General features: G+C 42.7%; 2 long non-coding RNA genes across 2 annotated transcripts; one reads left to right on the top strand and one right to left on the bottom strand.

Annotated features, from left to right (window-relative positions):
- Positions 1–42239: 42239 nt before the first annotated feature.
- On the bottom strand, positions 42240–43202 carry LOC310744763. Its single transcript, XR_014539730.1, has 2 exons — positions 43127–43202; positions 42240–42479 (listed from the first exon to the last, which is right to left on the bottom strand). It is a non-coding gene; the product is annotated as an uncharacterized lncRNA (long non-coding RNA).
- Positions 43203–45706: 2504 nt separating this feature from the next.
- On the top strand, positions 45707–54475 carry LOC310745200. The gene is made up of 4 exons (XR_014540017.1): positions 45707–45860; positions 47357–47400; positions 49299–49390; positions 54023–54475. It is a non-coding gene; the product is annotated as an uncharacterized lncRNA (long non-coding RNA).
- Positions 54476–66711: the final 12236 nt, after the last annotated feature.

Consider the following 66711-nt stretch of genomic DNA (forward strand, 5'->3'; position numbering starts at 1 on the left):
GTTGGTACCATCTGCCCTCTTGAAGAAGATGAATCATGCAAAAACACAATCTGTGTCGAGTTTGTGTTGTGTTAGTCCTAAGGTGTTGTGTGCATGGCCAAGTGGGAAGTCCAACAAGCCCAAGAGATATACTGTACTGAAAAGGCACCGCTCCATTTCACCACGACATTTTGCAAAGATTTTGCTGATTTTTCAGGAGGGCAGGCAAAACTTGCCCCAAAGGTAGGGGCTCTTGTCTGTTGTGTTTTGGTAGCAGAAGAAGGTGTATGTTCCACTCCCAGGTTTGAAGGGACCCTGGACGAGATGCCATCTGGGCAGAGCTTGTTTACCAACTTGGCCAACTAAATGGCTTCCTATGGTGGCAAACTTTTGGGCTGGCAAAATTAGAGGAGCAGTAAAATTCAAAGGTGCCCCTAAATATTTTTCCCCTCAGAATAAAAAATTCTGTAAATTTTTACTTTTTTCTTTTGTAAAACTTTAATAAAAATTTATTTTTTAAAAAAAAAAAAATTTTCCCCTCATGGGCATTTCTCCACTGAGGTGTGACCTACTCCTGAAGATGATGCCCAATTGGCTGTGTTCAACAAACCCAAATCGTTACCCTTCCTGCCTCTCTCCACCCCTCATCAAAGACTGGAGTATTTTGGGGAAAGTTTTGTTGGGAGTTCTTGCTGCTATTGATATTAATTTTTTGTATCTTTATTTTTATGTGGAAATTGTTCAGTTTGGTTATGTGTTTTATTTATCCCATGGACTGCAAGAAGATCAAACCTCTCCATTCTTAAGGAAATCAGCCCTGAGTGCTCACTGGAAGGACAGATCCTGAAGCTGAGGCTCCAATACTTTGGCCACCTCATGAGAAGAGAAGACTCCCTGGAAAAGACCCTGATGTTGGGAAAGATGGAGGGCACAAGGAGAAGGGGACGACAGAGGACAAGATGGTTGGATAGTGTTCTCGAAGCTACCAGCATGACTTTGACCGAACTGCGGGAGGCAGTGGAAGACAGGAGTGCCTGGCATGCTCTGGTCCATGGGGTCATGAAGAGTCGGGCACGACTAAACGACTAAACAACAACAACATTTAACTTTATGACTACTTTGCTATGTTTGTAACTATGTAAATCTTTTCATATTGTAAGCCACCCTGAGCATTGTTTTAACTGTGGAAAGGCGGCATACAAATAAACTGATGGTGATGATGATGATGCTCACTTCCACTCTTCCCCCTGGGGTCAGAAATGATTTAAATTAAAACAGGCAGCTGGAACCCTGGTTTATTGTGCCATATGCTGCTATTTGATGCTGTGACCCCACTTTGCTGTCTTTGGGGTTGTTTGGGACCCCCTGGATTACATAGCTTTCCAACACTGCACCTCATAGTCTTCTTGCCGCCCTGTCCTGGCACCTGCCATGTACCCAATGGAACTCATTTCATTCATTCTGATTTGTTTGCACTACATTTGTGGGGATGTTTGGACGTCAGCTATTTACTGAGCATCCATTCTGGTTTATTTGCAGAGAGGTTATATGTGCAAAGCAATAATTCTCCCACATTTTCTGGTGCATTTCCCATTCACTTTCTGTATTATTGCAGGAAGTCTGAGGAGGAGGGCCGTTTTCTTGCACAAGACCTGAATTTGCTAGTAAAAGATTGAATCCCACCCCAAAATAGCAACACTCTGGAAGCACCCATGGGATACCTCCGAGAAGGGCTTCTGCAGGGGAAATTTTTGACCTGCCCAGGTGACAAAACAAAATATAAAGAAAAGATAAAGGACCACCACAATGATACAATAGATGAAATCCCCCAACTTTGGGGGGCAATTGGCTCCCCGCCAAAAAAAGAATTGCCCCAAGTTTGTCCCTCTTTCTACAGCACCTGATTAAATTTTAACCTAAGCTCAGAGAACTTATGCCTGAGTATTCAGTGCTCTAGTTATCCATTGGATTGTTCCCCACCCACCTTTCCTTTCTTTAGTTCTTAAATCTCAGTTGGGAAGTTAAGATAGTGCAACTTAGTCTCCCCCCCACCCCCAATGTAAAGTCAGTGCAAATTCACCAGGGATAATTTTGCCCACAGTCTGGAAAAAAAAGTGTGTTATTCGCAGAGCTAGATACCAAGGCGTGTCGGGTGGAAAGGCATCAGGTTGAGAAGTAATCAATATGTGTGGGAGGCTGGAAGGGCGAAGCAACACCAATGTCATCAGAAAGTCATGAAAGAGGAGGTGGGAAAAGAGTCCCCACTGCAAACTTTCTGCTTCCTCCCAATTAGAGTGTTTGACCTCTTTTGTTAACTGGTTCTTTTGTTTTGTTTTTCATTCTGTGGTTGAATCCCAAACTTATGGGCATGGTACTCGTTCCTACTTATACTTCTTTGTGCAAGGTCTTGTGTGGGAAGGAGGAAGAAAACACTTTGAATGAAAAGGAAAAACTCCATTGGCATTTGTCTCCATTTAACACTAACTATGATCTCACAGGTGTTATAAAAATAGCTCCACAGCCAGTCGCCCACCGAGCAAGGTCTGACTAATGTATTATCAAGACTACAGAATGCTTGGGAGATACATGGGCCAGCCTATAGCACCCAAATTGTTACAGGCTGTTGAGAAAGGGCCGTAGCTCAGTGATAGAGCATCTTTCTTGTATGAAGTGGATCTCAGATTTAATCCCCAACATCTCCAGGTAGAGAGATGAACCAAAGAGAGCTACTGTCAGTCTATGTTGGCAATACTGAATGAGATGTATGAATGGTCTGAATTGGAATAAGGTAGTCTGGGGATATGGTAGGCTGTCCTTGCATACTATTATCATGAGACAATGGGAAACAGCTCATCCAACAGTACTTTTTTCACCCAAGGCACCATGTCTCAAGGGCAATCCTCTTCAACCTGGTGTCCTCAAGATATTTTAGACTGCAATTCCCATCAGCCCTGGACAGCATAGCCAGTGATCAGGGATGATGGTGGTTGTTAAAATAAAATAAATGTGCCTTGATTCTGTTTATTCCACCCTAATCATTGCCACCAGTCAACATAAGGGAAGGAAGAAAGCTACAGTGGTACCTCAGGTTACATACGCTTCAGGTTACATACGCTTCAGGTTACAGACTCTGCTAACCCAGAAATAGTGCTTCAGGTTAAGAACTTTGCTTCAGGATGAGAACAGAAATTGTGCTCTGGCGGCATGGCGGCAGCAGGAGGCCCCATTAGCTAAAGTGGTGCTTCAGGTTAAGAACAGTTTCAGGTTAAGTACGGACTTCCGGAATGAATTAAGTACTTAACCTGAGGTACCACTGTATTTCATTTTCCCCGCCCTTCAGAGGATGAAACTAAGAAGTCCCTTACTTTGTTTTTGGTACTTCTTAGTGGCACTATTGCAGAGGAAATAATTGGTCTTACATTAGAATTTGTACCTCTACAATCCAAAAAGGAAAACAAAGAAGCAAATTCTAAATATCTGCTTGTTGGGAGAGCAGACCTTCATGGTGAGTTCTGGCACCTCGTTTTCTATAAAATAAGCACTGATTGTATTGACAAGCTGCAATGTGTGCATAGGATGGTGACCAAGATGATCAAGGGTCTGGAAACCAAGCCTTATGAGGGAGTTGGGTATGTTTAGCCTGGGTAAGAGACGACTGTGAGGAGTTATGATAGCCATCTTCAAATATCTCAAGCGCTGTCACATGGAAGATGAAGCAAGTTTGTTTTCTCCAGCTCCAATGGCTTCAAGTTGCAAGAAAGGAGATTCCAACTAAACATCAGGAAGAACGTTCTGACAGTAAGAGCTGTTCAAAAGTGGAACGGACTCCCTTGGGAGGTTATGGACTCTCCTTCACTGGAGGTTTTAAAGCAGAGGTTGGATGGCCATCTGTCATGGATGCTTTAGTTGAGGTTCATGCATTGCAGAGGGTTGGACTAGACGACCCTCAGGCTCCTTTCCAACTGCCTGGACACTGAGGTCCAGCGCCGAGGGCCTTCTGGCACTTCCCTCGCTGCGAGAAGCCAGGTTACAGGGAACCAGGCAGAGGGCCTTCTTGGTAGTGGCGACCGCTCTGTGGAACGCCCTCCCACCAGATGTCAAAGAGAAAAATAACTACCAAACTTTTAGAAAACATCTGAAGGCAGCCCTGTTTAGGGAAGCTTTTAATGTTTAATAGGTTCTTGTATTTTAGTGTTTTGTTGGGAAACCCAGCCAGATGGGCAGGGTATAAATAATAAATTATTATTATTATTTTTATTATTATTATCATCATCATCATCATCATCATCTACAGTTCTATGAAATGTTCCCCATCCTGTGCTCTCATAATTTAATCCCATACTCAAATGTACCCCACTATCGATTTACCTCCCTGAACTTGCACCAGTCTTGTACACATTTTTGGTTGCATACATCCACTTCAGCCTCAAACTGGCGCATAACAAGCCCATAAAAATTAAACCCGCAATGACCTCGTCCCAAAGCTACACGCAAGCGCCAGCCTCTCCTAGGACTTGATTCTTCTCACTTGCGCTCGCCACTGTGAGCTCTCTTTTTCTCTGGTGTCAGCTGCTGCCATCTATCAAAACAACACCTTTAAGAAGAACAACTGAGTGCCAGCACAGGGCTGCCAACCCTGAGAAAAATCAATCATAATATTGAATGTCCTGAGCTGTCTTTGCTTTGCTTTATGGTTGGAAAAGGAGAGGGGGGGAAACTATGACAGAGGGCATGCTGACATTTCTTGAGCCGTTCTTTTTCTTTTAGTTGTGGGCAGGTTTAAGAGGTGGATATTGAAGTCTACTCTGGACGCAGCATGATAGGGCTGATAAAGAGCAGAAGCCATGCCCATTTGGGATGTGACCTTTTTCTGACTTTATCTATTCCTGACGCAAGGCGGGTGGAATGCACCCTTCTTTTATGGACTAGAAATGTTGCTGTCTCGTGGAATAACCAGAGTCTGTTAATTAGACTTCAGTCATACTGGAGATCATTAACGGGAAAAGGTCAGCCTTTGGCAAAGGACGAAGGCAGCTCTATCTGAAATGTGCCATCTCCCTCTCCTAAGCCAGCAACGGGCAATTATCGATCTCCTCTGGGCTGCTTTCTGTGTCACAGCTTGCAGTTTCTAGTCTGTAGAAAGATGCAGCCATAATGCAAGCCTGCAAACTCACTCACAGGGACCTCTTTACTCTTTCTTAAGAAGTGGGTAAATTATTCTGATCGTCAGTCATTCTCTAAGCAGCCAACCCACATAGGACTAAAAGAGCATCTATGGTTGAGAAATCAATTTTTGATTAACTGTATTAGGGAGTGAGCAAACTATCAACTGGTGGGCCAGATCCCAGGATCCCCAGATCCTCCACCCCTGGCAAGTTTCTTTGACAGGGGGATAGGGACAACTATCTGTCACTCACCTGGTGTCCATAGTCCCATTTTCCCTTTGTAGTGTGGCAGAGTTCCCAGCAGAAGATGGCTGAGCTACAGAATTCCCCGTCAGAATTCCCAGCAGGTTTAAAGTCAGTGCCTATCAGCTGATAGGGGACTAACACAAGCCATAGTTACATGCAGTTAAAGCTTACAGTACACAGAATAAGTGGATGTGAAGCTTAGCACTTAGAGAAGGACTGACCAAGAATTTCCTCCCAAAGAATTCTGGGAGCAGTAGTTTGTTAAGAGTGCTGAGATTGCAAAGAGGCCACTCAGAGAGCTACAATTCCCAGAATTCCCTTTGAAGAGAGATTGTTAAACCACCCTGGGAATTGTATCTATTTGGGAGGAATAGGGGTCTCCTAGCAACTCTCCCAAAATCCTTTGTGGGAAGCCATGACTGTTTAAAGTGGTGTCTTAGTGCTTTAAGTGTATTGTGTGAATGTGACCATGGTGCGTTAGAAGATCAAATTTGCTTCTCCTGTCTGGAACAGCAAGGACAAGGAACTGGGGAAATAGTGTCATCAAGGGAAAAACATAAATCTAGGAAGCTAGGGACACCCAAGATGAATGGAGATAGCAAAAAGAGATAAAAAGCTGTCATCTGCAGGCATAGGGAGGAAAGGGGAACTAAGGCTACATTCAGATGTGGTGCTTATTGTGTTAGTTTTACTGTTTAAAATGCTAACACTTCTATCCCAATTTCTAACATTCCTTTAAAACTGCAGAACCTGTTGCATTATTAAACTGTGGCTTTTTGATTTATATGTTGTCATTTCACTCTAAATTTTAAATGGTGGGAAAGAACTGTATATGAGGATATTGCCTCAAATGTTCTCACATGAAATTATCATGCAAAACTCCCAAGGTTTTTTTGAGTTAACAGGGCAACAACAACAAAAAATTCTATAAACAATTAACAAGGAAATGAACACTAAACCTCCACTAGATTTCCAGCAGTGGCTTTTACATCATGTGAATAATCACATAAATATGGAAATTATCAGGAAACAATCCAATTTGAAAAAGAAACAGTAGCTAATGTGGCAACAGAACTAGCCCTCTGGTGATAACTTTACATCGTCTTAATCACCTAGGTGTAGTTTTGGTAGGTTTTGGATTCTTGGGGACCAGCACCAGAAATGTACCTTTACGAAACCATCTGTTCCTTATCTGTTTATCTGCAGGCCACCCTGTAGCAAAGATCTCAAGGAAATGGGCAATGGGATGGACAAGTGTGAAAAAGCAAAAACTGAAAGCTGTCAAACCATCCAGGAGTAAAAAGAGAATCCACAGGAGTAAAAACAAAAAGAATGCAGACCTTACCACCTAGGGGGAAAAGGGATAGAATTATGCAATGCCAGCTGCATGAGAGGTAACCAACCAAACTTTGCTGCTACATGGTCCAGAGAATATTTAATGTCTAAATGGAACTTTTAACATTTAAAAAGCCCCAACAGGAAAACCTTTGCATTCAGAAGGACATTTAGCTATAACTATGCACTTTGAAGAGGCGGTAATAGCAAGCTGGAAGTTCCTTATAATACCCCTTAAGAAGTTCTGCTGGATAAATTATGTGCAGTTTTTTAAAGGATTTATTCAGGTATGTCCTTTAAAAAAAAACATACAGAACAAGGATGGAAGAGATTGCTCCAGTGAGCAAGTAATGGCAGTCAGAATATTGTTTCAAAGACCTCTGGGAAGCACTTAAGCAGGGCAGGAAGGAAATAGGTGTCTTCCACAATTGCTCCCCAGAAGCTGGTCTTCAGCTAGATCCTCTGAATCTTAAAGTTCAATATAGCTATCAGGACCCGTAACATTTGATAACCACATCTTTCTAAGATGGAGGGGTCGCTACTAGCTTCTGTTGAGAAAAAACTCATGGGGAGTATCTAATCACCTTTCAGACCAGTTAAGCTAGTAGTCATCTCCACACCTTCTGGCCCCAAATTTAATAAATTGATTCTGCATCGTGCAAGTAAGAGCTTTCCCATTTTTTGGTTCATAATTGCAACACAAGCAGAGAAGCTCTGCTGGAAGCTGCTGGGGTGGAGAGGAGACAACAGGATAATTGTCCAGGTGCATATAAATGCATATGCATGAAGCACACAAAGACAGGGCACAGTCAGCCATTTTGCAAACTGAAGCTGCTGAAGTATACTCTGAAGCAGACAATGATGCATCCCTCCACCCCAGAACACCCTTAGCCAAAAGAACAAGCAACCTCTTGGTTTTTAAACCCTTTTTCAGAGTACAATAATATGGTGAAGAACAGGTGGAGCAGAGACTTTGGTAGAGTTTGGCATCAGCACCTGGCATTCTAGGGCAGCAGTCAGCCCTGATATTTGCTCCAGGCCCATCTCATCAAGTAGCTGTGTCTACAAACCTCCATTGTCATTTCCCACAATGCCCTGGAGTGGCACTACAGCAGGCATACCCAAGCACTGTGGAAAATTAAAATGGCACCTCCCAACCATCCATGCTGTGCTACCACCAACACTCTAAGTAAGCCTGAGAGAGTCCATGAGCCTAAGTAATATTAACCCCCTCAAACATGAAGCCACCTCTGACTTCAAATATGATTGGAGGCTGGAGTTGGGGAATAGGCCTTGGTATTCCATATTGGCATCTCGGGGTCGATAGGCCAGCTGGCTTGGCCCAGCTGGAACGTCTCCCTCTCAGCCTTGCCGCTGCGAAGGTTTCCTCGACCTCTGCTCCAACATACATCAGTGACTCAAGCTTGCAGACTTGAGCACACTTTACTTAGCAGTGTACAGTGGTACCTCAGGCTACATATGCTTCAGGTTACATACACTTCAGGTTACAGACTCCGCTAACCCAGAAATAGTGCTTCAGGTTAAGAACTTTGCTTCAGGATGAGAACAGAAATTGTGCTCCCTTGGCGCGGCGGCAGCAGGAGGCCCCATTAGCTAAAGTGGTGCATTAGGTTAAGAACAGTTTCAGGTTAAGAACGGACCTCTGGAACGAATTAAGTACTTAACCTGAGGTACCACTGTATACTGTGCAACAGTAGAGGCTTGAGGCTGTAGATACATACTAAGCTACGCATTTATTAAACATAAATCAGGACAAAGAAACATGTCGTCTCTCCTTGCCATCTTCTCGGGGAGAGAGCTAAAAACAACAGCTATACAGAGCGGAAGGTCCGCTTACGCCAGCAATCTGTGCTGGAATGTAAACAGAAATGTGACATGCAACAATCCCATGTCTGCAGCAGAAAGTGGAATGGAATCCCAACAATGTAGTATATGTAAAGAGCATGTCCCCATTTTTATCTGCAAAATGTTGGGGATCCTGCTTTCCGAACAGGAAGACGTGACCCAAGGATCAGCAGACTTTTTCAGCAGGGGGCCAGTCCACTGTCCCTCAGACCTTGCGGGGGGCCAGACTATTTTTTTTGGGGGGGGGTAATGAACAAATTCCTATGCCCCACAAATAACCCAGAGATGCACTTTAAATAAAAGGACACATTCTACTCATGCAAAAACACCAGGCAGGCCCCACAAATAACGCAGAGATGCGTTTTAAATAAAAGGACATATTCTACTTGTAAAAACACGCTGATTCCCGGACTGTCCGGATTTAGAAGGCGTTTGGGCCAGATCCAGCCCCCAGGCCTTAGTTTGCCTACCCATGACAATTTGTGACCTAATGGGACTAGCTTTCTTTTCTGTCAGTTTTTGCTATTATACTTTCACTATGCCTAAAATTCTTTTATCTTTTTTTTAACCAAAATGTTGAATAAGGGGGGAAAGGCTGCACAGATGCTGAGTCTGCTTAAAACAGAATTTTTTAAAAGAGGAGGAGGAGGAAGAAGAAGAGCAAAGCCTAGCTTCTTTAATCTGATGTCTAGGCTGCATTTAAAAAATTGGATTGAAAAGAATTAGATTAGATTAGACCTTCTGGATTTAAAAATGTTAAAGCTCCATTTAGACCTTAACACAATCTCCTTCCATTCTCTGGAGCCATCAAGCTGAGCAGCCCCTCTCACAACTTGCCCCCTCCCCCAGTGTTATTAAATTTGCTGCTGCTGCTTCTTTTTTTCATTTTTAAATATCCTGGTTTCATATTGGTAATAGCAAGAAATCCTCTGAGACAGATCTAAAAGTTCCTTTTTGACCTGAGTGGAAGAGCTAGCATTTAAGCTCTGGATTTTACACGTATTGTACGCCACTGCAAATATATAAATATTAATAGCTAGGTGGTGTGGTGCTTTTTTTTTTCTCCTCTCCTCCCCAGAAGCAGAATATGTGAGAGTGCTTTTAAGTGCTTGGGGTTTTTCAAAGAGCAACGATGTTTTACAGGACGGCTTATTTATAGTGCATTATTATGAAGAAATGTACCATTAAAAAGCAGCCGTACACTTTATACCATTTCTGAAGTACCTCTCTCCTGCAGTACCTATAAACAAAAATTACCCAGTTATATATGCAAGCTACTCCATAGCACTCCAAACATGCAGATGGAGCTACACTTATATCGTAAAAAAAAAGATATCAGATTGCATTTCGGATTAACACTCACCCTGATCCAATGGAAGTTGGATTGACTCTTGGCACAGGAGTGCAACAGACAGGGGGGGGAATAACATTGCACCACTGTGTGGGGTTTCTGAATGAGGCTCCTGTTTGCGGAGGTGATCAAATGTTAGGCAGTGCCTAACATGGTCCGTATAGTAAAAGCTATGGTTTTCCCAGTAGTGATGTATGGAAGTGAGAGCTGGACCATAAAGAAGGCTGATTGCCGAAGAATTGATGCTTTTGAATTATGGTGCTGGAGGAGACTCTTGAGAGTCCCATGGACTGCAAAAAGATCAAACCTATCCATTCTTAAGGAAATCAGCCCTGAGTGCTCATTGGAAGGACAGATCCTGAAGCTGAGGCTCCAATACTTTGGCCACCTCATGAGAAGAGAATATTCCCTGGAAAAGACCCTGATGTTGGGAAAGATGGAGGGCACAAGGAGAAGAGGATGACAGAGGACAAGATGGTTGGACAGTGTTCTCGAAGCTACCAGCATGAGTCTGACCAGACTGTGGGAGGCAGTGGAAGACAGGAGTGCCTGGCGTGCTCTGGTCTATGGGGTCACGAAGAGTCGGACACAACTAAATGACTAAACAACAACAACATGGTGGAGGTTGTCTGTTTAGGTCAGGGCTGGTGGTCCTTCCTCCTTCATTTTCCATGCCCAAGATATAATCAGTGGCATCTGAGAGCCATCTAAGGCAGAGCTGTGGTATCTTTTTCAGGCTGAGGGCCACATTCCCTTCTGGGGGGCCACATGCCAGGGATGAGCAGGGCAAAATGCAATAGCGAGTAGAATAATGAATAGGGATTTTGCCTTAATTTCCACTCACCCACCCAACTCTGTTCCTCCATCCAGGCCAGCGAAAAGCACAATCAGAGTTCAACGAGAGGTTCCAGCCAGGCAAAAGCCATTCAAGGAAGGTGCAGTTCAGGGCTGGTGAGAGATTTGACTCGGAAGGAAAAGCCTACATGCTTTTCATATGAGGGTGTAGTTTGGTCCTTCTAGATCAATGGGCAAAGACAGGCTCTGGGGTCAGAGGCCTCCCTGTATAGCCTTCTGTCGGTTTCACTTTCTCATTTTTCCAATCCTAAATTCACTTCTCCATAATCCCACATCAGTTTGTTGATTTATTTTATTCTTTTAAAAAAAAAGTCCTTGTGAAAATTCATAAGCATTTTAGCACAAATTTCTCCTAAGTACACATTTTTAGTATATATATTTTTTCCTAACATACACATTTCATGCAAGGCAATTTCCCCCTAATATAATGCATTTGGGTATGCTATTTTCACAAATACATGCATTTTTATGCACCATCTTCCCTAGTATATGCATATTACTTGGCCGGAGAACTGTACTGAAGAATTTGTAGAGCTGCAGATTTCCAAAGGAAATTCTGGTTTGCAGATTGTTTTGCGAAGTGCACACTGAATTGAATTGAATTGAATAACTCATCTCTACTGCCCACCCCTATATGGGACCTGGAAGACCACCTGAATTTCACCTTCATCTGGGGAAATTTTATTCGTAGCTTGTGACCTTCAAATGGACATTTCTGCCATTGCCCATATACTCTGGAATGTCTTTCCCTCTACCATACCTGAAGGATCATGTGTCATTTCCTTCATTCACATTGCCCTCACCTATCTTTCTGCCCAGGCTTTTCCATGACCCACAAGGCTAAGCCCTGTTATTACTGAATGTCTGTTTTTATCTGTTTTATAATAACTTTATTGGTTTTATGTTTGTATCTTTGTTTTTATGATACCGCTTTACTGTTTTTATGTTGCACTTTTTATGAAGCATAAGAGATCTTTAAACACTTAGCAGTTTAGAAATGCTTCTGAATTAATTTGTTAATAAAATGACGTTTACAAATATACAATGTGGGAGCCAGTGTGGTGTAGTGGTTAAGAGCGATAGACTCGTAATCTGGGGAACCGGGTTCGCGTCTCCGCTCCTCCACATGCAGCTACTGGGCGACCTTGGGCCAGTCACACTTGGGCCAGTCTCTCAGCCCCACTCACCTCACAGAGTGTTTGTTGTGGGGGAGGAACGGAAAGGAGAATGCTTTGAGACTCCTTCGGGTAGTGATAAAGCGGGATATCAAATCCAAACTCTTCTACAGACTGAACTGGCGTGGCAGGATGGCAGGAGTGCTGCCAGTCCGTGTAGACAATACAGAGCTGGCTGGGACGGTGGCCTGACTCAATATAAGGCAGCTTCCTATGTTCCTGGAATTTGCCACTGAAGTATTGACCAGAAGTTTCCTGCAGTAATTTCCCTCCATTTTAATGGGACCAGCGATGTATCAACCATACATTTCTCTTTGAATAACCTGTTCACTTCCCCAGCAGTGCATGTGTAATATACAATTCAGCAATTGCCCCTAAGAACAAAGCAGTGCAAAATGGACACAGAAGGCTTGTTCACACATTACACTGGACACGGGTGCAAGCTGCCTCGACAAGTGTAAAAGTGTTCATGCGAAAGATGGTGGATTTGCACATCTCAGCTATTCCGCACACACTGTACACTCATTGAATGTTACGTGTGAATAGCAGTGGTAGTAGTAATAATTTATTATTCATACCCCACCCATCTGGCTGGGTTTCTCCAGCCACTCTGGGCGGCTTCCAACAGATTATTAAAAACACTATAAAACATCAAATTTTAAAAACTTCCCTAAACAGGGCTGCCTTCAGATGTCTTCTAAAAGTCAGATACAGCGGTACCTCAGGTTAAGAACTTAATTCGTTCCGGAGGTCTGTTCTTAACCTGAAACTGTTCTTAACCTGAGGTACCACTTTAGCTAATGAGGCCTCCTGCTGCCGCTCATGCGATTTCTGTTCTCATCCTGAAGCAAAGTTCTTAACCCGAGGTACTATTTCTGGGTTAGCGGAGTCTGTAACCTGAAGCGTCTGTAACCTGAAGCATCTGTAACCTGAGGTACCACTGTAGTTGTTTATTTCCTTGACATCTGATGGGAGGGCGTTCCACAGGGCAGGCACCACCACCGAGAAGGCCCTCTGCCTGGTTCCCTGTAACCTCATTTATTGCAGTGAGGGAACTGCCAGAAGACCCTCAGCCCTGGACCTCAGTGTCTGGGCTGAATGATGGGGGTGGAGACGCTCCTTCAGGTACACTAGGCCGAGGCAGTTTAGGGCTTTAAAGGTCAGCACCAGTACAAGGGCACAGCTCAGCTATCTCTGTACAACAGACTGTAGACTTGTTGAATATAACATCTGAACACCCCAATAAGTGTGTGCTGGCATTGGCTTTTATTTTGACCAATTTCTTCCTTGAAATGATTTTCACCTACGCCCAAGGCCTTTGCACAAAGTGCTATTGTGCTTTAGTTGGAATCTTTGGATACCAGACTTTAATTTGATTTAAGCAGCACATTGGATGCACTTAGCCTTATGTACTGACACACATTTCGCTGTGCATGTTGACAAGTCCTCGAAGCGCTGCCTCCCCCAGCAATCGCTGTTCCTTCTAGTGCTGGTAGCTCTTCTTGACCTCCCTATAAGTATTTTCCCTCTTTGTTCTGCTTTAATAAAAAAAATAAAAATCAAGATCACACTGTGAGGTGCCTTGACTGACACTCAACTGCCATTCAGAATATATAGAAAGAAAGCTGTTTCCTTGGCAACAGAGGCTTATGTGTTGTTGCACGTCATCCCAATCTTCAAGTGGTGTGAGATTCCAGAGGTCCCAAAGGACCCTTGGGAATGAGGCACCGTGGAGAATGTGGTGTCCTTATGATATATGGTTTATTTGCACATATATACAACCTGAGCCTACAATGGAAGGGGATAACAGCATTAATATCCCAAAAGGGTCTAACAACAACAACAGCAACAACAACAACAACAATAATTAGTCTAACTACCAGACTTTTAGAAGACATCTGAAGGCAGCCCTGTTTAGGGAAGCTTTTAATGTTTGATGTATCACAATATTTTAATATTTTTTTGGAAGCCGCCCAGAGTGGCTGGGGAAGCCCAACCAGATGGGTGGGGTATAAATAAATTATTATTATTATTATTATTATTATTATTATTATTATTATTAATTTGTTTCCCCAGCCACTCTGGGGGATATTAAAATACAATAGTCTATTAAACATTAAAAGCTTCCCTAAACAGGGCTGCCTTCATATGTCTTCTAAAAGTCTGGTAGTTGTTTTTCTCTTTGACATCTGGTGGGAGGGCGTTCCACAGGGCGGGTGCCACTACTGAGAAGGCCCTCTGCCTGGTTCCCTGTAACTTGGCTTCTCGCAGTGAGGGAACTGCCAGAGGGAACTGGACCTCAGTGTACGGGCAGAACGATGGGGGTGGAGACGCTCCTTCAGGTATACTGGGCCGAGGCCATTTAGAGCTTTAAAGGTCAGCACCAACACTTTGAATTGTGCTCGAAACGTACTGGGAGGCAGTGTAGGTCTTTCAAGACCGGTGTTATGTGGTCTCGGCGGCATAGCCACAGCCTTGGATTTAAATCAAACATTGCTCTGACACTAACTAACTGCAAACTGGGGGCCTCACCCATTTGCCATCTCACACAGAGCTTCTTTCCTTTGTTTCCCTTAATGGCCCATCACCCAGGCTATCTCCTCAACACAGGAAGCTGGCCTGGCTTATATATCTTTATACTTGCTAGATCCAGGGGTTAGAAGGATCTCGCATATAGGTGGAAAGAGGAAGCAGTCCCAACCAAAGAAGATTGGCAAACCAAGTTAATGGACTATGCTGAAATGGCGAAACTAACTGGAAAGCTCAGAAATCAAGATGACAAATTTAAAAAAAGAATGGGATATGTTTATTATGTATTTGCAAAAGTATGGTAAACAGGTTAATACATTGGCAGGATTTTAAGAACACTTGTAATTTTAGAGATAGTACAGGAAATTTGATATTTTGGAGTGGAAATAATATGCAGTTGAAAAGAAAATTTAAGAAACCAGGGGTGGGGGAAAGAAATTTATGAAACCAGGGGAGGGAAGTCACAGGATTCGGAGAATCCAATTTTATGGATTTGATATTGTTTTTGTGTATATTTTTCTATGTTTGTTGTTGTATTTGTTATTGTTTATTGTTTATTATTGTTATTTTTGTTGAAAATTTTAGAAAGAAAGAAAGAAAGAAAGAAAGAAAGAAAGAAAGAAAGAAAGAAAGAAAGAAAGAATCTCACATACAACCCACTTCCTCCCCGGGAAACTCATAACTGTGTATACACTACTTTGCCTTTACATTTTACTCTGTGCATTTCAGATTTTCTCCCGTGTGTAGATACGTGCATACAGACTTGTGAAGATGAAGAAAGAAGCCACAAAATGAATGGTGGTCAATGCAGAGGGACAAATATAAACGAAAGTAACCGCTACTGGGAATTTCTTCCAGGAATGCAGCAGCAGACAACCCTGGCATGCCTTTAAAAATATTACACAAACCTTCTCATATGAGTGAGTTTGGAGTGACTCATAGAATATGTCTTCTTCTGTTGTGTGAACTAGAAAATATCAATGTCAGATTTGCCAGTGAAATAGAGAGAGCAGCTGTGATCTTACTATGCTGTGGCACCCTTTGTGTGAAAAGTCTTTTGTGTAAGTTTTTATTTTCCTTGTAAAAGCAAGCCATATTGTTGGAGCTGATCCAGGAATCGCACTGATATTGTTTGAAATTCTCCTCACCTCCACTTTACCAAGAAGCGCTATAGGCAGTGCTGGCTCTACCATTAAGCAAAGTGAGGCAATTGCCTCAGGCAGCAGATGCTGGAGGGGCAGAGGCAGAAACCCTCTTCCTAGCCATTCCCTAACATACACCCCTAAACTAGATTTCTGACCAAAGAGAGGTGGGATTCCTACTAAGTTCCTGTCAGTTTCACATGGAAATGGAAATGCAATGAAGTCCTTTAGAGCAAGTGCCTGAAAAAGCAGGTCTTCTATCTTGACCATGAAATGGAGAGAAGAGTTGTGAATGGTGTTCTTTAAGGAGGGGGAGATTACCCATTACTCATAAGGCCACATCAGTGTTGTAGCCAAAGGACAGCAAAATTCATTCCTGTGTTAACCTAGAACTCAGCTCAAGTTTTCATGATTTTTCAATTATTTTAGTATGAGCAGTTTTATACAGTGGTACCTCAATTTTCGAATGTAATCCGTTCTGGAAGACCATTCAAGTTTCAAAACGTTCAAAAACCAAAAACTCAATACGGAAGCCTCAATACAGAAAACTCAATATGGAAGTCGCGCGGCATGTTCAACTTCCGAGGCGCGTTCAAAAACTGAAGCATTTACTTCTGGGTTTATGGCGTTCGAAAACCGAAATGTTCGTCAACAGAGTTGTTCAAAAACCAAGGTACCACTGTATATGTAAAAATGAGTACCTGCTAAAAGCATCTAATCTACATCCACCTTCACCAGTCTAGAGTTCTACAGATGTTTTGGATGAGGGCCCAGGTTGGGGAAGCGTGTTCTTTGCAGACGAACTAAGTTATAAGGAAAGAAAGGGTTTAGTTCAGTATTTGCGTAAATCAGACTTTGATCCATGTTTTCCTCTCCGACCTTTCATTTGTGAGCATACATTTTTTTATCAGAGAAGGAGTTCTGTGAAGTAAGCCCTTGCAAGCAATTTCTCTTGAACTCTGGGCTTAGCCTTATGAGTTCCTTTATCCACCATTTCATTGTTGCTTTTTAAAAAAACAACATATATATGCTTATTTCTCATTATAAGAGATCTTCATTTTCTCTGAAGGGTATCCATATTCTTTCTTCTCTTTCATGGTCCAGATGGGAGGGGGTGGTGGAAACAAAAAGAAGAACGCTTTAAAAAGAAAAGAAAAAGATGAAAGGATGAAAGAAGATCAATGTTCCAATTAAGGGGAATATAAAATTCTACATCCAAACTATACTTCACTGAGTGTGCTTTTGTGTGCGCACCGTGCTTTCTGAAAGAAATGTATGCATACTAATAAAAAGATAAGGGTGGATCAGAAGCCAAACACATAGGCTGGTCAATATATTACTGGAAATAATAGAAAGGAGTATTGAAAGAAAGAAAGAAAGCTGTTTTTGAAATTGGCTTGCCTGTATGAGCATGAAGCAAGTAGCTTGTTTATTTGATATATGAAAACCTAGTAAACATAATATACAGTGGAACCTTGAATTACATACTGTCCTCCTTACAAACACTTCGGGTAATGAGCTCCGCTAACTCGGAAGTAGGTGCTTCTGGTAGCGAACTTTGCCCCAGGATAGGAGCAGAAGTTGCGCAGCAGTGGAGCAGCGGCAGTGCGAGGCCCCATTAGCGAAAACGCGCCTCAGGTTAAGAATGGTTTCGGCTTAAGAATGGACCTCCGGAACGAATTAAGTTCATAACCGGAGGTACCACTGTAGTTATGTCAGGAAGGAGAAACCTGTAGCCCTCCAAATATTATTCAATATACAAGGACTTCCTCTAGCTTTTCCCCTCCCTGCCCCAACCCAATATGGCAGGATGGCAGGACCCCCAAGCACAGCACGTGGGAAGAGCATAGGGGAGACTGTTTAGTCAGGCAAGCAGCAATGCTTGTGCCAATGGGGCAATCTCCTTAGCAGCATATTGAATTCCTTCCTATCTCCACCACAAACACACTGCAAGTGGAAGGTGAAATCTTGCCTGGCTCTAAGGAGCAGCCTGCAGGATTGTATCCTCTGGTGAGTGGAGAATTCAGTTCTCCTGGGATCTGCTTCCCCAGTTCATTCCTTGCAGGGGAATATATTGTGGCTGCCTGCCTCTCCTTTTGCCTGCTCCCTGACTGCCCTGGATTGCTCTGGGGACCAAAACATGGCGATCCAGGGTTGTCTCCGTCCAACTCGGGCAAAAACCAGATTCCATCCCCCCTCCCCCCCAAAAAACACCTGAGCAGCGACTAAATTATTACATGAGCACTGTTCCACAGCATTTGATATTTTCATTTACATACATTCATTCGAAACAAGATGGGTTTATGAAGCAATTCTATATCCTCCCACCACGCTGACGAAGAATTCTACAAAACAGTAGTCAATATGTGGATCCACTGTTCAGTATTGGACATCATATTTGCTGAATGCAAAATGCTTCACAGCTTGCCTTTCATCGTACAAAGTTTGGTACCTCGCTTCGTTTAAAGATTTTCAGAGACATTGAGACTAAAGATTTCATTTTGTACTTGTTATGGTTTGAAGGAATTCTCTAAAGATTGTCTATTACATATGTATATGGTCATCGTGTTGCCTAGACATTGCTGACGTACTAAATAAACTGGCATGAATTACTCAAATTCTCAGTCAGAATCAGCCTTTTTTTTCAATAAAACCACCCTGATTTTATATTATTTATTACATTTATATCCCACCTTTTCTTCAATGAGCTCAAAGCAGTTTACAAAGCTTTACCCTCTCCATTCTTACAACAACCCTGTTAAGTAGGTAGGACTGAGAGACAGTGACTTGCGCAAAGTCAGCCTGTGTACTGAGACTTTAGCATAGGTCTTCCCCAGTCCTTTTAGATTTTTAGCTGGCATTGCCAAATTGTGGAGTAAAGCAAGTGCATTTAGAAGCAGCTGTGCTGAAGGATATCTCCTTACAACACCAGGACGGGTCACCAAATACAGTTGCAACAAAGGGCTGCGACTTGGATTGGCCGCCATTGGCAGACAAAGGTGGAAAGGGCCACGACATCGCTGCAAATTGGGAGCAGAAACAATTCCCACAGTGCTGCACTTACCAATATTAGTTCATAAAAGTAAAAGGAATTTGTTTTAGTCTCGGATAATCCTCGTACTTCTTCAGTAATAGAAATACAGAGATGGAGCTGCAGCCGTTTAATACCTCGGGTGGGATGCACGCAGGCCACTTTCCTGCGGAATGGTGAAAACTGTTCTAATTCCATCTGACAGAAGAGGAGATCTCTGAATTTAAAGAAGTGTAACTGCAATCACATTTGGCCCATAGCGTTTGGCCAGCTGGGGATTCCTGAGGATTTTGGCAGAGGGAGGGAATTCTATTATCTCTTTCCCTGTAGGCATCTCTTAACAGCAAATCAATGAAACTTAAAAGAAAACCCACAAATGTCTATTCCAAAATTAGAAATACCATTAAGGGGACAGAGACAGGCTAGAGGCCATCTTTAATATATATGAAAAGCTTTCTGTGAAATTTGAAATGTTTCTAGGTGATAGCCAAGGAGCAAGTTCATGGATTTCATGACCACTGAGCCTCTTGGGCTTGCCAATCAGAAGGTCGGTGGTTCGAATCCCTGTGTGCTGGTCCCAGGGGTTAACCAAGAGGCAAGGTCCAAGTCCAGTCTGTGGTTGATGATGCAATAAGGAGGCAGTCCGTAAAAGTTGACACTGGGTGCAGGGCAGGGTACAGGCAGGAACTGACAACTAGAAACGTTGCTCCCGCAACTTGGGATTGGAGCTGGCTGGCTTTTATCTGCCCTGAGGCATAGGGTGGCCCCAATCCTCAGGTGACTTGCCTCTCCTGGCCTGGAGGCGAGCACTCCTCCTGCGGGAACTTAGTTCCCTCCGCCCTCTGCCCTGAGCCGCTGCAACAGACGAGAGGCTGGAGTGTTACCGGACCCAGAGGCAACCTCAGCTTCCTCTGACGGGGCTGAGAGTGGAGCACCTGCAGGCAATGGGTCCTCCATCACCTCAGGAGCCAGAGCAGACTCAGCTGGTGCCTGCACCTGAGGATCAAGCACAGGTGAGGACCCTTCAAGCTCATGCCCCAACCCCGGCTCAACTGGTTCTGGAGGCGGGGAATCCTGTGCAGGCTAGGATTCCTCAGGTTCAGCATCTGAATCCGAATCCCAGGCCAACACACCCTGCAACAAAGTGAGCTCCCGTTGCTCTGCCCCAGCTCCTGCCAACCTAGCACTTCGAAAGCACGCCAGTGCAAGTAGATAAATAGGTACTGCTGTGGCGGGAAGGTAAACGGTGTTTCCATGCGCTCTGCTTTCTGTCACGGTGTTCCATTGCATCAGAAGTAGTTTAGTCATGCTGGCCTCATGACCCAGAAAGCTGACTGTGGACAAACACCGGCTCCCTTGGCCTGAAAGCGAGATGAGCGCCGCAATCCCAAAGTTGCCTTTGACTGGACTTAACCATCCAGGGGTCCTTTACCTTTTACCTTTTACCTTATGATTTGGTTGGGTGTCGTCCCCCCACCCCAAATATTTGCCCCCTTCTCATTTCACTTTGCATATTTCCTCCCCCCAAAAGGCAAAAAGAACATTGCACAGTTCCATCTAGATAAGTATTCTCCAAACTTGACAAGCAGCAGCTGTCCAGGGTTTCAGAGAACAACCCAATTTGGGACCGCAGGAAATTGAACATGGGGCATTGTGTGTGCACAGCACGCAATCTGCCAACGGAGCTCTGGTCCTTTCTTTAAATACAGAGCTGCTCCTATTTTAAAGTGCTAGTGTAACCTGCTCCAATATTACTTTCAGCAGAGAATAAACATTTTAAGTAAATGAAATACTTGTACATAAGTAGAGGGCCTAATATAGGACTCTCAGGTTGTGGACGGAGAGATTTCAGAACTTGTGCAGATTTGAGCCTGCATTCTCAGGTTAAACATTTTCTCATTCTCAGGCTAAACATTTTCACATTTCACATGAGGAATCCATTGTTACCCTGCTACCCAGTGGTGGTGCCCAGTGCCCATTGATAAAGCAGAAGGAAGGGGGACCAACATTAGATGGAGCCAGAGCCCCCACTGGCTGGTTGTAGGTAAGAAGGCAGGCTGGTGGTGGCCAGAGAAGCAGTGCCTCATTTACCCTCATGCACCAGCCTCTATTTCTTCTCCCCTAAATATAAAATAAGTGCTACCTGACGTTTTACCACTCTCTTGATTTTTCCTATTGTCGAAAATTTGTTTCCTCCTAAAACATTCATTTCCCTGCTTCCCATAGTTCAGGATACATTGTGCCCATTGGTGCTGCAGTTCTGCCTGCATTTATCTGACCTTCTGAGAATCTCTCTGCCTTGTCCCAAGAGTGGCTTTGTGAAGGCTCTATAAATGTGCGAAGAGGTCCTACGTTTGTTGGTGTGGGTGCTATCTTAGCTCTAGAGAATCAAGCCCTGCTATAGAAGGGACTAATAGGTACTTAATTTTATGTAAGTAAGATATATTGTGAGGGACGTGGGTGGCGCTGTGGGTTAAACCACTGAGCCTAGGGCTTGCCAATCAGAAGGTTGGCGGTTTGAATCCCCACGACGGGGTCAGCTCCCATTGCTCGGTCCCTGCTCCTGCCAACCCAGCAGTTCAAAAGCACGCAGTGCAAGTAGATAAATAGGTACCGCTCTAGCGGGAAGGTAAACAGTGTTTCCGTGCGCTGCTCTGGTTTGCCAGAAGTGGCTTAGTCATGCTGGCCACATGACCCAGAAGCTGTATGTTGGCTCCCTCTGCCAATAAAGCGAGATGAGCGCCGCAACCCCAGAATGATCCGCGACTAGACCTAATGGTCAGGGGTCCCCTTACCTTTACCTTTAAGATATATTGCAGGCCTCATCACAATGCAGATTGGAATATGGCAATCAGTGCTATTTTCCTAGGAAAAAGGGTGCCGGAGCTCACCACGAACTTCTCCCTTGTTCTCTTAGAATGGCACTGGTGCCCACCTAACAGGTGCCGGAACTGAGCTCTGGTGAGCTCCAGCTAAAGAAATGCCCTGATGGCATTTAGTGCCATGTAAGAGGTTGTCCATGCTGTGCAACATGCAATGTTAGGCATACCATTAAAAGATACAACTGGATATGACAAAAATCAAAAGTCAAGACCCTCCAAGTCTCCCTATTTTCCAGGGACAGTCCCAGATTTACAGAAGCCGTCCCAGTTTCTGTTTTGATCCCAGAATGTCCCACTTTTCCTTAGGATGTCCCTATTTTCATCAGAGAAATCCTGAAGGGAATGGAGCTATGCTACCCCCGAGCCAATGAGACAAGTAACTACACAACCTTTAGAAAGTATCTGAAGGCAGCCCTGTAATTTTTAAAATGGCAATTTTTAAAATGTTTAAATGGCAATTTTTAAAATGGCAATTTTTAAAATGTTTAAGGTTTTATTATGTTTTTATTTGTGTTGGAAGCCACCCAGAGTGGTTGGGGCAACCCAGTCAGATGGGTAAGGTAATAATAATGATGATGATGATGAATAGGAGTCCCTATTTTCATCAGAGAACTGTTGGAGGGTATGAAAGTTACAGATGTCATAGAAATGTTAAAATGGACATGTGCAGGACATTTGGCAAGAGACAACTCAGGTTGATGGAATAAAGCGGTGTTAGGATAGAGACACAATAATTTCAAAAACCAAGGGGACAACTACCTATGTGACAGATGGTTGACATATATTCAAATATGGTTGTGAGATGTTGCAGGAAAAGAGGTGGTCCACTAGGGGGCAGCATTCCAATAAACGACCTTTGCACGCAGTGGTATCTTAAGACTATATAAAAATGTAAATTTGGGAAGTCTACTTCTAAGAGGAGGCACACATTAAGCAAAATGCTGCAAGCAGGTGAAATCTCCACAATACGTATATGAAGTGTGAACTTTCTACCCCCTTGTAGTAATGTAGGATGTGGATGTCTGGATGAGCTATTCCACTTTTATGAGTACCGTAAAATATTTACCAGGCCTACATCTTTGTGGATTTTTCTCTATGAATTCTGCATGCAAATAGTATTGTCATGGTCAGTTTATTCCTATGCTGCATTCTGTACTCAAAACAGTTCACAAAAAGTTCAAAGTCTAAATACAACAAAACATAATAAGGCATGTAATATCATGGCAGCAGATCACTAAAAATTATTAATCAACAATTAACAGTTCATTTAACATATATAAACATTTAAGTAAGCATACAGCTTACTAAGAGGTCAAGTCAAAGTACAGTCATACCTCAGGTTACAGACACTTCAGGTTGCATTTTTTCAGGTTGCGAACCGCCAAAACCCAGAAGTACCAGAACAGGTTACTTCCCGGTTTCAGCGGTCACACATGCGCAGAAGCGCTAAATCGCACTTTGCACATGCACAGACACGCCGGATCATAACCCGTGCATGCACAGATGCGCAGACGCGGGTTGCAAACACTGTGGGTTGCGAACGTGCATCCCGCACTGATCACATTCGCAACCCGAGCGTCCACTGTATCCATTAAGCAGCTCCCTCTCTCCCGAGCAGTTTGGAAGGGAGAAAGGTAGGTTTGCCATATTTCAAAAAGTAAAATTCTTGAGCTTTTAGGAAACCACTGCCAAAATTGTTGAGCTTTTTTGGGGGGAACCTAACCCCAAAATTGTGATTTTTAAGCTTTTTGAGCTGTTTCCACTGGTTTTTCCATTGCGTTGCCATACATCTGGGTTTTCCCTGACATTTTGCCAAATTGAAAAGTGTGGAATGAAGTTATCTGACCCCTCCCTCCACAAGCCGTCTGAAGGCAATCCTGTATAATGATCAGAGTGCTGGGACAACCCCATACAATGTGTGGGGCATAAATAGTAAAATTATCTTTATGGAATGGGACCTCCCTATTTTCATCAGAGAAATGTTGGAGGGCATGCGGGTGCTCTGCTGCTAAAATGTGTGGCCCTGCCCCTTGTGCAAGTCAGAAAGGATGACCGTTTACTAAATAAGTCCTGCAACTTCTGGAGGGCCACTTCCTTATGCATCAGCTTTTCTGCATGGAGATTGTCCATGTGGGGAAAACTGTTGTGTGTGACACAACCTTGAGGACTGAATCCTTCCTTACACCTAAGAACTCAGGACCAAGCAAGGGAAATTATGACACTTCCCATCCCCTCCACCCCCCTTTAGCCACCAGCTAGATTTCATTCATATTCAGCATCAGCAAGGAAGTGCACTCCAGGCATCCAAAGCTACATACCCAGGTACCAGTTTGTGATTTGATTAACCAGCTTAATCCCATTAGAAACTGATCTTTTAAACAGCAGGAAAACTGCTGACAAAATGCCAACAGGAACATTAAAATTCCATCCGTGGATGGAATTTAATATCACAATTAGCTGCTGCAGTGCACAAGCATGGCAGGCGTTTGTTTGTATTTAGCTGTTGGCTCAGTCAGTTCTGGGGTGGAGGAAAGGGTGCCTCTGGTTTTTGATATTTGCTCGTTGTCCAATAGAATCGGAGGATTTTAGGACTGGAAGGAACCTCAGAGGTCACGGAGCCCAACGGCCACCCCAGCGTAGGATCTAAAATGCCAGATGCAACTGCAGGATCCCTGAAAGGAGGGCACTGTGGATTTTCACACAGGTGAAGGTCTTGTGTGAGTGCCTGGAGGCGGTTGGAGGGTGGATGGTGGCTAACAGTTTGAGGTTGACTCCTGGCAAGACAGAAGTACTGTTTTGGGGGACAGGGGACGGGTGTGGAGGATTCCCTGGCCCTGGATGGGGTAACTGTGCCCCTGAAGGACCAGGTGCGCAGCCTGGGAGTCATTTTGGACTCACAGCTGTCCATGGAGGCGGAGGCGAATTCTGTGTCCAGGGCAGCTGTCAGGGCAGCTGTGTCCAGGCCACCCGCCCTGTGGAACACCCTCCCATCAGATTTCAAAGAAATAAACAACTATGTGATGTTTAGAAGACATCTGAAGGCAGCCCTGTTTAGGGAAGTTTCTAATGACTGATGTTTTAATGTATTTTTAATCTTTTGTTGGAAGCCGTCCAGAGTGACTGGGGAAACCCAGCCAGATGGGTGGGGTATAAATATATAAATTATTATTATTATTATTATTATTATTATTATTATTATTATTATTATTATTATTTTCACTAAATACCTATCACCACAAGAGACAGACTTGCCTATTGTTGAATGGACTTTACCAATAGGAAATCTGCTTCCTTGCAATTTCCACCCACTGCTTCTAGCCCTGTCCTCTAGAGCCAGAGGCAACAAACTGCTGAGCTGCTGCCAGGCCAAGTCTGGGGTGATATGATGCAACCTTGGGGGCTGCAGGAAGGGAGTTGGAGGAGGGAATGGCTAGGTGGCTGCATGGGATTCAGGAATCCATGGAGCTCCTGAGCAGCTACTAATGATATTGCTGGGTTGGATACTACCCAGATTCTTATGGTCTTAATGGCCCTTTAACAGCAAACTAACCGAAATATCCCTCAATCAGAATCTTTGCTTTGTCAATAAATGGAACAGGGAAATAAAGACCTAAACCTAAAACTCAACCTCAAAGATTTAAAATAGGAAGCATCTTCCTGTTTTATTGAAGCATACGTTTTGTGCAATACACTTCTTAATGCACAGCACTGAATTATATACCTTTGTTTTCTTAACTAGATTTTTCATAATGGGCCCTGTAACTGAGACCAGGAGCAGAACAGAATAAATCAAGCAGCTTCTGAATATGCATGCAGACCTGCTTCAATGCATGTGGCTTCTTAGAAAAATGGGACGATGGCCTTGGAAGTGTGTGTATTCTGTAGAGCCCTGAATATAATTTACCATGTCTGTACATAAACATTTTTATGCTTATAACGTTGCACTACAACCACCTGAGCTTTTGAGAGCTCTTTTTTTTAATATTTAAGAGGAAGAGATATAAACCACACATGTAGCCTATTCAGTGCCGGCTACTAACAAATCTAAAATATCTGTAGGTCATTTACTGCCCTCTTTTGGATCAATAATAAGAAGTAGGGAATGAATAAGCCTCAATTCATCAACTGTTAATAAACAGTGCATATTCAGTCCAAGCTATAGTATTCTATACAGTATATTGATCGCTCTCGTTTAGTTACAACAGCACTTCTCAACCTTCCAGATGTTTTGGGCTGTAACACATCAGCCCCAGCCAGTTTGGTTGTTATAGTCCAAAACATCTGGAGAAGTATGCTGTATAGTTACGGGTTTATCAGCCCCAGCCAGTGCTATTTTTTTAGAAAAGAGAACTCCTCCCTTGTTCTCTTATAATGGCAATGGTGCCACCTGAGAAGAGATGGAACTGAGTTCTGGCTGGGGAAAAAAGCCCCAGCCCCAGCCAGGAATGATGGGAGTTGTAGTCAAAAACATCTGGAGGGCACAGTTTTTGAGAAAATAGTTGCACATGCCACCACAGAAATCTTAAAACCAGTAGCATAAAGTGCAAGTGTCACGTACACACAGAGATAAAGTCTAGAAGTTCATTTTAAGGAGGCTATGCTGTCTGGGCCAATAGTTTGCTAACACACACTAACATAAAATCTAACTCTTTTGCAATGGCCTTCCAGAGAATTGCAAAAGTCTTTTGCCCTGACAGGCCCCACCAAGGTAGCAGAATTTTCCTTGCGAAGAGTTACGACAAAGATACTGTAGCGGGCATAGGGTAGGAAATATTGCAGAAAATCTTCAAGTTTTTGGAACAATGGCCAGTCATTCCTGAATAATTGCCCCTTCTGTACTGGAGCCAATGGATGAATTTTAGTTTAGGAGGAAAAATTAGTCATAAAGCGGGATTCCATATCAGAATATAAACAGCACGCTTTGTTGCCTGTTTCTCCGCAAGGAGAAAAACATTGGCCTGCTTGCCAGAACATCTATTTGGGACACCAGAAGGAGAATAACAGTAATAAGTTAGGATGCTGGCCAAGGACACTGTGATTAATATCAGCAGCTCAAATTGTCCATTAGGCCATCTTGCAAGAGCCTGTTTTGAAACGACTGCATTTCTAAATTAAGGAGATTGTGCTACAAAGGACAGCTTGCTAAAGATAACATTATTGTGTGCTTAAGGAAAGGCTGTTTGGAGCACTTCTGAGCCACTGTGTGGTGCATAGGTTCAAATGGAGTGCTGGACTGTCCAGTAGAATCTGTTATGCTTCTTGTTGTGGGGAAGAGGGGAAGAGGGGAAGAGGAGAAAACATTATCTAGGTCTTCCCCTGTTTTTTTAAATACCCGGTACAGCTGTCTATATTTCTGTCTTTTATCCTAAACAATGAGTTCAGGGGCTAGAGTCACAATCTCAGGAGATATAAGTCTCTTTGCAAAAACACTCGCCAGAAAGGAGGACTTCACAGGTACATCACAATGTGAAGCATAAAGAATCATAGAACCCCAGAATGGATCCCCAGGGTCATCTAGCCCAACGCCCGGCAATGCAAGAATCTATATAGAGCATCCGTGACAGTCTTAAAACCTTCAGTGAAGCGTCTACAATCTTCCAAAGGAGTCCATTCCACTGTCAGACAACTCTTACTACGAATGTTCAGTGTAAGTCTAAAATGTGATCCAGATACAAGATCATTTAACAGTTCCAGATCAATATCAGGAATCATACAGGACTATGGTATCTGTCGTCTCAACCAGCAGGAGACAAAAACCTGTGTTATTTCTACCAACTGGAAGGTTCAAGAGAGACCTTATATGGTCTGGCCTCCTTTAAAAAAAATAATTAACGTATACTTTTTATTTATATACATTACAACACTTATTCAAACATAATTCTAACATTTCAAACTTCGACTGCCTTCCCCGTCTTTTTGCGGTACTTTACATTTATTTTCATCCTTTCCTGCATACTCCAAATGATCTTCATTTATTTTTTATTCACCTATTCTCATATGTATCTCATATGTTTATAAAACTACAGGTATCTACAATACTTCTGCCAGTGTCTTAATCTGTTTACAGTTTGTTTGTAAATACTCAATAAACCATTTCCATTCCTTTCTAAACAGCTTGTTATCTTGATTTCTTATTCTTCTGGTACGTTTCACCATTTCTGCTTACTCCATTCATTTCTGTAGCCCTTCTTCTCTCGTCGGGACTTCTTCTTTCCAATTTTGGGCATACAACATTCTTGCAGCTGTAGTTGCATACATAAATAAATTTCTAAACTGTTTAGGTAGTTTTGATCCCATAATTCCCAAGAGAAAAACTTCTGGGTTTTGTTTTGTTTTTTATAAATGTTATATAAAAAATCTTTTTCAAGGTTCAAGAGAGAGACTTTACATAGTCTGATCTCCTGGATCACACCCTAACCACAGCTGATGGTGGTGAAGGCATTTAAGGGATTGCTTAAAGGTAAAGGTAAAGGGACCACTGACCATTAGGTCCAGTTGTGACCGACTCTGGGGTTGCGGCGCTCATCTCGCTTTATTGGCAGAGGGAGCCAGCGTACAGCTTCCAGGTCATGTGGCCAGCATGACTAAGCCTCTTCTGGCGAACCAGAGCAGCGCACAGAAACGCCGTTTACCTTCCCGCTGGAGTGGTACCTATTTATCTACTTGCACTTTGACGTGCTTTCAAACTGCTAGGTTGGCAGGAGCAGAGACCAAGCAACGGGAGCTCAGCCCATCGCGGGGATTCGTACCGCCAACCTTCTGATCAGCAAGTCCTAGGCTCTGTGGTTTAACCCACAGCGCAATGAAATCCCTTACTTATAATGACTCTGGGTCCCTGGATGTATGCTTGTCATGGTTCTCTGGCCCAGACACAGACTTTTTGGAGTTGAGCATTAGGATGGATGCTCTTGCACTCATGTCCTGTTTGCAGGTTTCCTACAGGCACCTGGATGACCACTTTTGATAACAGGATGCTGGACTAGATAGGTCTTGGCCTGATCCAGCAGGGTTCCTTTCATGTTCTTATACATGTACCATGTGATTTTCATGACGAAAACAGAGCTAATCCTAGTTGCTTCCCAGAATCTTCCTCCCATCTCTTGTAGCTACCATTAACACAGGTGGCGCTGTGGTCTAAACCACTTGGCCTCTTGCCGATCAGAAGGTCAGCAGTTCGAATCCCTGCAATGGGGTGAGCTCCCATTGCTCTGTCCCTGCTCCTGCAAAGCTAGCAGTTCGAAAGCACACCAGTGCAAGTAGATAAATAGATACCACTGCGGCGGGAAGGTAAACGGCACTTCTGTGCACTCTGGTTCCTGTCACAGTGTTCCATTGCACCAGAAACAGTTTAGTCATGCTGGTCACATGACCTGGAAAGCTGTCTGTGAACAAACGCTAGCTCCCTCAGCCTGAAAAGCGAGATGAGCGCCGCAACCCCACAGTCGCCTTTGACTGGACTTAACTGTCCAGGGGTCCTTTACCTTTACCTTTTACCCATCCCATAAGTTGTTGTTTTATGTATATGTGCCTCTCTCTCTCTCTCTCTCACACACACACACACACACACGCACACACACACACACACACACACACACATGCACACTATCTTGGCTTGATTTTGCTTAATATGGAAATGCATTCCTCGGGTTTTCAGAATATTTTCTTCCTTTTCCTTTGTGCATTTTTAAAATATCACCTTTAGAGGAAACAACTGGAAAAAGACCCCAATCTTAAGAAAAGGAAGTGATTATCTTGTGCGAACTAAGGGCTCTTCTTTGGTTGCACAGCATCATAGCTCTTTCATTGCCATTCCCAGGCTGCGCCTTTTTTTAAGAAAGAGGACATCCGTTGTCTTTCAAAGAATGTTAGAACCAGTGCTACTTTATCACATGTATAGTCAGTATAAACCCTATAGTAGCTTGTGGATACTCAAGGGGTTAAGATAATAGGAAAGACAGAGAGAGAAAGAGAAAAGGTGAACCACAGCTGTCAGCTATTTTATGCTCAATTCTAGTTTCCTTAAGGGGTTTCAAACTGTCACTGTGATCAAAGGCTTGCCACTTAAGGCAGCCCCTCTGCAGCAGAAGGAGAGCAACACTGATCTCTTTAGTGTCTTCTCTATCAGAACCCATAATCTAGAGGTGGTGCATAACCTTCATCTTAACAGCATTTCCATATTGGAAATAAAACATATTGGCAAATGTATGCCTTGCCACAAATAAGCACTTTTCCTGCATCAGCAGAGTAGCAGCAATATGGAATTATAGCTCAATATAGCGAACAGCTGCCATTTATGCAGGTATGGGCTCAGCCCATCATCTGTGCTCAGTGTGGAGGCGAAGGGAAAATGTGTGACACCATCTTTGTGTTCCACTAATCCTGGAAATAGCCATTACCCAGCCATAAATCTAAGCTGCAACTTTCCATTTTTACAATGTGTGCCTGCTTTGGAAAGCCATCGCTCAGCTAAGCCTGCTGCTTTCAGAATGGTACTGCTACCCAACAGGACAGCTGGCTGAAGTTAGATACAATGCAATACAAACGGGAGAGAGAGAGAGAGAGAGAGAGAGAGAGAGAGAAGGGAGCCAAACAACTAGTATATTGTAATAGCTACAGGGATGTCTTTGTGCCAAAGGCACAAAACCTAACAAAAATGAGATTGTGAAAGCGGATCTAGCTCTCACCTAACTCAGACTGAATTAATTCAGACTGCAGAGGAAAGTCCTTTACTGAGACATACTGTCACCTCAAGCATTCCGTCAAATGTCCCATAGTACTGAGGTTCTGGAACTAAACCTTGAATTAATCCCTGCCAAGACAGCCTCATGCACTATGGATAGCTATAGTGAACTATAATGGTGAACCATAATGGGTAGCCAATGAACTTCCACCAGCAAGGATACAGAGATGACTGGGCTGGTGTGAAGTGACTCAGCAAAAGCAATCTTCTTGGAGCAGTGCCCAATTTGCTGGCCCAGTCCCGTGGCTCGGGATGCCAACCACACAAATGTGCCCACCTCATTCTTCAAAAGGAAAGCTTTGAGGCCATGTCAAGTATTGGATCAACATCTTGAGAAATGACATGAGAGCCAATTGAATGTGTGTGTTGTGTTATTGTTTGTTGTTCTTATGTTATGCAGTTTGTGTTTTTATGTTGTAAACTGCCCTGTGATCTTTGGATGAAGGTGGGTATATAAACGTAATTAATAATAATAAACGGCTGTGTAGTGTAGTGGTTGTGTGGTGTAGAGCCAGCGTGGTGTAGTGGTTAAGAGCGGTAGTCTCGTAATCTGGGGAACCGGGTTCGCATCTCCGCTCCTCCACATGCAGCTGTTGGGTGACCTTGGGCTAGTCACACTTCTCTGAAGTCTCTCAGCCCCACTCACCTCACAGAGTGTTTGTTGTGGGGGAGGAAGGGAAAGGAGATTGTTAGCTGCTTTGAGACTCCTTCCGGTAGTGATAAAGCGGGATATCAAATCCAAACTCTTCTTCTTCTTCTGTCATGTCACAGTGCCGGATTTACATATAAGCTAAACAAGCTATAGCTTAGGGCCACACTGTCTCGGGGGCCCCAAAAAAATTTAAAGGAAAAAACTGGACGTACATTTTCAGAATATGAGATAAAAAGCAAATAAAATAAAACGTACATACAGTTAGAGCTTAATAACTATTTCACTATTAATATAATTCTTAATTGTACTTCACTATTAATATACTTTTAAATTGTATTTCACTTCAATAATTACTTTGATAAAATACATATTATGTTATGTGCAAATGGCTTTAGATACCTATTAGGTGCATAAATTACCACATAGCATATATTCAACACAAAAAAACAGTGACAATTTGTTGTTGACAAAGGACAGCTGGACATATAAAGGGCCCCATTACCTTCAGTAGCTTATTTTTTTTAAAATGATATTTATTACTTTTAGAAATTACAAAAAAGGAAATGAAAAGAAAAAAAGACAAGAGAGAAAAAAACAAAAAAACAATACAGTACAGTATATATAGACAATACAAAACACAACCTAAACACATTAAACTAAACACATTAAACTAAACTAAACTAAACTAAACCCTATCCCCAACCCTAACCCTAAATAAAACAAAACAAAAACAATTTAAAAACATACATCACACCTTTTCCTTACTCTATCTTTCATTCCCTTGTTTCCTCGACCTCCTCACACCTCCCTTTTTGTATTCCACTTCTATTAATTGTTTCAGCAAATCCTTTCCATCTTTCTCTAATTTCTATCATATTATAAATATCTTAACATATTTTTTAACCTTATTTTTCATTAAAACTAAAATACTTATATATGCTTAACTCCTATAACATTTCTGCTAAGGCCATAAAATTTCTTTCCACCATTTTTCTATCACTCATTAATTTTACAGTATTTCTATATATAAACTTTAAATTTTCCAATCTTCTTCCACCATCTCCTCTCCCTGGTTTCGGATTCTGCCATCCTTTCCATCAATTCCATATAGTCCATCAACCTGGAGATCTTATGTCCGAGGCTCTTAACTCTTTTCCAGGTCCCTTCTGCAGGTCTTCTTCATATTCTTTAATGCCAAAGAGCAGATCTCGGGAAGACTCCAACCTAACAATGCTTTTATTCCTTATGGACAAGTCAGCCAAATTTCCATAGTTGAAACTAAGGTCCATAAAGTGTTTCAAGACATGTTTCAAAATTCCTCCAAGTCCAAAGGCCCCCAGAACTTCAATCTCCTCAAGACCCAAGTCCATGTCCCAGAAGTCAGTTAATCCCTGCATAGAGGGATCTTTCCAACTTTCCTTCTTCCGTCCAAGCCGGGATCCAATCCTCAAAATCTGACTTTTTCTAGATTCAATCATAAAAGGCCTCAACTTGTAGTCCTCAATTTGCTTCTGTAAAACTGAGGATCCCACTTGTATTACTTTAAGTTCAACAACAACAGCTTTCTCTTTCTCCTCCACCATTTGTCCTGCCAAAGTAGATTCCTGTACCAAGTCCTGAATTATTTCTGTATTGGTGCTCACTTTTTGTCTCCAATTGGTCACTTTTTGTTCCAAGTTGTCAATTTTAAAAGACATGTCATCCGTCTTCTTATGAAGCTGTTCCAGTGAATAGCTTATCTTACATAGTACCGTCACAATGGCTTCTCCTGTCAACATTTTAAATGGTCCAAGGTCAATCTCTGGTTCTCACAATTTCTTATCTTGCAGCTGGCGATTCCCCAGTTACACTCCTGTAACAGTTTCAAAAGCTCCCTCTAGAGGGAAACAGTCTCCACTTGTATCAATCCTTTCAAACACAACTCAAGCCATAAAGATAGTTTCAATTTTCAGTTACTTTTCCTCCTTTTTAAACGCAGAAGAGGACAATGGAAACAGTATCTTTCTCTTATTTAGCTAGCTGTCAAAAACGTTCTGTTAGCAGTCAATGAACTCTCCCAAAACTTCACTCTTTCTGGCAGCCCTTTTCCAGGTTCAGAGCAGTGGTAATTTGGTTTTTCACTCTCTCCTGCAGGCTCGCTAAGTCCAAAATTTCCCCCCTCTTCTCCTGCTTCCAAGGGGGGGGGTGTAGTTTTAACCGATGGAAATTTAATGCTTTGCCAAAAGCTTTCAAAGACTTTAGCTTGTAACGTCTTTGCTTCAATCTATTTACAAAAGAGGAAGGCGGACTTCCTGTTTAAGACCTTCCCGTTTCAGTGCCAGATTAAGATATTTAAAGATCCAATTTTCCGTTCTACTCACAGGTAGTTGTTTAAAATCCAATTGTCCACAGGAAAAAGTCAGCGCTCTCCGGCAACAGCAATGCGGCTTCACTCCGTGAAAGAAGCAGTCAATTCGAAGCACCGCGCCACTCACCCCACGTTGCTCCAGATCCCCAAAACAGGGTTTCCCCGCGAGTAGGGGAGGCGCAAAAGGTGCCAGCCAAATCCCAGGTTCACAAGCTTCTCCCGCTTGTGATTTCAGTGGGTCTCCACCTTCGCCGTGGCGGTCAGACCCTGCTTTCCACGGAGCAAGTTCCTCCCAATCGGAGGAGCTCCGCCATTGCCGGAGGCGCCAACCGGGAAGTCCACCTTCAGTAGCTTAGGGCCTCACCAAACCTAAATCCAGCCCTGGTCACGTGGAAGATGGAGCAAGCTTGTTTTCCTCCGCTCCAGAGGGTAGGACCCAAACCAAGGGATTCAAATTATAAGAATGGCGATTCCAACTAAACATTAGGAAGAACTTTCTGATGGTAAAAGCTATTCAACAGTGGAATGGACTCACTGGAAAAGTGACAGACTCTCCTTTCCTGGAAGTTTTAAACAATGGTTGAATAGCCATCTGACAGGGACTCTCTGGCTGTGGTTCCTGCACTGCAGGGGTTTGGACTTCCAATGCTACAATTCTATGATTCTATTGTCTTAGCTTAAGCCTAGCCATGTATTTAGACTGCTGTCAAACCTGTAGACCTGAATAGCCACACTTGTCTCATACTGGCCTACACATTGAAGTTGCGAGGCAAAGTACTACACCCACCAGTGAGGGCCAGGACAACACATCTGTACTTGAAGCATGTTTGAAGATCAGGGCAGATGGGAACAAGCCTGAGAGTGCGCACAGTGCCTTCATATAAAGAAACACTAGCCTGTGAGTGCTCCAGTTGGATAACAGCCTTTACCAAAGGTGTCATGGGTTTTGAAGACACTTGAACTCAGGATACAAGGGAGAAACGTGCTAAGAGGAAGGCACAATTGGCAAATCCACACCGTGATCAACTCCCACCCGGAAACCAATGTCCCCACTGTGGAAGGACGTGTGGATCCAGAACTGGCCTCCACAGTCACTTACAGACTCATTGTTAAAACCGTGTTTATGGAAGACAGTTTTACTCAGCTACGAGTGATTGCCAAAGAAAGAAGAAGATAAAGAATCAAGAATCCCTGAAAATTCCTGCACACCTAGAATTAGGGAAGAGCTAATTTACTGCACACTTTCCAGTCTGAAGATATGAGTTTTAAATTCTCAGCACTACGGATGGTCAAATCAATGTATTTGCAGTCCATGTCAGTTTCGCATGTTCAATCATCAATCCATCCCCTCTTATTTAACTGCTTTTGTTTTGTTTTGTTTTGTTTTGTTTTGTTTTGTTTAAAGTACATGGAAATCTGCATTTAAATAGCATGCATTCCCCCCTAAAAGTAGATCATAGTGATCTACTTTACAGGATTGTGAAAGGGATGTTTGTGTTAATGAATGTGAAGTTTGTCACACTTGATTCAAAATGGCGCCTGGCATCCCAATGGTACACAGCTACCACTGCCTCTGCCTTGGGAAGCCTCATACCAAGATTGCTGCTAATATCGTGAAAGGTGTTTATAGCCGCAGACGGACAAGCTACTTTATAAAATATCCAGTTGATTAATAATAATACCTCTTGTACATCATGGTGTTTCGTTTCCAGAATTCTAAATGTTTTGTTATGTGGGGGGTGGGGTGTAGATTGTAGAAGTAAGAAGTTTCTGGTTCTCTTTTGGGGAGAGAAAAAATGTCCCTTTTTATGGGAGGGAGGGAATAGCTCAGGCCGCTGACATTTCAAGAAATTGCTGCTCACACTGAGAAGGCCTCCCGCCTTTGTTAGGCAGTGACATTACTGTCGCAGCTTGGCACTACAATATAAAGAAGATGTGCTATTGACATCTTCCTTTGAAGTGAAGTCCCAAAGCTTTAATGCTGTCGGGGGTAAAAAAAAAACCACAAAAAAACACCCTCGCTGAAGTGTCACTCTGGTCCTGTTTCCTGTAACTCAAATATATATAGTCTTCTCCACAAATCTATCAAAGCCCTGGTAGAAATCCAATAAAAGATGTTAAAGGCTGCTAAGACTATTTCAGTGCCATTCTAGTCTCTCTCTCCTTCCTTCCTTCCTTCCTTCCTTCCTTCCCTCCTTCATTCCCCTCCCAACTTTTGAACTGTTTTGTACAAGTTTGCAAGAGCTAAGTGCTATGGCACTTCATGTCATCCCCTGATTGGCTCATTTCTGTCATGCTACGCTAGATGGAATGTGACAGAACTTTCCATAGCATTAGAAGACAACATGGCCCCATGGAACTCGGGACATAAGCAACTTCGCTTCAGTGCTTCTTATTTTCTACCCTCCCGATAAAAGTTTAGCGAAGCTTGTCGGACATCATCAGTCAACTCAAATGAGTGATTTCATGACAACGTCCAGCATAATTCAGCACATCTGGAACTAACAGCAAGTAGTTTCAAAAATAAATGCACTCTCTGAGGTACAGGCGAGAACGTATCACACAAATGGAATGGTATTGGTAATGTGCACTTCAGACTGGGGCGTGAGTGGGTTACCATGCTTGGTACCTCAATAGTGGACACTACTGGGTCTGTAACATACAGGAAGAGGAGGGAAATCACCACAAGAAATCAAAACAGGAAGGAGAACAGGCTCTGGTGCTTGCTGGTACAAGACTTTTATTTTAGCTCTACGCATTGCAGAGTGAAATGCTCTTTCTCCAGATGTTTGAAAATCTTGCAAGTCGTGTCCTCCATTATGGAAGGCACGTGTTGTGATGAGATCACCAAAACTGGCTCCTGGTTGTTGGGGCAGGACCATTTGGATAGCCTCAACACCCCATTGGACGCCCCTCGGTTGCTGGGGCAGAAATTTGGCTTTTGGGAAGGCTATTGGCTACCAAGGGGCTATTTAGGTGGCTGCACGTCAAGTGGAGCTTTCTCTTCGTTGTGATGTGCATTGGATCACCCACCCTCCTCTCCCTATATTTAGGGCTGTTTTCTGGCCTTGCTATGCCTGTCTAGGGGTCGTCTATTTTGGAGCAGGGGCCCAGTAGGAATTTTGTGATTTGGCTGATCGGCTGGTGCCATTTGGTTTTTGCCTACTGTGTAGCAAATCGTCACAACTTTGTAAGGTTGGCGTTGGTTCAATGTTTTGTGGAGGGGAAGTGGTTGGCTGTGCCTGCCCCTCCATTGCTGCTGCTAGGAAATTCCGTTAAAGGAATTGAGGGGCTCGCCTTGCTTTCATCCGAACCCTGTCACGGGGCTAGGGCCACGGCAGAGTCCCTGGGAGCATCTGGGGTGAGCTGGGAGACTGAAACCAGCTTCGGGCTCCCCCAGAATGTTTTCCCTTACTGACATCTGGAGGTGCCCAGTTGTCAGTGCTGCCCTGCTGAGGTCAGGTACAGCTAGTCAGGAACCATTGCCTAAGCAACCATTCACATGCTGTAATCAATAAAATTGTGGCCAAATTAATGCCAAAAACCTTAAAATAAAATTCTGTGTGTATTGTGTATTTATTTGGGCGTGGATTTAGGGGTCTTCACACACAAGTCCTTTAAATTCAGAAGCAGCTTGTTCTGAAAATCTGAATTTCTTCTCTCCTCGTGAACTCAGTGGATAGCTGTTAGGACTGGAGCTGTTCTCCGCTCTTTCTGACGTTCCTCTCCTGCTTCCTTTTGCCACTGCCACCTTCCCCCTCTCTCCTTCTCTTGCTATGATTTTCTCTCTCTCTCTTTCTTGTACCCTGGTTTCCCCCTTCTTGCTAACCACATGAAATTAAGCCAATGACTACATGGAAATGGGCTGAGGCTGAAATTTCAAGTTGCCCACCGGTGATTTAAAACAGCCCTTACCATAAAATAACATAATACAGTAGTGATGGGGGGGGGGGGACAAGCACAAACAAAGATCAATAAATGAATTATAACCAATTCACAAAGCAAATGCCTTTCCAATGAGAAATATTAGTTCCAGACTGCAGAAGACCATTAAAGAAGAGGGGTTCTTTAATAAAGGGGCAGCCATCTTTATATGTGTGGCTGGGGAAACTCAGCCAGATGGGCAGGGTATAAATAATAAATTATTATTATTATTATTATTATTATTATTATTATTATTATTATTATTATATACTTTATTGTGGGAGCTGAAGTCCCCAAGGCCCCTAGGAGTCGGCTCCTATGTTACAAGGTAAAAGCACAAATAAATACAGTGGTACCTCGGGTTAAGTACTTAATTCGTTCCCGAGGTCCGTTCTTAACCTGAAACTGTTCTTAACCTGAAGCACCACTTTAGCTAATGGGGCCTCTTCCTGCTGCCGTGCTGCCAGAGCACGATTTCTGTTCTCATCCTGAAGCAAAGTTCTTAACTCGAGGTACTATTTCTGGGTTAGTGGAGTCTGTAACCTGAAGCATCTGTAACCTGAAGCAAATGTAACCCCAGGTACCACTGTAGATGAAGCTGTACTAAATATATGTGCACAAATGTGCGCCTTTTTTTTTTTTTAGCATCTCCCTATAACATTTATCATATAAATTAATTGACTGCAAGGAGAAAGAAAAAGTCAAAGAAAAAGAGCATGTGCTCGTCAAGCGGCTGATGACTGCAAGTTACTATCTGTACTTTTTCTGGGGAACTCTCTCTCTCTCTCTCTCTCTCTCTCTCTCTCTCTCTCTTATTATGATTACCATTATTCACACCCAGGGCCGGTTATGACTGTACTTCAAATTACAGTAAGAGACAAAAATGGAAGAGGTCTGTGGAGTCGTTCTGCGGGAAGAACATTGTGTCATGCAGCCCAACAGCAAAATAGAAAAATTGCATGTAATTATTTCCGAAGCTGAGCTTGATGATGATGATGATGATGTGCATGGGAAGAACTAATGGTGATGCACTCTGCTTGTTAGACGCCTTCCTTCCTGGCACCTCAAGGTTACAATAAGTGCACTTTGCGGGGGCTATTTCCCCACCCTTCCTGCTACAGCCAGAATGTCACATCCACAAATAAATTCTGCATAGAGGGGGTTAATAATAATGTCTCCAAGATATTCTTAAAAATAATTTTAAGCAAAGTCTGGTGCAATGCGAGGCTGGCAGCAATTTCCCCTCCTCCCCGCCTCCCCCTTTAACTTCAGGCATCCTGTATTGATTGATTAATTATTCTCCCAATGAACTAACAAATATTGACCTCATACAGTTGAGCAGCATTTAGCCAAAAGTCCATAATCTACATTGATCACTTAATGGAACATCAAAGCTCAGCAGCTCTGACAGTTTTATGTCATTCAGCAAAAATCCACCCAGGCCTAGACGATACCCTGACCTTTCCTGTTAGGCATCCTTCGCAGTAAACTCAAGCAGCGTAATAAAATTAAGGATTGTTGTGGCTAACGCTTTGTTGCAGGGATAGGAGCTGCTGTTGCCCTGATCGCATTGGCCATCCCAACAGATTTACCACCAAGTTAAGATCACGGAATTTGCGTGAGCAGGCAGCAACCACCCCAGCCCCCAGGGACCACCAGAAAGGAATTAAAATCTGGCCACAACTTTATTAAACTTTCAAATGTAGGAAGAGCTTGGCTTAGGCATTGGGCGTGTATCCCTCCCAGCCCCCCAGCTGGGGGAACTGGGGCTCCTCTGGGTAAATGGGATATGGGGGTGTCCTGCAAGACGCATGTGTACGCAGGGAGCCCACCCCCATATCCCCACACACAGGGTAGTTCGCTGACAACCTTTCAGTGTATGGCCAGTGACACCCATATTACAACCCCTTTAAGAGGGGACCCTGGAATCACCACCACGGAGGGGGGTGAGTCACCACTTCATGCCCCCCCCCCATTTTAGGGAAGAAAAGACAAAAGGATTCCACCCAAGGCCTTAAACCGCCAAAGTTGTGACAAATTGCTACGGGGAAGATAAAACTGCCAATGCAGGAAAATTTCTTCCTGGTTCTTCAACAGCAACCAGTCAAAAGACCGTAGCAGCGCCCGCTAAGCAGGAAGAAAAATAGAGACATCCCATTCCATAATGATAATTCTACTATTTATACCCCACACATCTTACTGGGTTGCCCCAGCCACTCTGGGCAGCTTCCAACATATATAAAAAACATAAGAAAAAAACATAAGAAAACTTCCTTATACAGTGGTACCTCGGGTTACATACGCTTCAGGTTACAGACTCCGCTAACCCAGAAATATTACCTCGGGTTAAGAACTTTGCTTCAGGATGAGAACAGAAATCGTGCTCTGGTGGCATGGTGGCAGCAGGAGGCCCCATTCTGGTATCAAATCAGACGGCTTCTCTAAAGCAGGGACGTCCCTGGAAAATAGGGAAACTTGGAGGATCTGTGACTGACTAACTGACTGACTGACTGCATGTATATCCCACCTTTGATTATACACACACACATGCACACAGACCACTTTTCTGTCAAGGCACCCAGGGCAGTTTACCATTTAAAAATACTAAAACACACACACACACATACATATATAAATGTAAAGTGGGTCCAGGGGGTGGGCACAGCCCAACTGAAACAGGCCCTAATATTCCCTGGCCTCTTCCTTGCTGTCCTCTTCCTTCCCACAGGGCAAATTATAGCCTTCCTACCCAAATCTCCCTCCCTCTCACCCAACCAACATGTGAGTATCCTACCCAGTCATCTGCGCAACTTGCTACTCTTGCCTTGACTCCTGCTCTGGCAGAAGAGAGGCCTCTCTCTTTTCTCCTCTCCCAATCTCCCAACACCTACAGGACTCCCATAAGGCTTACTGCAGAAAGTTCGTGAAACAGTTTAAACAGTCTAAAGCATTAGATAAATGCTAAGATGGTGACAATGATTCCACTCGGATCAACTTATTTTATTTCCAGAGGACTCAGCTCTCATTAATCTTCTCGGGGACCATTTCATCGTATTTAGCACATGTGAAATTGCAGGCTATTTTCAACACCTGGAATAAAGGACATTGTTTGTAAATCACCTGCACAAAAGGCACAAATGACCTTTTCGCATGCTGCTGCTGCTGCTCAAGTGCGTCTATTGTATTTTCTGCAGGTTGCAACCCCAACACAAATCTGTTTGGGGGTGTGTGACTAATTTATGTTTGCCCAAGTTGCAGTCTTGAAAATGGTACATTCTGCTGCCGCCTGACGACATCCAGCAATCAGTGTCAATTACGCATGGTTGCCATGGTGACTAGAGAGCCAACAGTTCTTAAATCTTCATTGGACCACGAGTTTTACAAATACAGTGCCATTACGAAGGGCTTGCTTACAATGGGCAGGAGTAAAATTGCTCCCAGGTCTTTCGCACAAAGTTTAAGAAACTGCTTTGTACAAATAATTCTATAAATAACGCCATTCATTTCTCGAATAAAAAGGATCACACTGTGTTGCCTCGAAGATAACTGATGGGTCGTTGTCCCCCCAGCTTCCCAATGAATGAAATAAATACCAGTTAATTTTGTATTTTAGGGTATTGTAGCTTAAGAGGGTATCAGACAGACAGACAGATATTAAGAGTCAGTTTTGAGAGTTTGGGCAGTGTGACTAAGAAAACGAATTCTGTATGGGGCTATGCAGATGCAAGTGTTAAGCAATACAGAGAAGATCATGCTCAAATTGCAATCACTTATATGGGGGGGAGTAACCTGAAGTGTAGGTGGGTTCAGGCATTCAGCTCAAAAAGGATTTATTGGAACATCAGGAACAAGAAGAACAAGAACGACAAACATGGGCACTTGCCCATTATATATACCTTAAGCCGGCCCAGGCAGATGGGATGATTAACAATAATCTAGGACCATCACCTCCTGGCAAATAGAAGGGGAAGAAATGGAGGCAGTGAGAGATTTTACATTCTTGGGCTCCACGATCACTGCAGATGGTGACAGCAGCCACAAAATTAAAAGACGCCTGCTTCTTGGAAGAAAAGCAATGACAAACCTAGACAGCATCTTAAAAAGTAGAGACATCACCTTGCCAACAAAGGTCCGTATAGTAAAAGCTATGGTTTTCCCAGTAGTGATGTATGGAAGTGAGAGCTGGACCATAAAGAAGGCTGATCGCCGAAGAATTGATGCTTTTGAATTATGGTGCTGGAGAAGACTCTTGAGAGTCCCATGGACTGCAAGAAGATCAAACCTATCCATTCTTAAGGAAATCAGCCCTGAGTGCTCACTGGAAGGACAGATCGTGAAGCTGAGGCTCCAATACTTTGGCCACCTCATAAGAAGAGAAGACTCCCTGGAAAAGACTCTGATGTTGGGAAAGATGGAGGGCACAAGGAGAAGGGGACGACAGAGGACAAGATGGTTGGATAGTGTGATGGGATGATGAGCTGCTTGTGCGTAAAGTTCCTAGTCCCTCAGTTTTTGGCTAAGTCCACAAACCACTGTCTGTAACGGAGCTCCATAAGCATGACTCCGTCAGTCGCTGGCAGAATCCGACAGTGGGCGTTTACGGAATTTCTTCCAGCATAAAAGCTCCTTAACGGAAACACGCCTTCTGGACTCTCTGCGTGACAGTTTCTGGCGGGGAGTGGGTGTCCCTATAGGAGGTCCTGAAACCTCCCCGCTGTTCTCGCTGGAATTGTCTCTGAGCCATCCTTCCGACTCACTTTCCCTTGGAGCTCTTGCTCTCCCCCTGCTGGTTCCCTCCTCCGCTGATAAGTCTCTCCCATCCTCTGGGAGCCCTTGCACCACTGGTTCTTCCGATGACAGTTCCCTGACAGATAGTGTTCTCGAAGCTACCAGCATGAGTTTGTCCAAACTGCGGGAGGCAGTGGAAGACAGAAGTGCCTGGTGTGCTCTGGTCCATGGAGTCACGAAGAGTCAGACACGACTAAACGACTAAACAGCAACAACAGGAACTGAGAAACACTTGAGAGAATAAAGTATTTATAATGTGACCTATTGCCATCAATAACATGGCATTCCTGTCTCCTTTGTTGTTTGTTTGTTGATAAGGGGCTTTTTCTTCTGTTCTTCTTACTGATCTGCTCAAAAAATGTGTGCTTCACAGTGGGTTGGTGTATAAAACATCATCTACATGCTAGGTATTCTTTTATTTGTCCTGAACTTACTGCCAAACTTCATTGGATGGTTTCCAAATTTGAGAGTTCTGAAAGAGAGATGTACACAGAGAATTATTTCTTCCTATTAGTGCTGCCATACTGTTCAAGGATGCACACTTAAAAGAAAATAGCCTTCGTTAGGATTCCCCTTGATTTCTTTCTTCCCTTGCCTGCAAGTTGTAGGCAAATATAATGGCAAGGGATACATCAAAACCCACTAAAAGGCTCCGTAGTGCAACCATTGTCAAACCACTTTAAGGATTTTCTAATACGCGGCTCCTATTTTTCTCAATTGACATCATAGTGGGTGCAGCTAATGGAAAGAGACATGGGACATAATGGACCAACTAGCTCCTGGCTGGGAAGAAGCAAATGGATCATGAATCCAGCTCTGCTCACTAAAACAGGCCTAACGCTGAATAGGAGAGAGGATAATTCCTAGCCCCCCACTCCTACCAGCCACATTCCCTTCCAGACAGAAACCAAAAAACTGCCTCAAAGTGTTTTGCTTTCCTCATTATCCACCTCCCCACTCCATCATAAAAGCCAGCCAGGCAAGCTCAAGGCTGTTTGCTTTTAAATGAATCATAGCAGTACAATAAAGATGCAACACAGAGATTAAGTATAAATCAATGACATAAGCTGATGCTCATATCCAAATGTCCCAAAGAGCAAAAAATAAATAAATGCTCACAGTCATGAAAGGTTCACCCAATAACGTGCCACGGAGGTGAGCTTTGAGTAGTATGGTGAGTCCTGTATCAGCCCTGCTGCTCCTACGACATGATTAAGGGACTTCTGGGGATTTGGTCGTGTGATCCTGTCAGCAGTTCACAACATTTCCTGCCAAACATGGAGACGCGATAGCTGTTTAAGGAAGACCATGAGTTCACGTTAGGCTCAGGTAATTTGGACTCTGGGAAGGGATGTTGCAAAAAGACCTCTCTCAAAAACACACCAACCTATTCATGGGCAGAAGAATCAGGGTGTGTGGGCAGGGGGAACAAATTCTCTGAATTTTTCCAGGGGGTGGAGAATTCATTTGTTTGTTGGTTTGCAGCATTTTTTAATAACATTTAATTTAATTTCCCAAAAATAGCAAAAATAAAACAGTAACAATATCAAAACAAAACAAACAAATTGACTTCCCTCTAGTCCCTTCCTTGGTTCCATTGTTTATCAACATACTGCATATCTGTTGTAAAGTTATAAACCATTGTATTACTTATCCATTCAAAATTAAATTACAAGTAGTATTAAAACCCTGCCAATGTATTAACCTGAGTACATTGCTTTTGAATATAAGCAATAAACTCCTTCCAATCTTCCTTAAATTCGTTATCATCTCTTCTTCTTAGTTTCATTGTCAATTTTGCCATTTCAGCATATTCCATTAATTTAAGTAGCCAATCTTCTTTAGTTGGGACACCTTCTTCTTTCCAATGTTGTACTAATAATATTTGTGCCGCCGTAGTTGCATACATAAATAAGTTCTTTAGTGATCTTGGTAAAGCCACTCCAGTAATACCTAGTAGGAAAGCTTTTGGGTTTTTTAAACAAAAGTTGTTTTAAACATCTTCTTCGTTTCATTATAAATCATTTCCCAATATTTCTTTACAATTTTACTATCTCACCACATATTTTTAAAAAGTCCCTTCTGTTGTTTTACATTTCCAACACTTACTTTTATACAATTTTGCTAATTTCACTGGAGTTAGATACCATCTATAAATCATTTTCATATAATTTTCTTAATGCTGCAAACAAACAAACAAAACTATACGTTTGCAGCATTTATACCCTGCCCTTTAACCAAAAGGGCTTCCCAATGGCTTCCAAAAATCTTTTCTAAGACCGTTCCTCCCTTGAGGCTCGTGGCAGGCGAGGAAAAAGGAATAGGCAGGAGAAGGAGGGGAAAGCAAGCTCAAGCTTATAGCTACAGGGTCAAATTAAACATTGTGCTATGACAAAAGTTCTGTCTGCACAAGCATTTCATCTTTCCAAACAAAATAAGCCCCCCAACCCACCACACCACGTACTGTTCTTGGGGTTCTTCTGACATCCCCAGCACCACCACCATGAGAGGCACAGCGTAAGGAGGGGGGGGGACCCACTGCACAAGTGGAAGTCCGTACACAGGGCTCACAGCGACATGCTTGTGAGGTGAATCCTGCCCACAGTTCTTGAAATCACAGCCGATGTCAGTGATGGTTCTGCTTGCCTTCCCTTTGATTTGGCCTGTGTCATGTTTGGAAGGTATGCGGTCCTCCTGCCCACCATTCAGAGTGGCTCATGGCCATAAGGCTGGCCCTAGCATGAGGTAGGGGCATGTGGCAGCCTCTGGTGGCCGTATATTGATGGAGGGTGGGGAGAAATGGGATGGTATTAGAAAACATCTGAAGGCAGCCCTGTTTAGGGAAGCTTTTCATGTTTAATAGATTGTTGTATTTTAACATTCTGTTGGAAGCCGCTCAGATGGGCGGGGTATAAATAATAATTGTTGTTGTTGTTGTTGTTGTTGTTGTATTGTACCATTTGGCCTCTTAGCCAGCCTGCCTTCAGGCATGGTGAAGGACACTAAGCATGGCCAACTGCAAGAGCAGAGCCCTGCCTTTTGATAATACTAATTCCTGATGGGGGTGTAGATTTTGTCCCTTCCCTCTTACTGCCCTCCTTTTAAAATTGCCCAAGCTCTGAATGCAATGGTTATCCCTTTAAGACCTGAGAGACTTGTACATATATCAGCCTCACAGTGAACTTGCCACATGCTGCCACAGAGCTATATTAGCCTGCTTTTCGACAGCCTTAAGCCAGATATTCAGAAATAGAGTCCCTGCCTTGGCAAGTAATATGTAGCCATCTAGGTGGTATGCCCTGATTTACATTTGGCTTACTCCATATTTTCCACGAGTGCATAACTCTTTTCTAGGTTTCCCTGAGTAAGTAAATTTAACTCCTACTGAAAGCTCCAGTAACTGCTTTAAGCAGGATGGATTTAGCATTTGCAAATGTTACCTTTACAGCACTTTTTGCAGCCTCTGCATTCCTGAAATTTGCAAAAGGACAGCAATAATGGTTGCCGCAAAGATTTTCCAATAGCAGATTTTTACTAGTATCTTCCTCTGAAACTGTCAGTAACAAATGATTCAGTAATAATAGATGCTTGCTCTCGCCGTACACTCTTATGTTGATTTCTTGTATGGTACACGCAGCTTTGATTTCTTGGGTGTATTTAAAGCACATTTCTTGTAATTGTTTTCTCAGAACGACACCAGCAAGATTGTCAGATAAAACAGTGGCCTCATCCTCCACCATTCTTTAAGGCCAGAGGTAGGGCAGTGTTGTGAGGTGGGGCGGCTGCAGAGCTCTGGATAAATGTTAAATGGAAATAAATGTTCACATACCCTGGGCCACCTCACAGCAATAAGGTAAGCTGACGTTCAACCCCATGCCCACTAAAATTATGAATAAATAAAGTGCCCTGTAAATGATGCAGAAAAAACAGGAACATCTTTTGTGGGGAAGAAACCTTTAGAGAAATTAGATAAAAGGTTTTGGCACAGCACCGGCACACATGGTAGACTGGCCATGTCAACAGTTCATTATAAGCCTAGATCACAGGCAAATTGTTTACTCAGACTAGAGTTTCACTAAATACACATTCAGTCCATGCAAATGGAACATGTCAGCACCAGTGGTGGGGGTAGGGATGGGGTGAAATTTCAATTCCGTTTGCCTACCTAATTTGGACTTTCCAAAACAATAGGTGAACCAAAACGCTGTCATCCTTCATTATTTGCATTTCTCTGAATTTTGCAATACAGTTCTCCAGTCAAGTAATGTGTGCAAAAATGCATAGACTGCAGTTGAGTGTCGGTAAAAATGCATATATTGGTGCAAATAACATACAAAAGTGCATTAGTTTAGGGGAAATTGTTTTACCAAAAATGTTTATTTTAGGCAAAATTCCATAGAAACAAAATTGTGGACTTTTCTCTAAAGGAAACTGATGTGGGAATGTGAAGAACTAGATTTAGGCCTGGAAAAATAAAATAAAAACTACATGCAACCAAAACTGACAGATTCATCCATCTCTAGGTGTGTGCGTGGAATCCATAACACATACTAAGGAGTACCAATTCTGATGGCTTTAAAAGGAATTTAGACAAACCCAAGCAGAAAAAGGGCTATCAATGACTATTAGTCTGCATTGCTTTCAAATATCTTTACGTTGCTGTACACTTTCCCTCTGCAGGAGGGCAGTACATAAATACTTACGTGTGTGTGTGTGTGTGTGTGTGTGTGTGTGTGTGTGTAATAAATATTAGTCATGATGGGTTTGTTCTACACCCTGTGTCAAAGACAATAATCCTCTGGAATCAGAACTGTGGAGACTTCTATTGCACTTTGGTCCTGCTTCTGGGCATCACCACTGGCAAAGGAAGAGGAGTGGGGGGGGAGCGCACCGCCCCCAGCAGAGCGATCCCCAGGGTGCCATTGTGGCTCCCCCCCCCGCCTGCGCTGGCCACCCTGCCCCCAGGATATGTGCCAGCCCTGCCCCCACCTGCTCTCCGCCCCCGGTGCCAGAGCATGAAGCTCCGCCACTGGGCGTCACACAGAAATCTGGTTTGCAGCTGTGAGAAGAAAGTGCTGGAATAAAATGGGCAGTAAGGCTGTTCTTATGTTCTTAATCCAGCCAAGTCCCGTGTTGGGACCTTCATTTTCCAAACCTGGAAAATGTATTTGTTTTAATATGGATTAAAACAAAATTGTTGTATGAGTGCAGTTTTATCTACCATCTAGAGTTCATCTCTGCACTTATGGTCAACAGAAACCTGATTGCGTTTCTCACCAGTTATGATAGCTATTCCATAGTGTGTCCCTTTATTTTCTTGGGAATTAAATCTCCTCTTGGGAAGTGCAGTGGTCCACACGGAAAGTCAAGGCATATGGCTCTTCAGCCTGTCAGTGAGTACAAGACTAATTTCCTCTGAGTATGGAAAACCTTATCAGATGAAGGTAGATTCTCTGCTCACAAACCGAGGAGGTGGGGGAAACACCTGCTAGGTAAATTGGAGTCATATTATTAATACATAAATTTAAAATCCAAGCAGAGAGTTTCTCCTTGGGAAATTAACATTGCCATTTTACTTAAAGTGAAATGAATGGCATGAGGTTACTCTTCTGCATATCAGATGCATCGAACACAGGAAGGGGGTGGGAAAGAAACTCGGTCCTCGTTCTACTGAATACAGAGAAAACCCTGAAGTCACCATTGGGTCAATTGAATCAGGGACGATCCGATCGTCAGAGATAAAAACAAAACAAAACCACATTAAACAAATGAGGGTCTTTTACAACCGGCTGTGTGATTTAAAATTCACCTTCTCCCAACTCAAGGTGAACCATGTGGTTAGGGGTTGATTAGACGAGTTGTCAGATTTATTAATAAAGCATTGGGTTTTTCAGGTACCATTCAGGACCAAAGGAAACTGGACTTTAACAGCAGTTGTGCAAAAACTGAAATAGCACTGCCCATTTAAACAGATGGTTGTTGGTTTATTTTGCTAATTATGCTTAGTATTAATGGTGGCCAACAATTTGGTGTGATATCTTTTTCATTTTTTACCAACAACAACAACTATTCCTATCTGTAAGAACCTCCATTCCTACCTGGTAGAGCATATTGGGTGGAAGTCAGTGTCACACAATTATGAACATTTGCTCTGCACAAGCATTTCCCCTCACCAGGTGGAGTGAGTCCTCCTTTCCTCCCCCTATGTGCTGTTCTGGAGGTTCTTCCAACCACTCTAAGCTAATTTCAGCTACTGCAGGGGAGAGGGGCAAAACCCCATTGAGCTCTGTTAGCTGCAGATAAGTAAGGACTGGCAGGTGGGACCATTTATGGTGACCAGTAAGCCAGAAGTGTTCTAGATGCATCAAAGACTCTGTTGATCTCAAGGTCTTAGAGCTTCAACACTCCTTTTATATGATTGGCTAGGGCCAGTTCTTACATTGTAGGATTGCCAGTATAGCCATTTCCTCTTTCTAGATATAACCCGGATCATATCATACACTCCAACATACCACAGAGGGAAATCAGGACACATGTCATTCATGACTGTGCTCTTGCGGCAGCCATTTGACTCATGCGAGAGCACGGTCCCCAAAAATTGATGCCTTTGGGGGCCGCGCTCTCATGGGAGCCAAAACAAGACAAAATCAGAAGCAGGGGTGGCTTCTGTAATCTATGGGTGTGGGACCTTTTTCAGGGCCTCATTCCCTTCTGGGCAAGGCCAGTGGGGCCAGAGGCAAACGTGGTAGAGCAAAGAATGTAAATGTTACCTTTGTGTGGCAGGTTAGCTTCTACATGCATCCCTCTGTATCCTCCATCCAGGCAAGCAAAGGGCATTATCAGAGTTGTGGGATACATTTCAGCCACGCAAAAATCCTCCAGGATGGTATAAAGCAGGGGGAGTAAAGGATGTGACCTTGGAACACGGGACGTGGCATGGGAAGATTTCCAAGGGCCCAGGGCCTTTATCAATGGTCATTGCAAGGTGGTGGTGGTGGTGAATGGGTGGGTCAGTGCAGTGCAGTCAAGTGACTACTGAGCAGCCAGCACTAACTTTGTGATAAATAAATAGAGGGAAAGACAGACAGACAGACAGACAGACAGACAGACAGACAGACAGACAGAGAATGTGTCCCACTCATACGTTGTCATTGGTAGGTGGCCAGTAAACCCTTCCCCCCAAGGGAATGAGGTCTTCAACTCCACAAAGGTACAGTTGGAGATGATCATAAAATTTATCAGTGGGGAAATTGGCTGGCCAAGGACTTAGTTAGTTGTTTTCTTTGTCTAGCAACAACCACAACACTGAAACTGTCTCCTCTTGTCCTACTTTCTTACAACGGCCATCCCAGCATATAGGAGCATGATAAATCCTCATAGAAGGTGAGTGTTATTTTCAATAACGATGAAATATGGTCTTCCCACTTCCACCCCCAAACCAGCTACATTCCTCATAAATATTATACTTCCATGCTCTTGCATTTCGTAACACTTGGTAATCTAGAGCACATTGCTGTGGAGATGCAACACCTCCCTCCCCAAAGCTCATATGTAAATGCATGGCACTGCTGAAATTTATGAAGGTGCTTTAGGCTGTCTTGAAGTATTTACTTGGAAGGAGACCAACAGAGATAAATTTAGTTGGTACTTTCTCTCAAAAATGGAGTTATTTTTTACCCAAATAAGCAAAACTTTGGCCAGAAGTGGACAAAGTACTTCAAATTTATTACCTATGCATGAAGTGTGACTTAACTTATATATTTTTTTTGGGGGGGGGGGTTCCATAGAGGTTCCTGGTTTTCAACTTTTCGCTTGCTTTTTTCATTGTGTTCTAATTGTTATGGTTAAGAATGGCCTTTTAGGGGTACCGTTTAAAGAGAAACTTGCAAAGAAATGAGGGTTTAGGCCATCAAAAGTTTAATTTGGCAGACATCAAGGGAAAGATAACCCTACCACAGCAAACGAATTCAAATGCATAGTTTGAGCACCCTCTTACTTAGCTATTGTATATCCAGTACTGTTATTAACACTCCTATAGGGCAGGATTCAACTAATGAGTCCCTTTCAGTGGAAGCCCTGTAATTTGTTTGCACAATGGGGTTCCCCCCTTCTCCTCTCCAACGTGCCCCTTGCCACCCCCCAAATTGGGAGTCAAGAGAACCCCAGTGGGGGGGGGAGGAATCAGTTCATCCAGCAAACCAATGACAGAACCATTGCCTTAGCACAATGTTCAATTCCTCCCATAATCCTTCATGGCTGGTTGCTGCAACTTACCTTGATCTAGCATAGAGTTGCTCCCCTTGAACCATGGGTCCCAACACGCTTCCTGGAGCTTCTGTATTCATTTATTTCCCTTCTGTTATGTACTGAAGTTCTCACCCTGGGCCAGCAGGGGGATACTGTGGATAGTTTTCACTCAGGTCCACATATGCAAATAAGGGATTGGATAGTTACAGAAAGTGGTTACAGTTACGTTGTACTGGAGCTCTATATAAGCAGGCTGGCTGAACCCTTCAGTTCAGTTCTTTTCTGGCCTGTGAATAAACAAGAGCTGTTTGAAGAATCGCTGTGTCGTCTGATATGTTCACCCACAACTTAACACCTTCTTCCCAAGAGCTCAGGGTAGTGCACTTGCCCCTCTTTTATTATCACAACAGCCCTGTCAGGGAGGCTAAACTGAGAGGGAGTGACTGGCCAGAGGGTTTAAATAAGGACCTGCCTATTTAAGCTCAGCACTCTTAACAACTGCACCACGTTACACTGCCTGATTAGCAAATGCAGACTTGAGCCAACCTCAAAGGAACTGAAAATGTCATGCCCTAATGTGTGATACATGTGACATATTTTCCTGAGTTCAGTCCCAGAGCCCTGCCCTGTACATAACAGATAATAGAAAAGCAAATTTTATGTATTATCACACATTTAAATATTAAGGTTTCCTAAGTTTCCAGACGTGAATTCCAAATCATGCACAACAGTGATCGCACAGCTGGGGGGGGAATAGCAGTAAATCAGCTCTTTGTATCTGAATTCTTAGAAGGATTTACAGTAAATGGAAAATCTGCTGGGAATTACGTATGTATCTCAATTCCCAGTACAAGCACTAATATAAAGTAGTAAAAATGCAGACCGAAATTCCAGAAGAAGTTGACTAATACAATGAGATACGTAAAAGACTTTTTTTATTTGCCATAGTTCGGTTTTTCATTTCCTTACTTCCCTGATTGTTTCATTCCTGACTGTCATTATTAAGTCCCAGAGTGGAACTTAACCTTTGAAATTATTTGCACAGACCTACAGGAGCTGTAGCAAGTTATAGATGCACAAACACTGCACTTGTTCTGTGCAGAACTCTGAGTTTTTCCTTGACCAAAATATGTAATTCTGTCCCTGTCTTTCTCAATGCTACCTGGAAATATCCTGGATTGCACATGATGCCTTTTGCATACAAAGTGTGCTCTCTGCCAGTGAACTATGGGCCTCCCTTCGAAACATCCCATAACTATCAAAGATAGCATCACAATCAAACTTAACATCTGCATAATGCATAGGTCTAGTGTCAAAACAGAATCCAGAGCCCAAGCAAAGTCGTCCTTGATATATTTTATTCTGTAAAACTAATACCAAGTGAGAATGCATTTCTTTAAAATCTGGCTCTTGCAAAATCTTTTTATGGTGCTCATTGGAACAAAACTTTCCATTGGAAATTGTCAGTTTTAATTACAGCTGGAAGGGCAGCTGCAGGACTTTTTATAGACCAGCAATGAAAACAGACTAAGCCGCCTACTTAGGCAGAATGATTACATAAAACATAGAATATACTGAAAACAGTAAACGACCCTAACAGGCCAGGCTAAGGCTGCTACAGCAAAACGAATCAGATTTGGGCAGGAATGATGACAGCGTTGCACATTTGCAGGAGAAGAAAAGCAGGAAAAAGAAAATACCAAATGATAATTAAGATGAGGGTGGTATCTTATTCATATATATATATTTCAGTGGGGAAATAAATTGAAGGAAATAAAGAAAGGAAGAAGGAAGAAGTGCTTGAAACTGTAATACAATGAAATACATGGGTATATAAGTAGTATGATTATTCCAATGAATATAAAATTATTAACAAGATGATGATGGTATCTGAACAGGAGGAACACCACAACATGTCTCTCACATGGGTTAATACTTAAGAAATAAAATGATAGGTAAAACCAAAATATGAGGATGTGAGTCCTGGTGAAATAAATGGGGTTCAACTTACTCCAGTCAAGTTTATTTGCCTAAAACTGACCTGGAAATAGATCAGTACAGTATAATGTTCATCATAAAGAACTGCATTTATGATGGAAACCTTTCAGAGCTAAAACAGCCCAGTGCCCCCTAATCTGAGACAACAATCTGTCTTATTTATTTTCCATTATATAACAACCGGCGCTGCTCTTATCTTGAAGCAATTAGCTTCAATTTCTGATACTAAATCCCTGCATTAGGGTTTTGAGGCAATCAGAAGGGCATATGGGAGCTGCCAAGGTTCCTGTGAACAACATGATGCTGTGGTGAGGATATATCTTTAATCACAAGCACCTGATCTGTGTATATGAAATAGTACATGTAACCAAGGTTAGGGATCAGCCTTAACTACTGAGTAGAAAAAAGGTTGTTTATATGAAATTAGCCAGCATACAAGATGAGACCCAAAGCTGTGAATATGAGGTATTGGGGTAGGAAGGGAGAGGTCAACAGGAGGTAATGTTCTTCACCTTTTCTTTCCTAGCAAAAATGCAAAACAGATGCAGTACAAGGTTGTTGTTTTTTCCTTAATGTTGTTGCACCCTGAGGTCCCCAAGCCCTTCCCCAAGTAAATAACTTCACACTGACACGCAATTTTGGTTTAAGTTAATGAAAAAAAATTAGGCCACAACTTTACACCAAAGTGAGTGGTATTGGCTTAGGCACTGGCAACAGACTATAACTGACTCCTGCCTCTCTGGCTGCGCTCCGGAGGCTTCGGGTTGCCTTCACTGAAGGCGACTGAATGCACCTTGAACACACTGGACGCACCTTGTTTTAGAGGCGGAGAACAAGAAAAAAACATCTCCCCCTCTCTGCGCAGCGTCCCTTCAGCGAAGCGGCAGGAGAAATGGAAGGGGCTCCGTTTCTCCTGCCGCTTCACTGAAGGGGCGCTGCGCAGAGAGGGGGAGAATTATTTTTTTCTTGTTCTCCCCCTCTAAAACAAGGTGCGTCCTATGGTCGGGTGCATCCTATAGAGCGAAAAATACGGTATGTATGCGACCACTGCTGCTTGGATGTTAATCGCCCAGAGATGGAAAGAAGATAAAGTCTCTACCAGAGAAGAATGGCAGATTAAGTTGATGGATTATGCTGAATTGGCAGAAATGTCCGGAAGAACCATAATAAATAAATAAATAGATTTGTATACCACGCTTCATGCATAAATCCCATTATGCCTCTGTATAGCAGTTGCTGGGAATTGCAAATCTGGAGAGCACTGTTGTTCTCAGTCCTGCTATCACCATCATCTTAGCAATACCCTTGGTGCCTTACATATGGCAGAACATGGAGGCCAGTGGGGTTCGAGGATATGCATGTTTTAAGTCAATATATACAGTACTGTAATTTGGTGGTTCTGACCTGATCAAGCTTTTCCCCTATCAGCCCACCTCTTGCACTGAGAGCCCACTTATGTCTGAACCGCTTATGCATTGCCAGTTTTTTAAATAAAAAAACCTGAATAATTATTTTGTGTGTGTAAAATTTTGCATAGAATTTTGCATGCATAGAAGATTTACATGTATATAATGCATATGAAGGATTCAAGCTGCATGCATAACTTTAGAAGTATTAACATACGTATTATTGTCAATTATATGCATTGTTGTATGCATTTGTTTATGTGCTTCTACTTTGGGAAACCTCAAGTAAGTATGCTTATAACAATGTGTATTATATACATAATACATATTATAAACATATAAAAATGGTTTGGATTTTTGGTAGAAACGGTGGGTGGGAAACCTCATTTCTCTTCAAGTTCAAGGAGCAAGAAAAAATTGCATGGATAAGCTCAACATCAAGATTGTTCAGAAAATTCTATCTCTAATTATCAGCAGGGGAAACAGTTCCCTGTATGGTTGTCAAGAACCATGGATTGCAGTAGAAGACTTGTCTATGCCTGCAGCTCTGAATCAAAACTCCAATGCAGTCATCATTTTCTGGTATGAGATCTAACCTTTTAGAGAAAAAGTTGTAATTCCATGATTATTACATGCAAAAGCAGGCAACAAGATGTCACAGCATGGAACAAAGGAACATTGTGACATTATTGGCAGGTTCTTGGGAGAAATGTATAATCTCCTGTTTTTGTTATTATTTTCAAATCCTCTATAAATCAGAAATCCTCTATAAATCAGAAAAAAACTGGTGATCTATGAGTATTTCCACTTCTTAATAAAACAGCTTCCTGTGTTCTGCGTACTTCCTGTTTCAACCCTTTTAGGCTGAATCGTCTATTATTATTTTTCAGTGTGGATTTAATTGGGTCATGCTGCTATCAAAAAGTGGGTCACATTCTCCTATACAGAATCTGTTTTGTGCCTGCCCATTTATAGTTCAGTGGCTCTATTGTTTATTGGCCAAACTCTATTGTTTGTTGGCACTGTCCTCTAGCTTAGCCAAGAGGCACTGATGTCCCCAAAGAGCACTATATGGATTGTCACATATTGAGAAAAGGGTATGTTTCAAACAAGCCCAAGACTTGTGCATGTTATAGGATAACCATGAAACACGGACAAATTTGCTCCAGGCTGACCCCACAACACCCGCTCTCTTTCAGTATAACACAATGCATCATCTGAAACAATGCCTCCCTAGATTCCCAGGACCACTGGCAATAAGCTCAGTTTTAGGTATATCTTGATGTGACTTTGGCTTTGCTGTAACTCCCAGAACTTCCAGACATGCTCAGCCAAACCACAAAATTGGCAATAAGCAACTTAGTCTTTCCGATGGGGAACCAGTGTGCCTCTTCTTTCTGCAAAATGCTTGCCTTTTTAGGTGATGAAGACAGAAGGACAGAGGAACAACTATTATTATTTGGAATACAACTAAATAACACAACAGCAGGTCCCAGCCATGCTCAGTCTTGCACCAAACTCCCTTCCAGTTCTTGTTTATGTAACAATTCTGGGTTGTTTTTTTATGCTGGAGGGTGGCATAAAACAACAAATAACAATAAACCACAGAGACTCAGCTGCTGTTTGATGCCCTTTAACTCAGGGCAAGGCACATCATCATCTTTGTCCCAGCTCCTGCCAACTTAGCAGTTTGAAAGCATAGTGGCGCTAGTAGATAAATAGGTACTGCTGCAGCCGGAAGGTAAATGGTGTTTCCATGTCATCACAGTATTCTGTGCACCAGAAGCAGTTTAGTCATGCTGGCTACAGGACCTAGAAAAGCTGTCTGCGAACAAATGCTGACTCCCTTGGCCTTAAAGTGGAGATGAGTGCCACACCCAATACTCGAATTCAACTGGACTTAACCATCCAGGGGTCTATCCATCATCTATTATTTAATATCCATCCTCCATAACAAGGTATTTGTATGTAGCTGAAAGGATATCTGGTAATCAAATGGATTCTTCCCACTGTGTCTGCTCTCTTCTGACCTTCCACAGACCTTAACCTTCCTGTATTTTCCACCCAGACTCGACACCTCTGGTGTTCTGTAGCAGGGTGGAGAGGAGCCAGTCAAGAGCCATGGCAGTGAAGTAACCATGTAGATTGGTCAGTCTGCCACAGAGCCTTAGGACAAATATTTATCACAATGATGGGGAACTCCAGATGTTGCTCGGATACAGCGTCCATTATCCCTCACCATTTGATATGCTGGCTGGAGCGGACAAGAGTTAGGGTACAACAACATCTGGAGGTTTATGGAAATGTCATGTTCCACAGAAGCTATTGAAAAAGAAAAAGGTTTCCATATTGATAGAGGCTACCATTAACCCAAAATTCAGGTTATATATCTATTTGCTTAACATCTTACTATGGGAAATCATTTTAATAGTACTTTAAGTCAACAACGTTATCATGCTTTTATGGACTGTTTGATTGACATAAGCAGCAACTCTAGCTTGAAACTGAACCCACTTTTTCAAAAGGAGTATAAATCATCAGCTTTTACAACTTCTTGATTACCTCCTAATGTTCGCAGAAAACAAAGATAAAAACTAAACAAAAATCACCCTCTGATGAAAGCCTGCTGAGCACTCGAAAGAAACTTTTATTAAACAATATCTAGTTAGCAACACCCTATTGGGCCATCAGTGAAGAGTGGTGATTATGGAGTGCTTTTCTGCATAAACAGAATACATTTCATAAACTGTTGATGAAGGCTCTCTGGTGTATCATATATCTACCAACTTGCTCCCAGTAACAGAGGGAAATTTGATGCAGTTTGTTGCACTTTTAGGACATGCAGTAGCATATAAGAAAAACCCTGCTGGATCAGACCAAAGGCCAGCAGCAGACTTTGGTAATAGTAGTAGTAGTATGATGCACCCTTTGTGGGGGAACCACCCTCACCAACTTAAATTTGGCACTGCCAAAAACCCGTCTAGTTTTTACAGCAGCCAAACAGATGCCTATGCAAGCAGGACCTGAGTGCAGAAGTCTTAACACTTGCTGCCCAGCAACTGATATTCAGAAGCCTTCATAATGGATATGCTGCTCAGGGTAGAGAATTGCACAAGAGAGATCTTCCTTGGACAAGTGTCTGAGCCACCAGCAGTGCTCTCTGTGGAGGGCTATCAAAGGACAACACTCTAGTTAAAGGTGTTCTCTTTTTGAAAGTTTGTCTGGTTTGAGGATAAAGAAGAAAAGGCAAAGGCATTGAAGTTGCCCATCCACAATTACAATTAGAACCTGGGCAGCAAACTCATCAGGCACACAGATCAACAGGTCACACCTTTCTTTCCTCAATATGGTGAGATGTATTTTTATTTAAATTACAATAAATGTAGAAATTATCTCTAAACTTGCATCTCCTTACATAAAATAGCATGTGCATATATTATGCAAATCACTGTCATCTTGCATTATGCATTTGCTCTTTGAGAGGGCAAGTGGCAACCCTACAGATAGCTAAAGCACATATTACATTTGCCATGGGAATGCCACCTAAAAACACCTCCTTTTGGTGACTGATCCACGCCTCCATAACTTAGAAAAGTTGTCACCATGTGAACCATGTCCAGTGTGTGTGCGTGTGTGTGCGTGTGTGTGCGTGTGCATCCGCATGTCTTCAACAATTGCCTGGAACATGGAACAGGTAAGTGGAGATTCATAATGTGAACTAGATGGTGAGAACTTCCATCTATTATAGCAAGGAGAAGGTCAGTCATCCTAGAGAGACTGTTTTCCTCAGCATAAAATCACAAGGAAAGCCCTGGAGGATCAAACCATAGATCTATATCATCCTGCTTCCCACAGTGATCAACCAGCCACCTTTGGATAGCCCAGAAGCAGGTTGTGACAGCAATACCTGCTTTAGTTCCCATAAAATGATCTTCAGAGATAAGCTGCCTCTGATCCTGGAGGTAGCATAAAGCCATCGTAAGTAGTAGCCTCAATAATTTGGCTTACCCCCCTTTTGTAGGTTTGCACTGTATGAAGAAGTGCTTCCTTTTGCCTTTTAGTTCTGGATCTCCCACCATTCAGTTTCACTGGATGACTCTCAGGTCTTACAATATGAGGGGCAGGGGACTTCTCTCTCTCTCCACTTTCTCTGCACCTGCCTCCCCCAATTTGGTGCGCTCCAAATGTTTTGAAATACAACCAGGAGTGATTCACCCAGTGGGGCAGATCCACAGGTTGCAATTTATAAAATTATTTAACCCATATCTGCTTCGTAATACCATTTTTAAAAAAGTCAGTTGCACAACTCAGATGAAACACAAAATCCATACCATGGAAATCAACACTTGGTCCTTAGAATACTATCCAACGGGTCCTAGACTTGTTTGCTCCAAGTCATATCCTACTGAGTTCAGGAAGACTTATTCTAGTTCTTAGGACTGCAGCTTCAATTCTTACTAATATTCCTCCACTGACTTCTGTGTTACTTTGGCACGATTCATGACTCTGCACAACACCAGCCATATAATTTAGCAAAGAAATATGTTGGTGGATGAGATGAGAATGGACAGAGTCCAACTTGGGCCTGCAGAGGTAAGCAGAATGTAAAGGCCTGATGTCCTTGGCTGATGTGGGAAGGCACAGTACAGAATAAATGCTTGAAAAAGCAGATCTATCCAAGGAGAAGGTGTCATTGCCCCCAAAGCTATTGTTTCTGGGTTAGATATTGATTTAAAGGACAGCTGATAATCCAGCACCAGAATTTCGTGGTTACTGAAATTACAAATGATGCAATATCCCCATAAAAGCTGGAAGCTGCAGTGACTCCAGAAAGGTCACCTTATTTTTATAGAAATACAATATTTATTGTATGGTAATACCACCTGTCATTCCGAAGCCCATATTTCTTCATTCTCGTGTGCTGGATCCATGCCTAGTTTTTGTTTCTATTGGAGTGGCGAAAATATCAGGTTTCCATCAGAAGCATCTGAAGGGGGAAGGCAAGTTACTCTAGGCTTGAAGTTAGCAGGACACACAGGAACAGCAGGAGAATGTGAATTTCGGCCTATTTGATCAGTCCCATAAATTGATTCTGTACCTTGTCACTGAATTGACCAGTGCCCTGCAGTATTTGCTTAAAGGAAATCACTCTACTTGAGATGGGAAGAGGAGGCAGGGAGTTATTTTTTTTGGAGAATTAACTGCATACCATGAGTGATCCAGGGTTCAGGAAGGACTCTGATCGAGCACGGGTCTGTTTGACAATGATAGCTTCTATGCTTCAGCCCTCCACTGCTTCTGAGGCATTGGTATTTTACAACAGAACTTTTGCATAACATAGTGCTATACTATTTAGCAATGCCACTGTCTTTATATAATATTTACTCTCAAGCACACAGCCACCGCCACCCCCAAACGTCTGAGAATGGTCAGAGATGCTGGAAGTTGCAGTCCAACAATGTATGGAAAGATACAAATTCTCCATGCCTGAACAAGAGAGGCCAACAAAGAGCTCCTACCAGCACAATCCTTGGCATTTGCACAATTTCACAATGCCAACTTTAACCTCCCAGTGCTGAAACAGTACTATCATCCTCCACAGTGCCTATGCCTATTTACATGTTTCGAAGAATGCAATCCTAACCCACTCATCTGGGAGTAAACCCCACTGAATTCAATAGGACTGATTAAACATTCTGTATCTATCTATCTATCTATCATCTGTCTGTCTATTTGCCACCCATTTGACTGGGTTGCCCCATCCACTCTGGGCAGCTCCCAACAAAATATTCAAAACACCACCAAACATCAAACATTAAAAACTTCCCTCTACAGGTCTGCCTTCAGATGTCTTCTTAGGATTGCTTTGATTATGTCCATTGGGTCTATCATCATAGTTAGGGTTTAGACTGCTGCCCTATATATTAGTTGTCCTCTGTGGCAGCTTAGAACTTTGAACAACTTGCTTGCCTCCCCTGTCAGATGATCCTATTTGAAACCTGATATTTTAGTCACTCCAGTAGAAACAAAGGCTAGGTACACACATTTACTCCCATTTACTCTACATCTCATGTGCTCCCACCACTGGTTTGGGAAGTTGTGCATATGCAACATTACCCGCAACTCATATCCATCCTGTATCCTTCCTTTTGTTTCTTATGGAACACTGTGTTTTGATGTGTTCCCCCCCCCCAACCAGCTTCAATCCAAATTGAGTAAAAGAACATCCTAGTTGCATTTTTAGACGGTAATGTATACACATCCAAAGTCTAGGCACAGATGCAGTACGTGAGGTTGAAGAAATGGGGGCCTCAAAATAACAGAAGACATCACCATACAGCAGTTTCATGCGCTGACTTCCTCAGCAACCTGTTAGCAAGAAGCTTCTATTTGTCTCAGCAAGACTCTGCAACGATGTATGGAGATTTTAGCAGGGGGTCAAAAAACACCTCCCGTTCTTCTTGCTTGCTTGTTTGCAATAACGGGGGCTTTCAAGAAACTGGTAGGCCATAATTTGATGGTGGTGGGCTGTTTTCAGCTTGATGGTTCACAAAGTGTGCAGGCCTTTGTCTGAGGGGTTGTTATAAATGTGCCCAGCAAGCTAGCTTGGAGCGTAAGAACATAAGAAGAGTCTTATGGATCAAGCCATTGGCCCATTGGTCCAGCGGCATCCTGTTTTCACAGTGGCCAATCAGATGTTCCAATGGGAAGCCCACAAGCAGGAGCCAAACACAAAAGCAGTCTCCTCTCCTGCAGATTCCAGCCGCTGGTATGCAGAAGAATTACTGCCTCAAGCTTCTTCTCAATGGTCTCTTTTGCCTGAAATTTCCTGCTTTCCCCAGGTCAGCCTTTGATCCATCTCAAGTAACCGTTAGCTTTTACCATTTGTTAGACTAGCTGCTGCTATTAACTAAGAAGACATGCTTTACTGATTTGTATTGGGAGAATCTAATTAGACATTATTGTGTCTGCATTGATTTTAGCTAAAGTAGTGGAGCTCAGTCCCTCTCTCTTTTAATCAGAGCCTAATCTAAACAAATGAATGCATCATTACTTCAGGTGTCTTTGAGAAACAAACTAATTTTGTTTGTTTTATTTATAAAAAAAACAAACCACCACCGTTTAGCATTTAGCACTTGAACCTTAGTGCATAGCAGCACTTTTCAAAGGGTGTGCGTTTCTTATAGATTACTAGAAAGCAATTGCGTAATTCAGAATTATATAGGCTGTGATTCATATGCCCACGAGCATATGAGTTCCAGCTGGAAAAAAAAAAGCCCTGCATTTAGGGCTTTAAACGCTGCTATAAGCACCTTGAATTCAGCCTGCAAACAACCAGGCAATCCATGCAGCTGTTTTAGAACAGAGACTACTATCATCATCATCATCATCTCTTTCTTTCTTTCTTTCTTTCTTTCTTTCTTTCTTTCTTTCTTTCTTTCTTTCTTTCTTCATATTGATTTTATATGCTGCCCTATACCCGCAGGTCTCAGGGTGGTTTACAGAATAAAATCAAAATATAAAACCACAAAATCCATAATCAAAATAAAAACAACAACAACCCAATACCCCCCATTTTTTTAAAAAAAGGCATAGGATGTCAATCAAATCAATCAAAGCTTGGTTAAAAAGGAACGTTTTTGCCTGGCACCTAAAGGTATATAATGAAGGCACCAGGCGAACTTCCTTGGGGAGAGCATTCCACAGATGGGGAGCCACCGCAGAGAAGGCCTGATCTCGTGTTGCCACCCTCTGGACCTGCACAGCTCTGGCTATGTGAAGTTTCCAGAAACTTTGCTTCACAATAGATGAAAACCCCTTCCGTTTTTCAGAAGTGCCTTACTAAAGTCCCTCAATTTCTCATCCAAGACCTTGTCACTAAAAGGAAGTCTGCAAAAGCCCTCAAATACGACTGTCACAGAGAGTTGGGAAATTTAGGGTTAAGTTACAGAAAACACCTAAATATTTAAATCCTATCATAAGTAATCTGTGGATAAAGCTTACTGAGAATATATAAAGGAGCGTCACCTAAGCTTTAGCTCAGACAGGAGCTTTGTCAGACAAACTCAGGGATTTCACAGCTCCTTTATGCTCAAGCCTGAGGCACCGTCACTAAAATGTGCCCTGTAGGCTGACTCAAGGACTACATCATTTACTGGAGCCTTAAGAATCAGCCTTCAGGGGCTTTTGCACAGCTCTTCACCGTGATTATTACTTTCCAAGATGAAAGGTGCTCGAATCTGTCAATTTTGGTTTTTCTCGGTTTCTCATTTTTTCCAGTCATAAGTTCAGTTTTGCACATTTCCACATCAGTGTGATTAAAACTTCCTCACGAAAATTCATTTGCAAATTTATCCCGATATGCACATTTTTGTGTGTATGCAACTTGGCCTAATGTGCACATTTTAGCAAAGCATACTTCTCTAACCTAATATATAGGAATGTTGCTCTAACTAACATACACTTTTTTTGTTCACACTACATTCATTTTTGTACACATTACGTGGTAGAAGAACTGCATTGCAAAATTCAGAGAAACTCACATTTGGTTCGCATGCTATTGGAAAGTGTGGGGTAGGTGGGAATATCTTTAAATGTGAACTGGGTTGAATTTCTCTCCCACCCCTATCCAGGATTTGGATAAAAAGGAGGTGTACACTTTAGATTTGTGTGTGTGTGTGATTTGATTTGCTGTTCTCTCTCATCAAACATGAATGTGTTGGCATACAGAAGAGAGAGAAAAGTGAAGTGCACAAAATTTGGCTCACCTCTAGCACAAATCAAACTTCATTTATGAAGCCAGTATAATTTCTTGGACTCTTAAACAATGGCATGTGCTAGTTTGGTTTGCTTCCCTTTTAGCCCTGGTAGGTCCTGTCTGAATGTTCATTTCAGTTGCCTTCATATTAAGCACTGGCATGATGGCAGCCTCTTTAAATAAATGCTGGCCCTGCTTTTCCACCTGACTGGAGATTAAATACTCAATGACCTCTTGCGAGCACATCCAGCTCTTCAGACACACAAATCCTATTAAAAGGAAACAGAATTTATGTATGTGCTCCACACAGACTTCTTTGCAAAATATTCACTGTGTGTGAGAGAGAGAGAGAAAGCTTACAACTTGCAATCCTAAGCACACACACAATCAAGAGAAAGTCCTGCTGAATATATTGGAACTCGCTTCCAAGTTAGCAGGTACAGAATTGTGCTGAGCTACTTCCAGCATCTTATTGCTCAGAAAGCTGAATGCAGCTGAGCTTTTTTGCCAGGATTTGTAATAAATAGTGCTGAATTAGTAACTTCCAGAAAAGGGGGGAAGAGAATCTCCTTTAAAGCACTCCACCCTTCCTGTGAACTCCTTGCTTAATAACACAGTCTCCATCCCCTCTTATAAGCATTTTCATTTCTTGCTGCTCTTCTTTCTCCTGATCCTCCTATTCTCTCCCATCTTCTATTCTCTCCCCATTGTTAAAATGTATGTTGGTTGTAAGGGCCAAACTGGCATGATATGGGAGGTGTGGTCGTCAAAATTCTTTGTGTTTGTAAAACAATAGCAGCTGACCTCTCCCGCTTCCCACTCCAACAATGCATACCTTCCAACATTTCTCTGAAGAAAATAGGGGGACATCCTATTCCATAATGGTGATGGTGGTGATGGTGGTGATGATGATGATTTTATTTTATTTTTTATACCCCACCCATCTGTCTGTGTTGCCCCAGCTACTCTGGGCAGCTTCCAACATATATAAAAATATTTTTTAAAAAAACATTAAACATAAAAAAACCCTTTCCCCATACAGGGCTGCCTTCAGATATCTTCCAAAGGTTATATAGTTACTTATCTCCTTGGCTGATAAGTCACATAACTCCATACTCTCCAGCATTTCTCAGATGAAAATCGGGATATCCTAAGAAAAAGCGGGACATTCCAGGATCAAATTAGAAACTGGGACAGCTTCTGTAAAAAAAATATGCATTATAAAAAGGGGGGTTTGTTTTAATTTTATTTCTTTAACAACATTTATATGCCACTTGGTTTGTTGTAAACCTCTAAGCAGTTTACTAGAAATGTTTAAATTATCAGTAAAAAGCATCACTTGGTTTTTTTTCTGTGATAAACAGTGTGCAGGTTGTGCGGATAGTGAGAAGAAGCTCTGAAGAGGTTAAATGCTTTCTGGCATAATTATATTTATTGAAAAGAATGGCTAGCACAATTTCCTCGGTTCAGAATATGGACCATTTCATGTGAACTCCCAGAACATAACATAACACCTGCACAAGGTCCCTTCTTCGTCCTGCCATCAGTCACTTACATAGCACAAAGACTGCAACTTCAAAGGTCGATACTCCCACCTTGTGGTTGATGCAGGTAAAGTATATGTTAATAAAAGTCCTGAAATGAGCAATATAACAGCAAGCCACAGATTTCTATTGTTTACTATTAGGATTGCATGAAAAGCAAGAGCTGGGGTACTATAGGAGTCAAGAACATCAGTTATGAGCTATAAAGTCTCTTTGTTCAAGAAAGCCCTCCTGGTGTGTGATCTAGTCACCCATGGAATATTGTTTGCATATATGTAAATATCGTTTTATTGCTTTTAGAGCTTTTTAGAAGTGATTTTATTGGATTTTTTATTTTTTGATGGTTTATACTATTTTTACTGTGACGCGGGTGGCGCTGTGGGTTAAACCACAGAGCCAAGAGGAGGAGGAGTTTGGATTTGATATCCCGCCTTTCACTCCCTTTAAGGAGTCTCAAAGCGGCTAACATTCTCCTTTCCCTTCCTCCCCCACAACAAACACTCTGTGAGGTGAGTGGGGCTGAAAGACTTCAGAGAAGTATGACTAGCCCAAGGTCACCCAGCAGCTGCATGTGGAGGAGCGGAGACGCGAACCCGGTTCCCCAGATTACGAGACTACCGCTCTTAACCACTACACCACACTGGCACCACAAGGGCTTGCCGATCTGAAGGTTGGCGGTTTGAATCCCTGCGACGGGGTGAGCTCCCGTTGTTTGGTCCCTGATCCTGCCAACCTAGCAGTTCGAAAGCACGTCAAAGTGCAAGTAGATAAATAGGTACTGCTCCGGCGGGAAGGTAAACGGCGTTTCCATGTGCTGCTCTGGTTCACCAGAAGCGGCTTAGTCATGCTAGCCACATGACCCGGAAGCTGTACGCCGGCTCCCTCGGCCAATAAAGCGAGATGAGCACCGCAACCCCAGAATCGTTCATGACTGGACCTAATGGTTAGGGGTCCCTTTACCTTTTCATACTATTTTTATTTTGTAGACCCCGCTGATGGCCTAGGACCATGAAGCAGTCTTTATATCTGTTAAATAAAATAAATGCAAATGTAAAATGTCTTCTTCAATCTCACCTTAGCCCTAAACTTACTTAGGCAAGACTCATTCAGTTTACCATACCCTCCGACATTTCTCCAATGAAAATAGGGACATCCTAAGGAAAAGTGGGACATTCCGGGATCAAATCAGAAACCAGGGTGGCTTCTCTAAATCAGGGACGTCCCTGGAAAATGGGACACTTGGAGGATCTGATAGCAGTGTAAGTCACAGCTTGGTTTGCTATGTTACTTAAGGGCATTTATAGGATTCTTTCTGAGTTCAATTGCTGAAGAATTTCTGCATAAAATATCACTGGGAAGCAAACCCTTGATTTATCTCCAGAGCACTTTCAGAGCACAGCGGTGTCTTGTCCTGCCAGTGTGGCCTAGCTATCTTAGAATATATGAATCTCTGTCAAACTAATGAATAAGTATCATGTAAGCACCTGAGTTGGAGAGCCTTTTTTCTACTTAAAGTGTTTTCATATTTTAAAATAAAAGGAAGCATTTGAAGACTTGAAAATGAAGACATACGTATGACTGGATCTTCCTGCATGTTTGCAGGAATTGAATTCTTGAGCAATGGCTCACCTCTTCAAAAGGGGATGGGAGAATAGAATGCTAATGTTCAATACCATGATGAAGGTCAACCAGGCTTGGGTGTTGAGCACGCTGCTTCATGGAAGTGAGTCGTGGGCAACTTACAACAGTCAGGAGTGAGGCCTCAATGCCTTCTACATATGCTGCATCAGAAGGATTTTGGGCAGTGCTGGATTTACGTATCAGCTAAACAAGCTATAGATTGGGGCCCCACTCTCTTGGGGGCCCGAAAAAAAATTAAAGGGGGAAAAACTGGATGTACATTTCCAAAATATAAGATAAAAAACTGCCAAAAAAGATCTGCCAAAAAAGGTGAAAAACATCTTCATGTATGCGACAACGGCCCTGAGAGTTTTTGTAGCACAAGGATGGAAGACTGAAGAAACCCCAACTAAAGAATCATGGCAAGAAAAATTGATGGACTATGCAGAACTGGCAAAACTGATGTACAAGCTACAGGACAAGGATAACTGTGACTTTAAAGATGAATGGGAACTCTTTACAAAGTATTTGAAGACGCAACAAAGCGAACTGCACTCCTTGGCTGGTTTTGAATAAATATTCATAAACTTTTTATTGATAATTATTACTTAAATAGTTTGAGGATCTATACAACTGTGTAACATGCAGAAAACAGCATTTTTAGAGAAATCAAAGACTGGAACTGAGGGAAGTCTGGGGGTGGGGGTGGGTGGGTTCTGTGGGGGGAGGGAGGGGAGGGAGGAGAAAAGGGGGAAAATAAGGATGATGTTTCTAGATAATATGTTTTGTTTTAATTCTGAATAAAAAAGTAATTTAAAAACAAAACAAAAAAATAAGATAAAACCTACATACAGCAACAGTGTTTTGTGCTGTGTAGGCTCCTATGATGTAAGTAATGGGCCCCGCCTGCTAGCCTGTTCCCTAAAATATCACTGGTTTGCTCATTTCTATATATAGGGTGCCTACATTCTGCATGTGCAAATGGCTTCAGATACCTTTTAGGTCCATAAGTTACCACATAGCATATGTTCAACACAAAAAACAGCGACAATTTGTTGTTGACAAAGGACAGCTGGACTTATAAAGGGCCCCATTACCTTCAGTAGCTTAGGGCCTCATCAAACCTAAATC

Source organism: Podarcis filfolensis (genome assembly GCF_964270895.1).
Source record: "Podarcis filfolensis genome assembly, chromosome: 11".
Lineage (NCBI taxonomy): Eukaryota > Metazoa > Chordata > Lepidosauria > Squamata > Lacertidae > Podarcis > Podarcis filfolensis.